Source organism: Juglans regia, chromosome 14, assembly GCF_001411555.2.
Source record: "Juglans regia cultivar Chandler chromosome 14, Walnut 2.0, whole genome shotgun sequence".
NCBI classification, from domain to species: domain Eukaryota; kingdom Viridiplantae; phylum Streptophyta; class Magnoliopsida; order Fagales; family Juglandaceae; genus Juglans; species Juglans regia.
The window spans coordinates 27,444,509-27,512,532 of record NC_049914.1 but is presented as its reverse complement, the minus strand read 5'-3'; the positions used below and the strand labels follow the sequence as shown (position 1 = coordinate 27,512,532).

Here is a 68,024-nt window from a genome sequence, read left to right as displayed (position 1 = left end):
CATGACAACTAGAGCCATGAATGACATTCATAAGCCCAAGTAGTTTTACATGGCAACCAAGCATCCACTTCCAGAATCTATAGAGCCCCAAAACGTCACTCAGGCTCTTAAGGATCCTCAATGGCGCTGAGCCATGAGTGAAGAATTCACAGCTTTGCTTCACCTCGGCACATGGGAATTAGTTCCATCCTCCACTCACATTAAACCCGTTGGATGCAAGTGGATCTTTCGAGTAAAACACAAGCCTGATGGTAGTATTGATCGCTACAAAGCTCGCCTGGTGGCTAAAGGTTTTCATCAACAATATGGGCTCGATTATAAAGAGATTCTCTCCCGTGGTCAAACCCGCCACAATACGGGTAATTCTTTCACATACTTTAACCAAGGGATGGTCCCTACGGCAGCTTGATGTTAATAATGCATTTCTTCACGGCACCTTCACTGAAGATGTTTACATGAAACAACTTGTTGGCTTTGTTGATTCTCAATTTTCATCACACATTTGCAAGCTTCGTCAATCCTTATATGGGTTAAAACAGGCTCCCCGTGCATGGTACACAGCACTCAGCACTTATCTCACTCAGATGTGCTTCTCTCAGTCCAAAGCCGACCCCTCTCTATTTATCTACAACAAAGACTCGGTCCATGCATACTTATTGGTCTATGTTGAAGATCTCATATTAACGAGCAACTCTTCTGTGTTTGATCAATAGGTTATTCAACAACTTGGTAAAAAATTTTCACTCAAGGATCTTGGTTCCCTCCATTATTTTCTTGGTGTTGAAGTCATCCCCAATGCAAATGGCTTATTTCTTACTCAACAAAAATACATTCGGGATCTCTTAACCAAGCATCATCTTGATGGAGCAAAAGCTGTCCAGATGCCACTCTTCACCTCAGAAAATCTCAAACTCAATGACGGCACTCCAGCAACGGACAACACCATCTATCGACAAATCATTGGTGCTCTCCAATGCCTCTCTCTCACCAGACCTGATGTGGCCTATCCGGTGAAAAAGTTAGCTCAGTTCATGCGCAGACCCACTCAAACACACTAGACTGCCCTCAAACGACTACTACGCTATTTGAAAGGGACCATCAACTTCGGGTTGCAGCTCCATCGCTCCCCCAACCTGCAAGTCTTTGCATACTCTGATCCCGATTGGGCGCGCAATGCCGATGATCAAACTTCAACTAGCGCCTATGTAATCTTCTTAGGCAGCAACTCGGTCTCTTGGTGCACCAAAAAGTAACGTGCAGTTGCTCAATCCTCAACTGAAGCGAAATATCGAGCTCTTGCCACTACCACTTCAGATATTGCATGGCTTATGGGGTGATTCAACGAATTGGGCCTTCAACAGACCACGTCTCCAAAGATTTTATGTGACAGCATTGGCGCTACACATCTAAGTGTAAATCTCGTGCAACACAGTCACATGAAACACATTGCTATTGATCTCCATTTTGTTCGAGATTATGTGAACAAAGGACTTCTTACAGTTAATCATGTGTCCACACATGATCAATTAGCAGACGCTCTCACCAAACCGCTTGCACGATCACAATTTCAAATTTTACGCTCCAAGATTGGTGTTACTGACGGCACCACCATCTTGCGGGGGCGTGTAATGGACAAAGCAAATCATCCAGAATAATCTCCATGATTCTAGCACTTGTATCTTGTATGGAATGTAATTATATTCTAGAGATCTGTCAGCTTATTGTATAATATAATTATCTCCTTCATTTCTGTCATTGTATAGCATATATATTGTACTGACATGTAATATAAGGCAAGTGAATATTTTATTTTCATTCTGAGTGTAAACCCTTATACACCCATGCAAGACAAAAATAAGATTTGTGTAAATATCCATAAAAGATGAGTTTTACATGTGCCAAAATCTTGAGCCTAATGACAACACGTGGTGTAGTGGCCGTCCTTAAAAGAAACCACTACTATCTATCATATTTCTACAACTAAACAAACCACTACTAAATTAAACTAAAAATTTTTCAAAAATTGAGTAATGCCAAAACAACTATTTTGACTGCTCTCGGGTTCGATTGGTTGAATGTTTTTTTTTTTAGGATTTGAATAATTAGATAAGCAAAGCTTCTAAATTGGATAGATATAGATTGCATGCCTAGTAATTTAAGAGGCATTCTTCACATGGATAAAATTAGTTTTCTTTATTTGCAGATCTCGTAATATTTTTCGTGGTAAGATGCATTTGGTTTATTTGTTTATTTATTTTACATGCATGTGGTTTCTTTGTTTTTGTCTTCTTGCAGGTTTTTAGTTTGGTTTTTTCTATTTGGTTAGTTCTTTTCCTTTTGGGTATATTGTATTGTGTTGAGAGTTTTAGGTTCATTTTTTTTTATGCCTCGATTTGGATTTCTTTAATTATTAGTACTTTAGGTATCTATGGTTGTAACAACAGTTTTCTTTTGTCATAAATGAAAGTTTTAATAAAATTAGGATATCGTCATCTTCTTAAAAAAAAAGAAGTGAAGCTTCTAAATTTGGTAGTATGATTAAGATTTGGAGGGACAGCTTCATATGCATAAAAAGGGGAAAATATTCAAGATACTCCTTAATCCAAATAAAGGAAAAAATGCTAAAAACAAAGATGTTTTGGTCTTATAGTTTTCATCTCCCTTGAACAAGATTACTATATTATAAAGGAAAATAAAAATACATAAAAAGTAATTGAGGTCCCATCAAATGCTCAAATTTAAATATACAATAAAAAAAATAAAAATAAGTCAAAAAATATAACCAAATAATTTGTTTGATCTTGTAATGCTTGGTACGTTAACTACTAAATTAAAAATCTAATATATAATAATTACTCTATTAATTTTAATTTTTGGAAATTAGTATCCTTGTTTTACATGTATAATAAGCCAAGTGAAAAGTCGGATCTCGGCCTTGGAACAAGCTCGGGAATTTCCGAGCATGATGACTCGATGTATTGTTCCGAAAGTTTCTTTAAGTTACGATTGAATAGTGAGGTAATTTTAAATATTCTGTGAATAATAATAAAAATAATGAAAAAATATTAAATAATAATAAAATATAGAAAAAAATAATAAAAATAAAAATAAATAATAAAGAAGTATTCTAAAAATATTCTATTATCCAAACGAAGGAAAATCTCTCTTGTACTCTTTGCTCGGGAAGGCTAAGCATAGTCCTTGGCACATGAGCATCGTAGCCATCTGAGCAACTTGCTTATAAAGATAAGGATATTGTTGCAGCTGACACTAGGGTTGTGCAGAAAAGGCCTTGGGCCTGATCCGTCCGTCAAAACCGACTTAAAGGATCTTCTGATTTATTTGTTTTTGTTCATCTGGTTTATGTCAATAACCGTAGACATATTTGGATTGTTTACTCATTTTGAATTATACTATCCACATGAACTTTCAGCTAAAAAAAAACCAACCTGACCAGTACTATTCGGGTCGGGTCAGACCAGTTTGGCACACAAACAATGTCGGGTCGGGTCGGGTCGGGTCGGGTCTCGATTGGATGGCATCGGGTTGCAACCCTAGCTGACACGTGATGTCTAAAAATCAACACCAAGATTGCCCTCTAGGCCCTAGGGTACCCTAATGGGCCTAGGTGGGATAACATGGATTTTACTTTTGAGTCGGACTACTCTGTCGTTTAGAATAGCTCATTCTACTTGACTGATAGTTACTTTTTATAATTTTTTTATTCATATTTTTTTAATATTTTTAAAAGATAAAAAATACATCAATATATTTAAAATTACTTCCTTAATAGAGCGGCTATATTTGGTAGACAAACTAGCTTTTTAGTTTTTCCTTTACTTTTATTCGACTTGGGTTTTACTTATGCCTTAAGGACCTTGTGGCTATAAATAGAGGGGAGTGGGGACCATAGCAGCAACTATAAAAGTAAAGTAAAAAGGAAAGAAAAAGCCAGCGTAAGAGTGAGTGTAAAGTGAAAGAGAAAGCAAGTGAAAAGTGAGAAGGCAAGAACGGTCCAACGGAGTATAAGCCGGACGAGCTTTGGACGAAATTCAAAAGGAACCGTGAAGGAAACTAGGCGGGCATTCGACGAGGTTGTAACAGGGCCCGCGAGGGAAAAGAGAAAAAGGCAGAAAAAATAAAAATCCACCCAAACAACTACTAAGATTTTAGCTGATCATTAACTATAAGGATAAAAACAATTTGTTAAGATATAAAATAAATAATAAAATTTATCTCTTCTCATTAACTTAATCTTTTGAGATAAATAATGATTTCATATAATTAACATCACAGAACAATTAATATTTATGCATTTAGTCATAAAATCAGAACAAAATCAGCAAACGAGTGGTTAGTCGGAACTATAGTAATATAATAGATAATAAATAAACAATCTACAAGCATGTTTATAGGACTGGCACAGTCCACACTCATGGATAATTATGTTTACTACCTCGATAAGTAAGCTTCGTTTGGTTATCAAATATCTATCAACTCATCTCAACTCATCGTTATAATTTTTTCAAATCTTAAAATAATAATAATATTAAAAAATAATATTTTATCATCTCAACTCAACTCAACTTACTTTAATATCTAAATACAACCTAACTTGAGGAATAGTGTGCTTGCCACATTGGTGAGTGACGTAGCAAGTACTAATGCTCGCCGCTTCTACGAGTAATATAATTGATAAGGATGCCCACCTCTTGGCGAGTAGAGGCAACAGTTATAACCTATACCCATACCATCAGGCGAGCACCAATGAGATTCAGTTGCACGCCCCTTGGCAAATATTCTATCTATAATGGAGAGTGAGAAGGCTCTAGTAGGCCGGTGATAATGCTCGCATCAATGAAATAAGAGCACTGGCAAATGCCAGTACCATCCAAATATTTGCTTCATTTATAACAAATTTACCTGTATTGGCCTAGCCAAAGTCATAAGTCTTTAACTTTGAGCTACAGTGACAAGCACCCGCTGGCCATATTTAGTGAGTTTCTGTACATAGACCAAACCAATAAATTATTCCACAAAATCCCATCCAACTTGAAAATCTGTCCTTATTTTCAAGTTATTATTCTATATTGAACTTTACAACTTCTATATTTTTTATAGATGAAAAATAATAGGTTGAGGAAAAAAATAATTTAAGTATCAAATTAAATTATTAATTAATATATAGTTAATGTAATTACAAAATATTAAAAAAATTAAAAAATAATATTATTAAAAAAATAATATTATATTATTATTTTAACTAATTTAATGGCTAGCCCAATGTGGATTTACTTAGCCAAATGTTAATGCTATAGCCAAAACTTGAAGTTTTATTCAAAATTTAGACTTGACAATAACTAGACCATTGCTAATGCTCTAAATAAAGTTTTCACCCCTTTGACTAGCAAAGACACAAACATGCATGCTTGAATATCGGGCGAACTCTTCGGGAATGGAATTTATCGGTCTAGCTTATTTATTTCTCTATCTCGGTTTATATATAAAAAAATATGGGCCATAATAGATATCATCCATGGTCACCGTGATGCCAGATTAGTTTAACACATATATTGGGAGTGGATTCATCGACAAGAAGATGAACATCAAGTCTAATTATGCTAGGTCGATGGTTTAAATCACATGGACAAAAAACGCTTATGAAATAGAACACCAACTTGCGTAACCTTTATATGTTTTTAATATTATTTTTATTTTAGAATTTGAAAAAGTTGAATTGTTAATTTTATTTTGTGTGAGAATTTAGACAAATAATAATAATTAGATGAAATAAAATGAGTTGAGAAAAATTGTGAAAACAAACGAGACCAAGTGTACATAGAGCTAAACATCTTGGAGACTATATTAGATTGAGCTTCAAAATAACTACACGAAAAAAGAAAAAATCCACAAAAGTTTCATTCATATGGAGGTTGGCGCATTCAGAAAATGGAAGGAGAACAAGATCTATTGGCGGAAGATGCGAAAGCTCCACCTAAGAAAATCAAGGAAAAAGCCACCAAGACACCACCATATTCCATTGCTCCACAAACCAGAAATACTAAAAAAATGTTGCAATTTTTATGTAATCAAACCTTTAAATTTTTAAAATTTAAGAGTTGGGAGATGATTGAGTGGCTTCACAAGAACAAAGCCTAGATAGATGATAGAATATGACACTTAATAGATGTCCAACATGTTTTTGAATGTAAACTAGTCACTAAAGGGTAAAATAAACATGGTTGTTTCTTTGTTTCCTCAATACTTTCTCTTTTCTTTTTTCCCATGAAAAAATCCTTAAATATTAATTATTTTATTTGCACTTTTATCCTTTGGGTAAGGATTTTGTGAGATTGGGCCACAATGTTGGTCCAAGAAACTTGGTGAAGAAGAATGAAATAGACTTCTAAATTGAGTCAATTGACCCACAAGAAGTTAGGAACATATAGAGATTGCTCTCCCATAGTATTTCCATCTCCAAACTCCCTCTCAACGTTTTCTGCCTAAACAGAAGTAAGGCATTAGTAGAGCAAGTATGATCTCCAAACTCACTCTGAACGTTTTCTGCCTAAACAGAACTTTCTTTTGCATATCCTACCCATTACAGCTCTTATTTTCCTGATTATTACAATACAAGCAAATCCAATTTAGAAGAGAATTTGGCTAGATGGAGATTATACAAATCTGGAGATAATATCAATCTAGGAGATGATGGTTTTATAGTTGTGTCATTCAAAACGGAAGAGATAATAACAAATCCTAAAAAAAATCTATTATTTTGTTAGAATCTTTGCGAGAAACTCCAAAATAGATGCTTCTTGCCAATAATATGTGCACAAAGGTTACACTTGAATTTATTATTATTATTTTTTTATGCAACTTGCATGATATTAATAGAAAACTGTATACAATGAGTTTTGGAAACTAGAAATTAATAAAATACATCATTGTTGGGAGGATCCTTCCCACTATGGAATTGCAGCAGTGATGGGGGGATTTGGATGAGAAGAATATTACCAAAGGCTTGCGTTGTTGCTGGCCCCTTTGCTAAGTTATGTGCCCATCGATTTTTTATAAACACTTGATTAATCTTAGTAGGATGCAGTCTTGTCATTAATTTTGTCAAAAATTATGTAAGACAGGTTCAGATTAGAATGCAAAAATCAAAATTATTGAAGATTCCATTTTATATGTGATTCCACTCATGAACTTGAATACTATTCATCATCATTTTAACTACCAACATTTTATCACTGAGCCTGAGGCATCAACTATTAATAAATAAGTGAAAAATAACAAACAATTTTCTAATAATTTGATTCTACATATCAAGAGATGATAGGATAATAGTTAAGATGATGAACACTTCTAATACATTTTACCACCAATGTATTACTAAGGTGACCAGGAGACATGTAATCAAAACCACAAAATTCGTTTTTCTCTATTCACATTAATGAATTGGGGAAAAGAATGTAAGGCTGGCACACAATTGGATAAGAAAAATAAGAATGTGGTATTTTTGTTTTTTTTTCATTTTTACTCAAGAAATCGTTCAAACAAGAATCCAAAGATCATATCAGCTGAATGCCTTTGGATGAGACTCAGGGAAGAGGTGCAGGGCTTTACTATAATGGAATAAAGAAAGTTCCAGTAATGCAGCCCAATTACTTCCATAATCAAAACAGCTAATGAAAAATATAAACATTTGCACGCCATATCAAGGGAGATCGAGGAAAAAGCATTAACAATGGTCTTGATGTCAGTAAGATTACTCCTTGTTCCGTGATGCACGATCCTTCCCGTGGCCGCCAAGAATACGAGAAATCTGTAGTCCTCTGCTAAATGCTTGGTTAAAGAGCATACGGGTTTGGAATTCAGAAACAAAGGGAAACCAGGCCAGGAATGCAACTGGAGAGAACAGAAGCAAACCCATAACAATCTCATAACCACGAGCAAGCGTCCTAACTGATCCCCAAAACCCAGCTCGCCGAACAAGAGGCTTGCAAGCTTGCGCAATCTGGTGCAATTAAGGAGAAAAAACAAAACATGTAAATTTGGTCTTTCAAAATTATCGGATCATCATGAGTTAGAGAAATTGCAGCACCCAATTAGCACAAATCTTTTGCTGGTGGAGGCTACAATGTATACTAGGTTTATTTTTTGGATATTGAAGAACCCAGATTTCAAGTTTGAGACATGCAATAACACTTGTTTTTCTTTTTTGAAAAATTTTATCTGCAGGCTGGTGTGGAGGACACTCTCCGCACTGACTTAAGCATTCCCAATGGGTTATGTAAAATCTATATTTTTGTAAAATTTGAAGGAAATGGCTCAATATAGTCCATCCAATGGATTATGTATTTTATAACTAATATCCAGTTTGCTACAGTACCATCTCTATATCTATGAAACATTATTCAGACTTGTATAAACATTTAATTCATTTCTCTCTCTACTTTTTTTATTCTTTATTCATTTCTTTATTTACCTTCTACTTTTTACTTTATTTGAAATGAATAAAATATATTAAAAAGTATAATATTTAAATGATATAAAGAAAAAATAGATAAGCTAATGTATGATATATTGTAAAAGTCAGTATGTAAAATAGAAAAGTGGGTTTTAGTGATGTATTTTAAAAGATAAGATGAATAATCCATTGTAAGGGACTTTTTTTTTTTAAATTTTTTTTGTCACAATAGTGGAGGGGGAACGAACCCCGGCTCTCAAAGTTGAGAACAGGGTTTGGTGCTCCGTGCTAGCATGATCAAAAGCCACCGGCATGCAATACACTTGCTTACTCAAACAAAATATAACTGCAAAATGAAGTACAGGTGAGAACAGAAACATTAGCATACCAGAAGCAGCCCCCAACCAGTTGGCATGAAGGCAAGAATGCAAACGATGATGTCTTGTAATGTCAGATGTGGGAGGGCAATCAAAGTGACTAGAATAGAGACAAAAGTCAGGAATATCATTCCTTTGATTAGCCGGAACACAAGTTGGAAACTTGCACTGAACTTTCGCCGCCCAACTGAGACAGTCTGCCGAAAGAAAAAAAATACGTCAAAACTTTTCAAGAAGCAGCAATTCACATAAAAACCTCTTCAAACATGCAACGGAACTTTAAAAAATAAAAAGCTTACAAAGAGTAATGCTGAAGTATATTATGTTGGACTGTGCAATTAAAAAACAACGAAAAGAATGTCCAATGGTCTGCATTGGGCAGCCAATCTTTACATATTTTTTTGTCCACAAAATCAATTACTTGCCAACACTTCATAAAAGATTGGATTTATGTATGTGTGTCTTCACTTGCTAAATTCTCTCACCAATAATCAGTTCAAATAAATTTAAGTTCTTACTTAACGCACTCCTGAAATGCAATAAAACAAAATCCCAGTGCTAGCCTTTGATCAGATTGCTAAAGCATAAATGAAAGAAAATGGATTGCTGCTCAGAGGAAGCAATCTTCATGCTGGGCACCATGGAACATGTGATAGGTAAATATATGAAAAACCTTACACTAACCTTCATTACAAACAATATAAGAATGATCACCAGCCAAGATAATCCATAGACCTGTGACCCAGCAAAAAGAATATATGATTTTGCTACTAATATTTATTCTTTTGATAAGAAATTTTGACATTAATATTTCACCAGAAACAAAATTAAAAACAAGGAACAAGATCCTTACCAGAAAACTTTGTGTTTTTTTTGCAATTGTCAAATGATACACAAGCCCATACTGATAGATAAAGAATCGCAGAGCTAACAATATCTCTGCTACGATACCACGCATTCCAGAATGATGAAGATGCTCTTGTTCTTCTTCCCACCATGATTCCCAACTTTTTTCTGGTGGCACACCTATGCCGCCTCGGTTGCTGATCCACTTATTCCAATCAGTCCAATCATCCACAATCTTTTGCCACTCAAAACCAGAAGGGTTGAACAGAAAGGGAGCAAAAAGCCAGGTGCCCACCATAAACCATAAAGATATAGTGATCAAGACATATGCAACAGCACTTCTATAAGTATGACCAAATATTTGGTACACAAGAAGCAAGATCAGGAGCTCCATACCCTTGACAAAATGACTACGGGAGTAGAGTCTATAGTTGTCAGCAAACTTGGCATGGAACACCACAAACCCTCGACCAGTAGGCCTATACTTTGAACCCCCATGAAGTAATGTCCTTCCATAGTAATGGGTTTTTGTTCCAAGAGAAAATGTGAAAAATACAGGGGCCAGTTGTAATTGCATCAATATGAACTCACTCAATGCAGTTCGAAAACCCCTTTCCAAACCAATTTCCATCAACATGGGCAAGGCCATCAAAAATCCAATTTGAACAAAAGATTGAGAAGCAAGAGCCACTTCAAGAGGTTTATTGACTCGAATTGCTGGTTGAGTAATCAGACCTTCTTCAAGCCCACTGAGGACAAGATAAAGGCGGCCATAAAGGAACACATATACTGTGAGCACAGTGATCTGCCAGAAGAAAATGAGAGAATGATCAGTCTATGGCTACATACATAATATTTCAAAATATGGAAATAGTAGCTAGTTAAATTATGTACATACAAGAGTACTGAAGTAGAAACCAACTGTGGTGAAATAAGCTGATAACATTCGGAAAAAGTCAAAACGGTGTCCAAGGCGGTACATATCCCTACTCAATGTCTGCTCTCCATTGCCATTAGCTATCTTTGCCTCAAACATAGAGATCTGGTAGAGGCCCACATCCCTCCCCTTCCCAACTTGTATGTACTCATGATGGGTAATATTGCCTTCACGAAGGGTAGAATTGAAACCTGTGCGTGGAGCCATAATAAAAATTACCGGATAAAGCCAGCATGATGCACAAAGGCAAACAAAAATAAGGGTGTGAAAACTTCTATATCAGCATACCAGCAAAAATGTCTTCACTCAAGTTAATAACCTTGGATGCTTTACTGACACCCCCTCTAGTAAGGTGAAAGATCCTATCAAACACATCGGGATGACCATAGTGGAATCGGACCCTAGATATACAAAACAATGAGAATTAGTTTATGATATCTCTAAGACATAAGATTATGTAAAGAAACAGCTGAAAGACATATCTAAGGTAGGCAGGTGGGCAGGCACCCCTGGCATGGTTTTCAATTTCGTACCGTACCGGCCGGTAGGCAGAAATTTTCCGTACCAGCCGCTGGGCCGGTATAGGTCCTCAATACGTTTCGTACCGGCCCAAATACCGGCTGTACCAAACATTGACCCCCGGTCCCCAAAAAATAAACAAATTAAAGCATCCGCCTTTACTATCCAAAAACCTAACATAATCATATTTTCTTGAAAGTTTAAAAATAGATGTTTGGGTTTCTATTAAAATTCAACCTAACCCTAAATATTATAAATATTTGATTATATTTTCTAAAATATTTGGAAGTTTGTCCCTAAAAAATTTTTAAGATAAAAAAAGCTATATATATATATATATATATAAACTCATAGCTATTCCTCAAGCCCCCTTCAACTTTTCCTTGTTCTCTTCTATCTTCTATTTTCTGCATATGACTTCTATCCATTTCCCCTCGAGTTCCCTTTAGCATTCTTCCTTTTTGATATAAGTAGCATTTTTCCTTGTTAATGCTAAACATATCAGGTTTTTTGGGGGGTTAAAGAGAAAAAACCCTTATCTATTAACTGTGGCCTTTTATTCTATACGTGTGCTTTATATATCCTAAATTGATGAGTATATGGATAACACTTTTTGTTCTCAAATTATGAAATAATATATGAAAAATATTTAATTATTATAATACTAGTTTGAGCCCCCAAAAATAAATTTCTGGATCTGCGACAGAAGCATGCAAAGTGCACTTGTAGACTAGATGGACGAAAAACAAAACTGACTGTATTTCTTTTCCGAGTTCCATGCATCAACATAACCAATCTCGTGATCATCTACTCGCAATATTTAGTCAGAAAAAAGCGCCCCAAGGATGCTTTATTCTGAGCAGTTGCAAAACTATGTATTCCAAACACTTGCTAAAAATCATATGCCGCAAGAACACAACTAACACTTAGTGATGATAAATGTCCAGTTTAACATCAGTGCCTGTTTGCAAGGGTCTATCCAGTTCCTAGAGCGGTAGGAACATTTTATGGCTGAGTAAACCATTTAAGTGGTAAGGTTGAATCTTTAGCAGCAATAAATCAACCAGAACCCCCTGGGCCTTCCATCCCAAAATGAATTATTTTCTTTCACAAAAAGGCATTTGATACAGCTCAATCAATAAGTTTAACATTATTTACTAATTTCCCTTGCATGCATTTTCATAAAATGTCAACTGCATTTCATAAGAGATATTAAAAATGAAAAAAAATTGACATTTGAGCATTATCCATGAACCCTCAATCTCAACTGAATTTCTACCGTGATGATTTGCTGGCTGTCATTAAAACTGCCTGCATGCCATACCCCCATATGTTCATAGAAATTTCTTTTTTTCCTTTTTCATCACTTAAAACTGGAGATAGAATATTAACCAAAGGTGCTCTACAGAATTTACATATAAAGCAATGCAACCCCAAAAAAAAAAGAAAAAAAGTAGCCCATTAGATTTACATTCCAAACTGTCATCAATCAGCTGGAATAGAGTTTTCACCCTGTTTTTTCACTTCTACTTTTTTATGGGACTAGGAACAAGACAATGATAACTTACTTCAGAGGGTTGGCCAACAGTCTTTGCCCAATTGTCACAAAACTGGTTTCCTGATTTGACATGAACCAAGCAAGAGAAGAAACACTACACGAAATTGAAATATAATGGTTAGCAAAACATTAATACTGTGTTTTTTTGATCGGTAACATTAATATCATTACATTGATTGCAATGAAAAACAGAATGTATCAAATAACAAAATTCAGGTGCCTACCTTCCAGTAAATATATGTTCCCTAAGCCCAAGGATTGTAGGGTACCTCACACCATCGTGCTTTTTAAGAAATTCTTGAAGCAAATTTCTCATTTTTAATGCTTCTTCCATGTAGTTATCCTAGAAATATAGACATTTTAACCAACAGAAATATGCCAATAAAGATAAATATGATGTCTACTTAGATTTGACAATCGTCAGTCATCACCTGGTTCATGTCTATTGTCTGCAAGCCTTCACCCCGTGTAAATATAATCGCATGATTCTGATTTTCGGGCTTTCCCTCACCTAAGAAAGGTGGTCCTGGAAGTTTTATTCTATAAATTTCCTGTTCGGACATTGAGACAATAAAATACAATATATTATGAGGTTGTGAACTGATCAGGAGCAATCTTCTTTTTTTTTTGGGGGGGGGGGGTTGTAGATATACACACACACAACTAGAAACTGCAAATTTAAACAAGCAAATAAAAACCCCAAATTAAATAGAGGAAAAGAAGATCATGAAATTCAAAAAAAAAAATTTTTTTCCGGAAAAAAGAAATTTGTTAAAATCACGTAATTAGGCATAGCTCAAGTACATAGGGAGTATACAAGAGAAAACACCTAATTACAAGCTAAGAACTAGAGAAAGCAACAAAGAAATCTTGAAAAAAAGGTCCCATCCAATATAGCCGATGCCCAAAGTAATAACATATGGAAGAAAAAATCTCTAACCCCTCCCAATGAGCGTTCTCTATCCTCAAAACAACGGCCGTTTCTCTCAAGCCAAATACACCACATAAGACATAGAAGAACCATCTTCCAAACGACAGCAATTTGGTGATTATCTTGAATTCCTCTCCAGCAAGCCAGAAGATCCACCACCCTCCTAGGCGTCTCCCAAGCAAGACCAATCCTACTAAAACTCTTGCTCCATAGAATCTTTGCCACTTCGCAATTAGAAGTCTGTGATCCACAGATTCTCCATTCCTTTTGCACATCCTCTATCTCCATAATGTTTACTGTTCATTGTGGTATCTCCATATACACTATCCCGGAAGCTAGCCAAACCAAAAAAAGCAACCTTGAGAGGCATTTTGCTCCTCCAAATGCACTTCCTTGGAAAATCATGAGGGGATTGATACGACATAGCCTTATATAGTAACTGACCAAAAATTGTTACTCCCGGGATAAATTTGTCACCGATAAATATATGGCAGTAAATATGTATATATGTATAGGAGACCATTTTGTTAGACACTAGGCTGCTGTAGATTGTTTCCTTACTTAGATTTTTTTTTTTAAAAGAAAAGAGACGAAGGTCACCTGTTCATGAGTGACACCTTTCCAAATTTTATTAATAAAAACCCTCACTTATGGTGGAGGAATACCATGGAAACAAGAGCAAACCACAAAAAAACTCATCCCTCATCCACGAATATATGGAATCCCCAACAAATCAAGACACACAATCCCCCTAAGTCTCCCTCGTACCAAGTCCTCACCTAAAAAATCACTCTCTCCATCGATCCTTCTTTAGCCAAAAAATCTGCAGCCATATTAGCCTCTTTAAAAATATGCCGAGACCGAACATTTAGCACATGAACAAGAGATTGGATTTCCTCCCAAAAATCCCAAAGAAACCAATATTTGCATATCCCGGAAGCTAGCCATCCCAACACCACATTTGAATCAGATTCCACCAATACGTTTCTCAAACCAATTGAATGACACAACCGAAGTCCATCAAGAAGGGCTTGACACTCCGCAATATTGTTTGTCGCTTGGCCATAAAAATGAGCAAACCCCGCTATTACCTTTCCCCTATCATCCCGAATAATACCCCCTCCAGATCTATCTGGATTACCACAAGAACCACCATCTACATTAAGTTTCATACATCCCACCTCCGACGGAACCCACATTATAAATTTTGGAACTCTATCATGTGTCGGAAGGATTGGGCAATTAAGCTCCTGCAGTATTAAAGACTCATTCACTGCCCCCTTTTTAAAACTTCGCAACCCCTTTGAAATATCCCTTAAGTTCAACTTTACCAATCTCACAACCACCTTGCAATCAAAATTTACACCCTCCATACGCGAAGCACATCTCGCCCTCCAAAGAGCCCAAGAAATAATAATAGGTAACACACCATGGACCTAACCAACCTGTGAGGATAATGCAGCTCGCCTCCACCAAATATTCATCATCCCCTCCCAAGTTATCTGTCGTGGCAACCGAATATCACAAATCAAAGCAAAATAATTCCATATTTTTTCCGACCCTCCCCCTTGCACAGGACGTGATCCAACGATTCCTCCTTCGGTTCTGTACAACACCCGCATTTTGACACCAGCGGGATACCCAGATTCCTGATAGCCTCATCCACAGGTAACGCCTTGAGTTTTGCCCTCCACCAGCAACAAACCATTCTCTTAGGAACTTCAACCTGCTATAGCCATCGATGCCAGGAGCACAAAGGGCCTCTTCTTCGCACCAACTGCCATGCAGACTTAGTAGAAAAATTACCATCAACCGATGGCTCCCACACACATAGATCCTTACCTTCTTTCAATCTGATTCCTGAGATGATGATTTGTTGTACCAGCTGTTCTGGAACCAGCTCCCTCAACTTCTCAATATCCCATCCAGTATCCGAACAAAGATGATGAAGTTGTAAACCTGGATCTCCAATCACCAATCCGTTATCTGCCAAACTCCCAGTCCCTCGCCAATTATCAAACCAGAAGTTAGCATGTCCTTCACAAATAATCCATATGGAATTCTTCAATACCAATGGCATTACTCACATAATCCCCTTCTAGAAACGAGATCCTTTCCCCAGATTCATAATCGAAAAAATATGTTTATCCCCCACATATTTGGCCGAGAAAAAATTCGCCCATAACGAACCCCCTTGGAGAATTTTCCAAGCAAACTTCATAAGCAAGGAAGTCTGCACTTCGGATAAGTCCTGAATCCCAAGCCCCCCTTCTTCTATTGGCAAACAAATCTCCCTCCACGAAATCCACTTTCTTTTTTTATTCTCAACCGCTGAACCCCATAAAAAATTAGAAAAAATCCCTTTCAAAGAAGACAAAACCCCTTTGGGCAAATTCAAAACTGAAAGCATATGAATCGGCAAGCTACCCAACACATGCTTAATTAAAACAATTTTCCCACTAAAGGAGAGCAGCTTCCCTTTCCAACCCGCTAATTTTTTCTGAACCTTAGCAAGCAAAGGATCAAACATCCTAATTCTTATTCTCCCCACATGTAAAGGAATCCCCAGATAAGTACACGACCAACCCCATTCCTCAAATCCCGAAAGCCTCTTAATATCCATTCTTCTACTTACCGGAATATTAGACGAGAAAAATACAGAAGATTTATGGGCACTAACCTTCTGACCCGACATAGTTTCATAAGAATGAATTACCTCCGAGGTCCTTCGGATCGGATTGAGGCTTTTCCTTCATTCGAAAAAATCAATAAATCATCCGTATAGAGTAAATGACTAATTATGGATCCCCCACAAGAATTAAAAGGCTTGATTTTTCCCAAGTTAACCTCTCTATTTAACATGCGCGAGAGAACTTCCTCTGACAAAATAAACAAATACGAAGATAGCATATCACCTTGACGAAGACCCCGTGAGTTCTTGAAAAAACCCCTAGAGCACCCATTCAACATAACTGAAAAATACGGTGAAGAAATACAATTGAAAATCATGCTCCTCCATTTATCCTAGAAACCCAACCTCTTCAGAACCTCCAATAAAAACCGCCAATTCACCCTATCATATGTTTTAGCCATATCAATTTTTAAAACAACACTTCCTCCTCTATTTTTCCGATTCATCCCTTGTACCAACTCCTGAGCAATCGAAATATTATCAAAAATACTTCTCCCCCTAATAAACGCCGATTGCTCCTGAGAAATAATTTTTTCCAGCAACGACGCCATACGTAAAACCATCACCTTTGACAATATTTTATAAATCACCGAACACAGACTAATCGGACGAAATTGCTCGAAACCCACGAGGTTATCTACCTTCGGAATGAGCACCAGATTTGTTACCCCAAAATACGTTGATAAAGGCTGACCCTCAAAGAAACCCATGGCCACCTCCAGAATATCCATATTCACTATATCCCAAGCAAGCACAAAAAAACTTGCCGGAAACCCATCTGGACCCTGGCTACCATGCGAAGGGATAGACCAAAGAGCTACTTTTACCTCTTCCATAGATGGCTTTGCAATTAAAGCTTCATTTTCCATTCCTGAAATCACCGGCTCCAGCAGGGAAAGGGCTTCTTCATTAAAACTCACCTCCTCAGTCGCAAGTAAATCCTGAAAAAAAGATACAGCACCGTTATGGACCTCTTCAGTAGACGCCAAAATCTGTCTACTCTCCAGCCACATTTTCTCCACCTTAATATTCTTCTTCTTCGTACGCATCATAGCATGAAAAAAAGCTGTATTAGAATCTCCCTCCATTAACCATTTAACTCAAGATTTTTGACAACCCAAGATCTCCTCTATGCAACCATTGTAAATGTTGTTGCTTACAATTTAATAGTTTGGCTTTAGTCTGGGAAGAAAAATCAGCCACTACCGCCTGCTCTAACTCCACTATACGAGTTTCCAACGCTTTTAATTCCACCTCAACTCTTCCGAACACTTCAATATTCCATTTCCTCAATGCACCTTTTACTGCCTTTAATTTTTTACTGAAACGCACAATCAGACAGCCAACAATTTCTCTATCCCACACCTCCTTGACCAAGGGAAGAAACCCCTCATGCGTACCCCACATACGCTAAAAATGAAACGGCCTTGCAACCGCTCTTTGTTCACAACTTAACGACACCAACATAAGCGCATGATCGGAAGATCTCGGAAGATATTCTACTCGAGTCGCCCCCCATAAATTTAGAAAGGCCATATTCACCAAGACTCTATCTAACCTCGCCCAAATCCGCCTTCTTCCTAGACGCCCTTTACACCACAACAAACTATTGCCAACATACGGTAACTCCAGCAGACCACAATGTTGAATACATTCATTAAATTCAGCTTTAGCACGCGGGGCCTGCATAATCCCACCAACTTTCTCATCATCCCTCCGAATAATATTAAAATCTCCCCCAATGAACCAAGGATAGCTCCCCGGGTCTTGAATCCCCAAAATCTCCCAAAGCTCTAATCGTTTATTACGGAAACAACTTCCATACACAAATGTTGCAAGCACTCTCAAATTACCATGGCAAAACCAACCACTAATAGCCTGATCCGACATTGAGACCACATCAAACTCGAGATCCTCCTCCCAAAAAAGCCAAAATTTTCCCCCAACCTCAGCATTATTCACATAGTTCATCAACTTCATCCATCTCGCCCAAGGACAACATTTATTGTCACTAAGAAAAGGTTCTAAAAGAGCCACCACAGACGGCTGATTTTTATTTAGTAAACGCCGAAGCCTACTCTTCGACGAAATAATCCCCCTAATGTTCCACGTTAATATGTTCAACATTAATGAATGAATTGTTTTGAGCGAGTACGTTGCTCCAACACCACGATAGATTTTTCCTTCCTCACCCCTCGAAGTTTCTTCAATGGAACGTGCATATCCGGATCAGAGTCAAAACACTTCACTGCTAACTCATTCAATTCCTCCTCTGGGTCTACATCTGACCTTGCTTCTCCATGTAAAAACAACTCCTCTTCTCTACTCCCTTCCTCCCTTATGAGACTCCTATTAGCCATCCCTCCCAACTCAAATTCTAAAGCCTCATCAATAAGTTTAAGAGAGCTTCTAGGAGACAACCCTAAAACCGCCCTAGGCCTATCTCCCCCCTCAACCTCCACTTCTGTTAACTCAAACCAGGACGCCCTCCTTGTTGGCTCATCATCAGACAAAACCGACCCCCCCTCCACATTCTGCAATGTAATCTCCTCCACATTTCCGTTAGCAATTAAATCCACTCCACTTGATTCCTTACAATCCCATTGACTTTTTGACCGAACCTGACCAGCCGCATAAATAAACAGCACCTCCTGCAACCCAGAATTCACCTCTTTCCGCTTCATAATAGCATCCATAATTTCTTTACACCGTGCTTCATTAAAACCAGACACTACTTTCACATCTTGTTTTACCTTTAATTTCTCCTGCTCCTTCGAGTGCCCCCCTTTCCACACCTTCTTTGTCTTCTCCAATTTCCCCACTCCAAGTTTTGCATTTCCCCCTCTGTTTTGATTGCCCTCTTTCCGTTTACATTGATGCACCAAATGCCCTTGCTTCCAGCAATGTAAACAGAAGGCAAGAATTGTTTCAAACACCACTTCTTGATAATGGCTACTTTCCACCCCTGGAGGCCCCAACCAAAACGAATGACGTAACGGTTTCGACACATCAACCTTAACACAAATGCGCGCTGCTTCTGGCCGTGTCACACACGCTGTTGCATTATCCCGTTTCAAGAATCGGCCAAACCCACCACCAATACTCCTCAAGATTGATTTGTGGAAAAAATTCAGGGGTAACCCTGGCAAAGCAATCCAAATCGGAACCCAAGGCAAGTCCTCCTCCTCCACAAACTCGGGCGTCCAGTGAGAAATTTTGTAAGGAACCCTTGCTAGTTCCGCATTCCCTCAAGCCATCACGATAATAAAATCTTCTTCATTAGAAATCCTAACCAGCACATTCTGCGGATTCCGTAACTGCCCCACCACAGGGATAGATTGCAACCCTTAGCGGCTCCAGATGAAGCCAAGCACATGGTCCAGCGATGGCCTTCTCTGCAAGAATTTAAGAACCATAGAGAACCTGAATCGCTCCTCCGTTTGATTAATTTCATTCTTAGAGAATAGAAAGAACATCTCCCCCTTAGAGAAACGAGGCTCCCGAAACGGTATCTCAACCTCAGGCAATACTTGAGGTCTCACGACGACCACATCTACAAAAGCAGGGGACGAAGTAGACGACCCAACAAACTTTGGAAAGACATTCTGCGTTACGGGGTGGCTAGAACCACCCAAGTTACCCAGCCCTGTCGTCCCAGACGACAGGCCCGGCGCCACGCCAATGGTTAAGACGATCAGCAAACCCTAATCGCCTAATCACCCCTCCATGTCTTATTTACATATTATTTGTAGGCTGTAATTAAGGGGATTCTGGGCTTATTAATAAGAAGGAAACTCTCGATTGAGAGGCATTCAAACCAATTTGACATGGTACCAGAGCCCTCACTCTAAAATTTAAGGGGTATTTTTTTTCTCGTTGTCGACAATTTCTGGTCCTGGGCCAATGTTTTTTGGTGTTGCCTACAGCTTCTGTTCTTGGTGGTTGGCACTTTCTGGTGATCTTGGGCTATCGACGACTCTTGGTTTTGAGCAGTTTCTGTTCTGTTGTAGTCATGTCAGGAGAAAACTCAATAATTTAATTTAATGGCAAGAAATATGCAAGTTGAGAATTTCAGTTCAGGATGTTTGTGAAAGGGAAGGAACTATGGGGTCATTTGGATGGGTCTTCTACGGCTCCTACTGATCTCAAAGAATTTAGTTCATGGTCCAGTAAGGATGCCAAGATTGTTTCCTGGCTATTAAGTTCTGTTGAACCACATATGGTCAACAATCTTCATTTGTTTACTAAAGCTAAGGAGATGCGAGATTATTTCGGGCGAGTCTATTATCAAGACAATACTGCCTAGAAGTTTCAAGTAGAGTTAGAAATTGCCAACTACAGACAATGTAATCTTTCTATTGAACAATTCTATGCTGGATTTCTTAATCTGTGGAGTGAATATTCTGGGATAGTTCATTCTAAAGTTCCCAAGGAAGCCTTAGAAGCACTGCAAGTTGTCCATGTTGAGAGTCAAAGAGACCAATTCTATGAAGCTAAGACCAGAATTTGAGACTGCGAGAGCTGGTTTGATAAACTGTAATCCTGTTCCTTCCTTCGATGTGTGCTTGGGGGAACTATTACTAGAAGAGCAGTGTCTTGCCACTCAACTTGGCCTAACTCAAGAAACTGTGACTACTAAAATGGTTAACGTGGCATATGCTACTCAAGGGAAAGGAAGATCCAAGACACAAATACAGTGCTACAGTTGCAAGGAATTTGGGCACATTACAAAGCATTGCACCAGAAAATTCTGCAATTATTGCAAGAAGGAAGGACATATCATTAAAGACTGTCGCGTGCGACCTCAGAATCGACAAGGTCAAGCATTTCACACTGCTGTCCAGTTGAATTTAGCTGCTGTCCCCTCTGTTCCTGCTCCAGGGCAGCAACCTACAGCTGGTTCTTCATCTACTCTTACACTCAAGATGGTCCAACAGATGATTGTCTATGCTTTCTTTGCTTTTGGCCTTCAAGGTAAAGGAAATCTACTCACCTCTCCTTGGTTGTTGACTCTGCGGCTTACAATCATATGACTGGAAATTACCGATGCTTTACATGATGTTTGTAAGTATAAAGGTGACCAGCACATTCAACTAGCCAATGGTAGTACCCTTCCTATAATTGCAATTGGAAATCTGGGGTCTTCTTTCAATAATATATTTGTGTCACAGAATTATCTACGAATTTAATTTATGTTGGACAACTGGTAGCTAATAATTGTGAAATTCACTTTGATTGTAATGGTTGTTGTGTGCAGGATCAAGCGTCGGGGAAAGTGATTGCGAAGGGGCCTAAAGTGGGACGTTTATTTCCTCTTCAGTTTTCTATTTCCAGTTTTGATTCCTTTGCTTGTATTGTTGTTGCTAATAATAGTAATGTTTGGCATAAGAAATTGGGATATCCCAATTCTACTATTTTGACTCATCTTATGAAACACGGTTATTTGGGGAATAAAGATTCAGTTTCTAATGTCTTCTGATTGTAGTTCTAGTAAACTTGGTAAAAGCAACTACAACACCATCTCAAGACTACCTTTCATATGAAAGATCTTGGCCCACTTCAATATTTTCTTGGTCTCGAGGTGCATTTTTGTCCCAATGGTATGTTTTTGCATCAGTACAAGTATACCCAAGAGATTCTCACCTTGGCTAATCTTTAGTCTGGAAACTTAGTACTTACACCTCTGGAGGTCAATTTGAAGCTTTGTCAGGAGGAGGGTGAACTATTATCTGATCCATCTCTGTATCAGCAGCTAGTAGGGAGTTTGAATTATTTGACAATTACTGACCAAATATTTCATTTGTTGTACAGCAGGTCAGTCAGTTTATGTAGGTTCCTCGTCACTCTCATTTAGTAGCAGTACGAAGGATTTTTCGATATCTCAAGGGTACATCTGGTAGAGGGTTATTATTTTCTACTGGGAACTCCGTATAGTTAATGGATTATAGTGATGCTGATTGGGCCGATTGTGTGGATACCCGCCGTTCAATTACTGGTTGGTGCATGTTCCTTGGTGATGCTCTTATTTCTTGGAAGAGTAAGAAGCAGGATCGAGTCTCGAAGTCCTCTACCGAATTTGAATAACGTGCTATGTCATCAGCATGTTTGGAGATTGTGTGGCTTCGGGGTTTGTTGGGTGAACTTGCTATCCCGCAACTTACTCCTCCTCTTCATGCTGATAACACAAGTGCTATTCAGATTGCTGCCAATCCGGTATTTCATGAGCGCACCAAACACATTGAAGTAGATTGTCATTCCATTCGTGAAGCACTTGATCAACATGTTATTACACTTCCTCACATTTCCACCGAACACCAAACTACTTATGTGTTTACCAAGGCTCTGTCTCGTCATCGCCATCTGTTCATGACTAACAAATTGATGCTTCTTGATCGACCAACATCAATTTGAGGGGGAATATCACCGATATATATATATATATATATGGCAGTAAATATGTATATATGTATAGGATACCATTTTGTTAGACACTAGGTTGCTGTACATTGTTTCCTTTCTTTGATTGTTACCTTATTTACATATTATTTGTAGGTTGTAATTAAGGGAATTCTGGGCTTATTAATAAGAAGGAAACTCTCGATTGAGAGGCATTCAAACCAATTTGACAGAATTCAAAGCAACCTATCCTCTCCCCACCACGCTCCATATTCAAGGCATACAACATGCTAAAACAATTCGAGATGTCACCCACCTCCCAATCATGAAGCTCTAATAAACCTCACATTCCACTGTAAAAAGCCATTGGATTTGTCTATATATTCTGCCAAAGAAGCTCCCTAATTGAATGCAATCCTAAAAAGAGAAGAAAAAAGCATTCTTTAGGGCAATGTCCCCACACCAAATATCATGCCAAAATCAAATCCGAGATCCCTCACCCACCACAAATCTGAAATTACTAATAAAATCCCCCCATCAACTCCAAATAGATTTCCACTCTCACACCATACACACCTCTTACTTCATTTGAACACCACCCTCCCCAACATGAAGTTCAAGATATATTTAACTGCATAGAAATCAAGCGACCGGTTGCTCAAGATTTCATCCCATTGCACTTCGGTATGTTACAAACACTAGCACAAGCATGTAAGAAAACCATTCATTCATCTATACTGCTATTACTACCCATTGCTAGTTTTCATAACTTTTGCTCCCACACATTGAACATGTGATGAGAGAGAGAGAGAGAGAGAGAGAGAGAGAGCAAATGGAATAAAGGTCTCCTGACATAGACCACACAAACTTTTGAGGAAACCCAAATGTGTACCGTTAATGAAACAGTGAATCACACAATAGAATTTCAAAATGCTAGCCACTCACACCACTTTGCCCCAAGACCACATCTCCTCAACAAGTACAACAAAAATCCCAATCGACATGCTCGTAAGTTTTCTCTAAATCCAACTTATGCAACAAACTTGATATCCTTGAATGATTTTGGTTGTCTTGACATTCATCGGCAATCAGGATCAGCTTTGAAATCTGTCTCCCCTTGACGAATGCATTTGGGCCCTAGATATCACCTTCTTTGACAAGAGTAATGTGTAAGAAGCGTGGGGAGTCCATCAACCATTTGTTGCTTCATTGTGAAGTAGCTAGGGTCTTAGGGATCATGATCTTCCACCTTGGAATTGAATGCGAGATGCCCCAAGGGTGGTGGGGTCAATGGCGGCTAGGGGAGTTTAACCGGGAGGTAACTTGAGTAGTTGTGTTGAAGATGGCTCATTTGTCCTTAAAGCAGAAGACTTTTCCATTCTTTTATAAGTAATAAATATTTATTGATAGGCGCAAAAGACGCAAATCAAGTGGAGTATTTTTCCTTATGATGGCTGATTGTCTTCCATAACTTTGAAGACTATGAGTGAACATAGCCAGAGTTAGAAACTTCTATGCTTAAATCTAAGTACGAGAGGACTACTGCCCACAACAATACACACTTTACTTCTTTTGTAGACCTTCTGAATTCTTATTCCTCTTTCCTTAAACTAGTTGTTATCATATCTATGCCCCCAGTGTACTTGGGTTATGCCCTACCACTCTTTCCTAAAATGTGGTACGATTGTTTAAAATGATAGCCTAGTTTTTTTTTTATAAGAAATTTTATTGAATCAATGAAACTAGGCCATGCCCATGTACACAAGAAGTATACAAAATGAGACACCTAATTACATTCTAGAAAACTGAAAAGTAGAAAAAAACTCATGAACACTCCTGCCCTTTAGTACAATAGCATCAACCCACTATAAAAGAGAGAATACATATAAATTCCAGATTTCCCCCACTGCACACTCCTTATTGTTGAAACACCTATCATTCCTTTCCGTCCATAAACACCACATTAAGCACAAAGGTATCATCCGCCACATTGCTGCCAATTGAGAGCCATTAAGATGCCTATTCCAGCATGCTAATAGATCCGCCACACACTTAGGCATAACCCAACACAACCCAGATCTACTAAAAATACCAGCCCATAACTCTCTAGCCACATCACAATGTAAGAATAAATGATCAATCGATTCCCCATTCCTCTTACACATGAAGCACCACTCCACATTCCACAACCACCATACCACACTTCCGTAGATTATCCACTGTCAAGATCTTCCCAAGCGCAGTTGTCCATGTAATAGACGGCATGGGAACCCTCCATATGCTCTTCCATGGAAAGGAGTTAGGCTGTTGTTCTGTCAAAACCCTGTAAAACGATTTAACAGTAAACTTTTTGCTCCCCCGTATGTTTCCACAGCATGCAATCACTCCCATTAGCTCCCAACTTCACTGAATACAAGTAGCTGAAAAATCCTTCAAGCTCATCAAGTTCCCAATCCTAGGCATTTCTAGTAAGAGTAACATTCCAAAGTACAGTCCCATTTACACGAGACAGCACCTCAGAAACTGCTGCCAGCTGGTTTCCAGCCAGGCTGTAAACGACTGAAAAATCCGTGTAAAGAGGCCTCTCGCCACACCATACATCGAACCAAAAAGGGGTTCTTGCTCCCTGACCCACCTTGAACTTGAGATGTTTTTAAAAAATGTGCCACCCCTTTCAATTAATTTCCATAAGCTAACACTATAAGATCCCCTACCCTCCTTAGAGCACCATCCCCCCCACACACATCCATTCTTCCAATCAATAACCTCTCTCCACAACGAGTTTCCTTCCATTTGATATCTCCACAACTACTTTCCTAATAGTGCCTTATTAAAGATACTCAAATTCGCACCCCCAAGCGACCATTCACAAGTGGACAGCTCACGCTTTGCCAACTCACAAGATGAAATTTGTTCTCCTCCCCCATGGCTTATGTCCTCACTTAATAATCAGCTAGGTTCAATATTCATTTTCCAATCAGTAAACATATCCTCAACAAGAGTTTAGCAAGTGTCGCTCAGAAATAAGGCATACTATTTATGGATAATGGCAATTCTAGATGGCATGATTATAAGATGACTCCTAAATATGAGTAATGAGCTTTTACCTGGTCCAAATTCTGTGCAGGATTTGAAGATTCAGACTTTGGCAAAGCAGCCTTCACTAGACAAGAATAATAAATCTTTTCATTTATTTTCTTGGATTTATCATTGCTGGGTTTCTCTACCTCATCAATGTATGCTACACGAAGTGATGGATATCTGCCAAATAGAAATATAATCATCAGTTGAAAGTAATGAAGATGAGACGTTCATATCATTGAGTTTGGACAAATACGTTGTCATGAGCCTCAAGATGTCCCGTGCACGAGGATCGCCAGATCGCTTGTGAATCCCATATTGCTGGCACGATATCACATAAGTGAACTTCATATCAGCCACAGCTTGGCATTGTGCCCATAACCTTTCCCCATTTGCTTGGTCCTCTAAATTTAATTCTATGGCTTTATAGCCTTTCATTGAATCTGAACAATCACAATAATCAAATACAAAAAGAACAATCCTTAAGACATAGATAATTTATTAGTAGAAAATTTATCTCTTCCTAGAATAAAACTATAATAAGGAATAGATACCTTCATCTTTGGCCATATCAAGCAAAGCCTGAAGCTCCAAAGCTTTCCGGTAGTACATCATACCTCTTGCTAGCATTAGTAAAAATATTTTTAGCCAAAAGATAAATGTGAGAGAGAGAGAGAGAGAGAGAGAGAGAGAGAGAGAGAGAGAGAGAGAGTACCAGTTCTAGTCAAAGTTTGGCCCCTATATGATGCCCAGAGGCGAAGTTCTTCCTCTAAATCATCAGATCCTTTAAGTTCTTCTTCACTAGAGCATTTCACTCGTTCAAGAAAGTTGGTCCATTCATCTACATATTCATACTTGCCTAGTTATTATGAACCCCCACTAAATGCTAGAGACAGAAATAGAATGAAAGTTTAACATCTCATATGTTTAATGCAAGTGATTTTTTTTTTTATAAGTAAAAATTTATTAATGCCAATAGGCTTAGCCAAGTAAACTGGTTGTATACAAGAGAAAACACCTAGTTGAGGTGCAAAGAAAAGATAAACCCATCTAGGAAAATGAACCTAACAAAGCCCTAGCCCAAGCCCAAGTACACTAGTTGTATACATGAAAAAGATAATGCAAGTAATTGGAGCATAATGAACCTGGAAAAATCTTTTGCAAGTAAAATAGGATTGAAACACCATCTTCATTTGGCACGTCCAGCTCACGCAAGGAGAAAAGAACATCTTCAGTGTAGTATGGAGTTAACACCCTAGAGGTAAAATTATTACATTAAAAACATACACAGAACAAAATTAACCACTACAATTGTATGAATGGTATTCAACTAATCTGTATATGATCTTAGATCACTATATCTTGATAATGTATATGTTCAGTTCCCAAAGCAACTTTTAGGAAAAGTTCAGGTCTAGAATAACTTGACATGTACATATGGTCCACCACTAAATTTTGTGCTTTTCAACTGCGTTCTTAAGTTGCATGAATGATTTCTCTTGGTACCCCGTCAACGCTGGTACAAGTCAACATGGAAACAGCAACAGAACATCAGATTCTCATCTTCTCCATGGATATCACCTCATTATGGTATATAGAGAACTAGACTTACTGAGTGTACCATTGTAGCCAACATGGCAAGGAAGAGCTACAATCCCACACAAACTACAGGGCAAAACATTCAACAATGGCAAAAAATTAAGGGAAAAACTGTATATCATAGGACACAACATTTAAATGAGAAAATAAATAATAAGCTAGTATACATTTTAGAACTTCCAAGTGTTAGGATTCTGAAATGTGGAGCCAATAACCCAACAAAAGAAAACTCTATCACAAGCTTTTTCTTGAGAGAATTTTTTTTGATAAGTAAACGGTTATATTATATTAATACAGATAGGCTTAAGTACACAGGGGGGCTTTTACTTGAGAGAATTGACATGAGACTTCTGTTATTGTGCTTCATCTAGTTATGCATTGAAAAATTAGCAAATGATACACTGATAATGGTAAAACTACAGTATGTTTTCTTAGTAACTTGTGAACTCATTGCATCACCATTATGCCAAGCACCACACTCCAATATGCTGGCCACCGTTTTCTTTTCTTTTTTGCCCCTGGGCAGAAATATGCGAGTCACAAAAAATGTACCTTTGGGTCAAGTAAATCCCTGCTGTTAGAAAACCCAATCTAGTTCCTACCATGGACACGGTACTGGTAAGAGATGAATTTAATTGACAGGAACGCGAGAAACTATGCTAACAAACTACTTTATAAACTGTAAAAAAATGTAATTAACAGTGGATAGAAAGGGACAAATAACTGGATCTGTGCCAACCAATCTGCTTAATAAAATATAAAGAAAAGGTGATTCAAAGAGGATTGGAAGAGCAAATTGCAAGCTGACAAGAATGCAAGAAAGGGTCAGTCCACCTTAGTTTGAAATATAAAGAATTGTCAGCAGGATCAATGCATCATGCAAAAGCCACTACTAAAATTACTAAGGAGCTTACGAGAAGGAGAGCATATTGCGAACTTTGGGTGCGGAAGGCATATCCATAAACAATGAATTTGAGAAGAAGGATATACGCCTTCTTGCTTCTAAGTTGGACGGTACATCCATGGCAGATTCCTTCGTAGTAAGCAGTAAATAGAGCCGTTTGATCTGAAAATAACATATAGTACAGAAGTTGTTTATTGAATATCCAAGTTCTCATTTACAACGTATTGGTAACAATGACAAACCTTCTCGGTCCAAGCCTCTGTTACTTCAACTGGAAAATTGATGGCACCAGAAGAAGCAAATAACTGATATGGATGATTAAGGGGGTCCTTCCCCTCATGCCCAGATGCACCATGGCTTGAATCTTCCAAACTATCCAAGAAACATTGAAAATACTAAGTTTATATAATGAGAATGTAGATGTATTTGAGGAGGAAATTATATCAAGATGCACCACCTGGATGTGCGATCCTCCGGCATTATGTCTCTGGTCACAACTTCCAGCATGTCCAGGAAAAGCAAAACAACTTTATTGCTGTCCTCCTTCTTATTATCCAACTGCAAAAAACAGACTGATTTGGTCAGAGCTCCTCATCAAACCCTAAAACTGTTGACTAAAGAAATCATTATTCAAAACTGTCTTGAATATTACCAAAAATTTCATAAGCTTAACGAAGTAGTCATAAAGGCTTGGAAGAGCACTCATCTTGAATTCGCGTACTAGTGTAGAACCACGAATATGTTCGTCAACTTCACCAAATAGAAATTCGATGACCCTGAAAACCCCCATCAAGAGAATAACAAGAGTGATTTTTTTTTTCTTTTTTGATAAGTAATATTATATATAAGTAAAATAAAATTTGTTAAAACAAGTAAATATACATAGCCCCAAGTACTCAGGAAGTATAACAAGAATGGTTTAGGATCAGAATTGTATCCAAGGTTAATTTCTTTTAACAGCAGTAATAGGATAGTAGAGGAAACTGAATTCCTCCTTGTTGATTACCATTTTCCTTACATTTTGGAGAAACTTACTTTTTTTCACTCTCCCCTTGAACCAAGAAGGTAATAATGCTCCTAAATGTCGCAAAGCATTCACGAACAGCGCAGGACATGTAATTGTCATTGTCAATTCTCTTCTGCAGCTCTCGATCCTTGCCTTTGCTATCCTTAGCCATATCCAGTGCAATGGGAATCTAGAGCAGATACATGATAACTATTTAAATATGAAAGATTTGGAAACTTTCAAAAGAAAGGTTTAAACAAACCTTGCTAGCAAGTAAAAATGGAGGCCATTGTATGAGGTCTAGTTTATGGTCAGCCCAATAAGGAACAAGCAAAAGATCCATTTCCCTGAAAATTATATAATTTCAGCTTACTACATAGTGAACTAGAGCAAAGAGCACACATGTCCAAGACAAAGAAAATGCTATCAAAGAAACAATATCTTTTTTATAAGTGAAGAAACGTATCTTTTGACAAGAACTAGATCAAGAACATATATTTTACAGCAAAGCACTCAGATTACCGGTAACTTATGAGATCTTCCTCCCTAAAACTAGTGATTATCTTGTTCCACAACTGTGCAAATCTTGCTGCCTCTTTCCCCTTGTTTGGTGGGATCTGAGTTAACAGCCAGATATGTAAAACTCAAGGCAAGGGCAATGTTTTTGAAGTTACATGAGGTCAGAGATTATAAGAAAACAGGAAGAGTTAACCTCATCAAAGTTACGAGACAATGTGGACTTTAATCCTTTCTTTTTTGGTTCAGTCTTCTCCTCTGGAATCAAACAGGCATTGAAAGCACCAGGCAATGATAGAAAACGAGATCGAAGCATTCCTAGTGTTCGAATCTGGAACCAATTAAAGCAGTCATTAAAACAGCAAGAGAACACTCAGATGCTGGGAAATTGATGTCTTTTAATGGTCTAGAAGGTTTTCATGTTAAAGGAAAGACATGATAATGATTAATTTAATTGGCTACAATAAAAAATGGAACAAGAAAATTTTATGTAAATATCTTTCCATGCATAGATATCAGAAACACATGGGGAAATTAAAAAAGAAAGAAAAGTTTCATCTTCAATAAGTAGCATGCAGCATCTAATGTGCAACAAACAAGAATCTAATGTCCCGGTGTAACTGGGCTAACCTAGTTCACATCAATAAAATTCTTATTTACTGATTAGAGAAAAAAAAGAAGAATCTAACACCAGCAAACACAGTCATGGTTATTTGCGCAATTGTAATGTACGTAGTGATAACATTTGAAAGGTCAACTCCACTGACAAAAGAATTGGTGTACATGATTAAAGAACATAGCAAGAGCTCAGATAATGGCAACTGATGCACTTTCAAACAAAAAAATCCCGCCTGCTAGCAGTGGGCATATCGTGACACATTTTGATGCAGCAAACAAATCACTTTACAAACACATTCAACTCACACATTCCAATTCAAGCAAAACTATGAGATTAAGCAACTCACACATTCCAGTTTTTTTGATGATGTGGAACCTTGGACCCACCTCTATGGAGTAAACCCACCAGAACCATGTATCAAAAATCCAAGGGAACTCCTAGAGTGGAATCAATCCTAGGATGCCTCAGTCTACCGCTCATCCCAAACCTACCCATTGAACACTAGGCTGCATCCTGATGGGTAACCGAGATGTAGCAGCTTCAACCTTATTTCATGATAGAGAAACAAATAATAGTATTTTTAAGGCTTTAAAATCTTCAGTTCCCGGTGAAACTAATTGGAGAAAGTTTTAAGAAACAGATCCTTCTTTCACAACTACCATCCACGTAGTCAAAGAAGGAAAGACTTGTATACTCTAGGTAGTTATCATAATACAACCTTGCTGACGATGCCCAACACATCGATTGAAAAAAATTATAAGAAATTGAAGATTTTATTAATAAACACGAAAGGATCATCCCAAGCACAGAGGCAGTATGCAATTGAAAAACAATTAATAATTTCAACTAGGAAAGGCAACCAAAAGAAAAAAGAAAATCGGAATAATTAAAATAGAAGCTATTTCAAGGACTTTAAGTTAAGAAAAGAAATGGTCCACTAACCTCACCAAGGCGACGAAATGCACCATAAACACCTCCAAATAATGTAGAGAAGATGGCATACCAAATTTGGGTATCCATAAAATAGACCTAAAGCATATAGGTGTACCAGATGTTATATCATGTTTGTTGAGAGAGAGAGGGAGGGAGGGAGGGAGGGAGGGAGCAGACAACAAATAAGGCGTAATCCTTACAAGAATAATTGGAGCCCAGAGTGCAATCACAACACCAATATTGTTCTTTGCTGCAAAGCAAATGCGCAGATCATAAACCTTTCTCTATAAAACAAATATTTCAAATATGAGGCAACTATTCATAAGATTTACCACGGGGAAAAAACTCATGCCACTGGTAATTACTTATTTTAACATCCATTATAGCTTTTGTTGGACCCACTAGTGGCTTTATCTGTAAGAAAACATGGAACATCAGAACAAGAATGATAATCAGCCTATTAATAAACAACTGGATGACTTCACAGCTTTGTTACTTCCTCAATCTATTGTCCTTTCGATCTTTGTGACGGTTGCTAGGGCATTCTTTATATGATATTTAGATTAAATTGATTACTAATGGTACATAAAGCAACTACAGTTACTATGATGTGTAAAAGAATTACCTCTATATAGTAGCTAAATGCCAACTTTGTCACTATAAGAAGAACCCAGAACATTGTGTACCTGCAAGTTTTGGATAAGAGATATCATTATTGTGAATCACGACATTATTTCTAGGATTTCAACCCTTGAGCACTAGAATTTTACTTGAAAAGAGAAAATGTGCTCTCATGCATTCCCCTCCCAACATAAAGCCGAGGCTGCAAATTTGTAAGGCATACATAAAAATGAATCATCATGTATAGAAGTAGATAAACACAAAGTTGAAGATATTTTTGTAACAGTGTAGGTACCTACAATATAAGGCGTGATCATACAAAAAAGTTAGATAAGTGAAAAAATAGAAGGAAATAAAATATAGGAAGATAATGCTGCACACCTGCGACCACCACATCATGAGCATCACAATCTTATAATTTGACCTCTCAAGACATCGACGAATGAAGGGGAAAAGAAACAATATCGCAGCCAGCATATTTGGAGACAAATAGATAACAACAGCCAATATAAACAAGGATGGTGAACTTGAACTATTTCCGAACCAACTTTTGATGGTCTGAGCAAATCCAGGAGGATTCTCCCAAGTATAAGCATAAGTAACTGGAAGAACTATCACCCAAGCAGCAGCTGAAACCACTTTCAAGATGTATCTTAGCTTAGCATGGAATGACATACTCTGGTGTGCTTTCCAACTAAGAATTACATCAAGGACAGCTTCACAAGTCAAAAGAGAATTCATCAAGTGACAATTTCAGAAGTATACAATGAACAGAGGCATTTAAGAAAATAATAATGTTCTAGTCACTGGCTGCGGAAAAAAAAAGGGATTTGTTTCGGGATATCTTTCGGCGCCTCAATATTTATTTGTCAACAGTTTAGCTACCAACTCAATATCCATGGGTAAAACGATAGGGTTGCATATACTGTGATAGCTTCAAAGACAACCTAATACGACAGTTGCTAGAACTTATGACAGCAGTTGAACTTTCCATCATCACTTGCAATCCATATGCTAGCTATTCCCCCAAGAAAAGTACTGAGAACCCAAGGAAATTTCTGTCTATTCCTGACTAACATCCAAACTAAACTACATATTCAAATTACACTTTGAGAACAAAGTGCTTGATTCCCCAAGGTTTGATGGCAAAAAGGTTTTTTTTGATAAGTAAGAAAGCATTTTATTCATCGAATGAAATAAGTGAACATGCATACATGAAGAATACAAAAGAAAACACCTAATTGCATTATATAAAGAAGAAAATGAAAACAGAAAATCATGAGCTGAAGGATATTAAGCACTATAGCTGAAAACCATTGAAATAAAGAAAACACAAAGAATTTCCAGATTTCCTCCATAGTGTCTCATTATTTTTTTTTTATAAGTAAAATTGAGATAAGGGATGTCTCCTTATTATTAAAACATCCCTAGTTCCTTTCCCACCAAATACACCACGTAAGACACAAGGAAACCATCTTCCACACAGCAGCCACTTAGGAGAACTTTGAAGTCCAATCCAACACGCAAGTAGATCCACTACTTTCATATGCATCACCCAAGCAATCCCAGCTCTACTGAAAACACCATCCCACAATGCCTTTGCCACCTCGCAGTGCAGAAGTAAATGATCCACAGGTTTCCCCATGTTTCTTATACATGAAACACCGCTCCATAACAATAAGACCGTGTTTTCTCAAGTTATCGATCTTCAGAATGTTCCCAAGTGATGCTGTTCATATGAAAGAAGCGACTTCAGCACACGTGACCTCCAAATACTCTTCCAAAAAAAGGAGAACATTGCTGAGCAGTCAACGCCTTATAGTAAGATTTTACCAAAAACTTTTTACTGCCCGTATGCTTCTATAACATTCTATCCCTCTCATTACCCCCAATCCCCAATGAGTGTAAGAAGCTGACAAAATAGAGACATCGTCAATTTCGAAGTCCCGTACAGCTCTAGTTAAACAAACATCCCACTGCAATGTACCATTGGAACGGTTTAACAAATCAGCAACAGTAGCATTCCGATTGGCTGCCAAACGAAAAATAACCTGGAAACGTACTAGAAAGTGCCCGGTCACCATGACAGCAAGACCTTCCTTATTTAGCTTTCCTAATTGACAGTAAGACCTTCCTTATCTAGCTTTCCTAATCTGTATATGTATACTTCCTTACTTAGACAAGTCATGTTCCTTATTTAGACAGATTATGTAAATAGTCCTAGTTTCCTTTCGTAGACAGGTTTGATTGCTGTAAATTTGGCTTGATTCTAGCCTTGGATCACGCACACTTGTGCCTATATAATGAAAGGAAATCCTCACAAAGGAGGCTTTCAATCCAATTTGACATGGTTTCAGAGCTGAACCTTAGAAATATTTCTAGTTCTTCCTCGTGGGAATTTTTTTTTCGTTGGTGAACACTAGTGCTACCATTGTCGGCACTGTCTGTGCGAATTGTGGCCTTCGATTTTGCTGGGCTGTGTTATTTCTTGGCTTTCGGCAGGTTCTGTGAAGGATTTGAGGTTTATGGAAATTTCTGTGGTTAATTTGTGGCTTTCGACTGTCTCTGTGAAGGATTTGGGCTTCTCGGCAGTTTGTGTGAGTTGTTTTGGTTCCCGATGCTTTTTGTTCTTTTGGTTCGCGGCGGTTCTCTACTTTGGTTCTCGGCATTTTCAATTTCTGGTGCTCCATAAACAAGTGAGGTATTCTTCTTGGCTGTTTTATTTACGAGGATCATGTCTTCGTACTCTTTTGTTGTGAAATTCACATGTCAGAATTATTGAAATTTCAATTTCGCTTATTCGTCTTGGGAAAAGAATTATGGGTCATATAGATGTTAGTGATCCCACTTCTACTGAGCTTTCTAAATTAGCTCTGTGAAAAATCAAAGATGCTACGATGATGACATAGATTTTAGGCTCTGTTGATCCTCATATCATTCTTAATATAAGGCCATATAAGGCTACTAAAACTATGTGGGAATATTTAAGGAAAGTGTATAATCAGAACAATTATGCCCAGCATTTTCAGTTGGAGTACGAGATTGCCAGTTACACACAGGGTGATCTCTCCATTCAAGATTATTTTCCTGGGTTTAATAATCTCTAGGGAGAATTTACTGACATGATTTATGCCAAGGTACTGGAAGAATCTCTCTTTGTTGTGCAGGAAGTTTATGAACAAAGCAAGCGATATCAGTTTTTAATGAAGTTACAACCTTAATTTGAGGCAACTCGCTCAAACTTGATGAACCGTGCTCCATTGCCTTCTTTGGACATTTGTTTTGGGGAGTTACTTTGTGAGGAACAACGTCTTGCCACACAGGCCACTTATCAACAAGACAAAATGTTATCAAATGCAGTGGCATATGCGACTCATGGGAAATGCAAGGGATGCGACATGAGGAAAGTTCAATGTTTCAGCTGCAAGGAATATGAACATATTGATGCTCATTGTGTGAGGAAATCTTGCAATTACTGTAATAAGCCAAGGCATATTATCAAAGAATGTCCTATACGTCCCCAAAATTGTCAAGCTAATGCTTATCAGGTCACTGTGAGTCCATCTACTTTCGCTAACTCTGCTATTGTTGGTGATTCGTCTGCTCTTACTCCTGAGATGGTGCAACAGATAATTATTTCAGCATTTTCAGCCTTAGGGCTACAAGGTAGAGGTTCACTTCCATCCTTATCGTGGCTTGTTGATTTGGGTGCGTCTAATCACATGACTAGTTCTTTTGATACACTCAGCAATGTTCGGACTTATAATGGCTTGTCGCACATTCAGATTGCTAACGGTAGTCAGTTACCTATTCATGCTATTGGGGATGTTAGTTCCACATTTAGAGATGTTTTTGTATCGCCTGAGCTTTCCACTAGTCTTATATCAGTAGGTCAGTTGATTGATAACAACTGTGATGTTTGTTTTTCTCGCGATGGTTGTCTTGTGTAGGATCAGGTGTCAGAGAAGATACTTTTGAAGGGGCCTAAAGTTGGACATTTATTTCCTCTGCATTTTTCCATTCCTACTGTTCTTTTATTTTCTTGTAATACTGTAAACAATAAGGGTTAAGTATGGCACAAACGGTTGGGTCATCCTAACTCTGTGTTTTATCTCATTTAATAAACTCTGGTTTGGTGGGCAATAAAAATCAATTTTCTTCTCATCTCTATTTTGATTGCTCCACATGCAAATTAGGTAAAAGTAATTCTCTTTCTTTCCCCTCTCATGGTAGTCATGCTGAAAGTTGGTTCAATTTGATTCATAGTGATGTAAGGGGAATTTCTCCTGTCATCTCACACGCGAATTATAGATATTTTGTTACTTTCATTGATGATTATACTAAGTATACTTGGATTTATTTTCTTTGTTCTAAATTTGAGATCTTTTCTGTTTTTCAAAAATTCATCGCCTATGTTGAGACTCAATTTTCTTCCTCTAAGGTTTGATTCCGATGGTGAATATATGTCTTGTGAGTTTTATGATTTTCTCCAACAAAAAGACATTATTTTTCAGCAGTCTTGTCCTTATACATCTCAACAAAATAATGTCGTTGAACGTAAAAATAGACATTTGTTGGATGTTGTTCATACTTTATTGCTCCACTCATCTGTTCCACCTAAATTTTGGGTCGAAGCATTATCCACAGCAGTTTGTTTAATTAATAGATTGCCGTCCAGTGTCTTGAATTTTGAAACTCCTTACTTTCATCTTTATCATCACCAACCTTGTTACCTTGATATGCATACTTTTGGTTGTGTTTGTTTTGTTCATTTGCCATCCATGAACGTCATAAGTTATCTGCTCAATCTGCTTAGTGCGCTTTTATGGATTATAGTGTTTCACACAAAGTCTATGTTTGCTATGATCCATGCACTTACAGATTTTGCATTTCTCGTCATGTTGTCTTCTTTGAAAATCAGTTGTTCTTTTCTTCTCATGTTGAGTCTTTGCCTAAGATGCATGTTTTGCCGCATTTTGATGACTTGACTCATTCTCTTGACCGATTCAAACCTGGACTTATATATGAACGACAACGGCCCACTTTGCCCCTTCTTGAGCCTAATCCGCCATCTGAGCCTACTCAGACTGTATCTTTTAAGGGTGATCCGGACAACCCCACAATTCCTCGACGTTCGACTAGAGTGTCTTGTCCATCGGATCGGTATGGTTTCTCACATACCTCTCTTCATGTTACTTTGTCTTGCATTCCCATTCTGTTAGGTTATTCCGAGGCGGCTAAACATGACTATTGGCGTGAGGTGATGGCCGAAGAGCTTCGGGCTCTTTAGGATAATCATACATGGGATGTTATCCCTTGTCCTGCTAAGGTTAAAGCCATTAGTTGCAAATGGGTTTATTCTATCAAGTTGTGTTTTAACGGAACTTTGGATCGGTATACAGTACGATTGGTTGCACTTGGCAATGGGCAAGCGTATGGGGTGGGACTATGAGGAGACTTTTGCTTTGGTTGCCAAGATGACTATGGTGTGGACTGTCCTTTTTTTTGCTGCATCCCAAGGTTGGCCTCTTCTTCAAATGGATTTCAAAAATGCATTTCTTCATGGTGATCTCAAAGAAGAGATATACATGACCATTCCACCTGGTTTGTCATCCTCTTCTTCCTTGGATGTCTGTAAGTTGAGGCACTTGTTATATGGGCTGAAACAAGCTCCCCGAGCATGGTTTGATAAATCTTGATCCACCTAACTTCAGTTTTCTTTTAAGCAGAGTCAATATGACTCTTCTCTATTTCTCTACGAGACATCTACTTGCATTGTTCTTCTTCTAGTTTATGTTGATGATATTGTTATTACTGGGACAGATTCCGCCTTGATCACTCGACTACAATAGCATCTTCAAGTGTCATTTCATATGAAGAATCTTGGCCCTCTTACGTAATTATTGGGATTGGAAGTTCATACTGATCCATCTGGAATTTTTTGAAATCAGCATAAATACACTTAGGATTTGATTACTTTGGATGGCCTTCAAGATACTTCTTCTGTGGATACTCCTCCAAAAGTAAACATGAAGTATCTTCGAGAGGAAGGTGATCTCCTTTCCGACCCTACTATGTATCAACAGTTAGAGGGTAGCCTGAACTATTTAACTATTACTCGACCTGATATTTCATTTGTTGTCTAGTAGGTTGGTCAGTTCATGCAAGCTTCACGTCATCTACATTTAGTTGTTGTTTGTCGTATTATTCGATATCTTCGAGGATCTCTTAGTTGGGGCATGTTCTTCCCTACTGAGACTTATCTTCACCTTGTGGCTTACAATGATGCTGGTTGGGCAGGATGTCCTGATACGCGACGATCTATTTCGGGTTGGTGCATGTTTCTTGGTGACTCTTTGATATCTTGGAAGAGTAAGAAACAAAATCGTGTTTCCAAATCTTCCATTGAATCCAAATACCGTTCGATGTCCGCTGCTTGTTTTGAGATTCTATGGCTTCGTGGTCTTCTTGCTGAGCTTGGTTGTGTTCAGTTCGATCTTACTCCTCTCCATGTTGACAACACTGGATTGTGGAAGAACTTTGCCTAAAATATTAAAATTTCATAAAGAGGGTAGACATGCTTATCTTACGGATGATCTCTAATCAAAGTTTCAAGTGAAGTTTTAGCTCACTCATATTAGTCTTACAAGTACTCAAGAGCCTTCTTTTCTTCCCACTACTAAAACCATCTCATCCTGGCTTAAAAAGCTAACAAGCTAAAAGATAGAATTGATTTGATCCAAATATGTGCAGTTGGTTTGCCCAACTTTCCAATCAAGGTTGGTAATCTTGACCACTACACTGGTAATCCTTGACTCAAGAATTGATTTTATTCAAATGTGTAGTTTAATATGTACTACGTTCCAATAGAGCTCAAAATATTAAGTTATAAAAATTAGATGTTGACTAATTAATTCATCCCTCTTGACCAACCCCTTCATGGCTGAAAGCCTAGGAGAAATTTTAAAATTACCTTTTTTGTTTTTGAAAAACATTCCTTATTCATTCATATATCTTTGTAAACTCAATACCATTTTTGTCTCTCTGTAAACTAGTAAATACAAAAGTTGGTGCCTCTTCAACCCACACCATCTCCTCCTTAGTTTTTAAAGCAAACTTTGCTAAATTGTGTGCTATGACATTTATGCTCCTATGAGAATATTGAACCTTCCAGCCAAGCCAGTCTTGAAGGATCATCTTCATTTCCTTAATGATATTATCAAAATAAGAAAACCTTGCATCTACTTCATTCACTGCATTAATAATAACCTAAGCATCACCTTCAAATATAACTTTGTCGAAATTGAGGTCCCTGCATACATCCATTGCTTTCCTCAAAGCATACCACTCTGCTATAGCTGGTAGATCAACATTTGGTCTCTAATCATTGCAAGCAACCATGACCTCTCCTTCTTCATTCGTGATAATCACACCTATTCCCATCTTCTTAGCTTTAACATCCAAGGCAACATCCCAATTAGCTTTTACATTGCTCTGCTTAGGTAGTTTCCATCATTTCTCACCACCTACAACTCTGATAGATCCCTCATGTCCCTCTGATAAAGGTTGAGCTAGTTGTAAGTCACTCAAACCTTCCTTAGTTGATTTGATAACACTGCTTGAACTGAGAAATTTTTGTTAAAAAATATACATGTTTCTTCTAATCCACAAGCTTCTCATAATAGCTACCATCTCTTCCATTTTAGACTTTGAAAGCTTATGTGACAACTTCTCCCACAAACTCAATAAGTCCTCTTCTGTTGTACTCCATTTTTGCAAAATTCTTAAATGCATAGTCCAGACATCATTTGCAGCTAGGCAATGCCATAAAACATGCAAAACATATTCATCCTCTTGAGGGCATATAGGACACTTTGGTTCTTTAATTACTTTCCTTACAAATAAGTTCCACCTTGTAGCTAGCAACTCATTACCTGTCTTCCACATAAATATTTTCAATTTTCCAGGTAAATTCAAACTCCATAAATGCTTCCATCTGCTATCTGAAACTACCCCTCCTGAGGCTTCCCCTTGTACAACCTTTGATATTTCTTATTCAAAAAAATAAGCACTCTTGACACTGAACATGCCCCTATTTGAAGGACCCCATATCAACTTGTCCTCGACATCCCTTCTGTTTAAAGGAATACAACATATTTGATCAGCTTCCTCTTTTAAGAAAATGGTTCTAATAAGGGCCTCATTCCACTCCTTTTTATTTTCCACCATGAGTTCACTGACCTTAGCATCATCATTTAGTATAGCCATTGGAGACTGAACACAGAAAGAAGATGGAGTGTATAACCATTTTTTACGCCAAATTTTGATCCTGCTTCCATTTTCCACTCTCCACCTTAGTCCCTCTCTAAGCAGCCCCAAAGAACTCCACACACTTCTTCATATCAATAAGGGTGTATGGTCCAATTTTGCCTCCAGCAATGAGGTATTTCTGAAATACTTTTCCTTATAGATCTGAGCAGTTAAAGAATATGGATTCAGCAAAATCCTCCAGCCTTGTTTTGCCAACAAAAGCTGAGTTGAACATCTCCAAATCTCTAAAACCCAATCCTCCCTTACCTTTTGAAAGCCCTAGTTTCTTCCAGCCCCTCCAATGGATGCAACTTTTTCTTTGTTGGTTACCCCACCAGAATTTAGCAAGCATACCATTAAGCTTTTTACAAAGCTTCTTTGGTAATTTGAAAACACTCATGATGTAAGATTAGTCTTTATCATAATTTCTTTCCCAGCATTAGAGAGAAAATAATTCTTTCAATTATTAATCTTTTGCCAAACTCTTTCTTTTAAACATCTAAAAGTGTTATACTTAGAATTACCCACCATAGGGGGAAGTCCCAAATATCTCTCATAATTCCCTTTCACTAGATCCCCTCATTCTCTCAGTATTCTACTTCTGGTTTCTGAGTTGGTATTTGAACTGAAAAACATAGTTGTCTTTTCCTTGTTTAAAAACTGACCAGAAGCTTCGTCATATTTACTAAGAATCCCTTTCAGTTTTCTCCATTCCTCCACACTAGCCCTTCCAAATAGAACACAATCATCTACAAATAACAGATGATTGATTCTCAGCCCCCTCCTCACAACTGAAATCCCTTTTGTTTCCCCTTGTTGATCAGCCTTGTTGAGCAATGCACTAAGATCCTCTGCACACATGATAAAGAGGTAAGGGGAGAAAAGATCTCTTTGCCTTAAACCCCTCGATGGATAGATTTTTGCCCCTGGTTCACGATTAACCAAAATTGAGTATGTAACAGAAGTAACACATTGCATAATCAACTTCATCCACTCATTGCAAAAGCCCAGCTTCTTCATGATACTTCCAAATAATCCCACTCAATTATGTCATATGCTTTTGACATATCAAGTTCGATGGTCATGCTTCCTTCCTTGCCTTTCTTTCTCACCTTCATTGTATGTAGGACCTTATAAGCCACCATAATGTTGTCAGTAATTATCCTCCTTGGGATGAAGGCACTTTGATTGGGTGATATAATGTCTGACAGTACACTTTTGAGCCTATTTACAAGTACTTTAGAGACAACTTTGTAAATGACATTACAAAGGCTAATGGGTCTAAACTCAGTAGCACTCAAAGGGTTATTGGTTTTGGGGACTAGGGCTATGTAAGTAAAGTTAACTAGAGAAAGCAGAGAGTTACCATTAAGGAAATCCAGAACTGCATTACACACTTTCTCACCTATTGTATCCCAATGGTTTTGATAGAAACAAGCACCAAAACCATCTGGACTAGGGGACTTTACAGGCCCCATATGTTTGATCGCTTCCTCGATTTCCAATCTACTGAAAGGCATGGCCAATCTCTCATTCATTTCACTTGTGACTCGAGTCTCCACCTATTGCACACAGCCTTCAATATCTTCTAAGCTTGGTTCTGTCGAGGAGAACAATTTCTCAAAGTAATTGTTAAAAGTCCCTTTGATTTCTCTTCTTGGTTAGTAAACATATTTTTTTGTTCATCCATAACCTGTTGAACCACATTTTTTCTTCTTCTTTGATATGCACAAGCATGAAATTTAGTGTTTTTGTCTCTCATTGGCATTGCATACCAATTCCTTTTTCCTCTTTGTTTCCATTTAAGGTCCTCATTCTCAAGCATTGCCCTCAGCTCCTTCTGTATTCTTTTGATTTCTTCAGAATTGTATCTGCTCTATTCATCTTGAAGCTTTTTTAACAACTCAGTTTTCTCTTTTATTCCTTGGAGTCTATTTGAATTGATCAGCTTACTCCACCTTAGAAGAGCACCTCTGCATCTGTCTAGTTTAACCTGAAATCTTTGAGCATGAATTTCCCTCTGCATATCTTTCCAAGCCACTTTATAATATCCTCACAACCCTCATCTTTAGCCCAGCTTGCTTCATATCCAAACATTTTCTTCCTTCTCCATGCCATTTCTCCTCTTTGCTTCATTGTAAACAGGATTGACCTGTGGTCTAAACTTCTCCCAGTCAGCACTTTCACCCAATAATCATTGAATTTTTGTGCCCAATTTGGATTGGCCACTGCCCTATCTAGCCTTTCTTTAGTAAAAGTTTCATCTTCATGCTTGTTGGTCCATGTAAATTTGTTCCCTCTCCACCCGAGATCAAACAAATTCTAAAGCTTCTCTAAATCTTTTCATTTGTCTCTCTGATCTTGGCTTACTAGCCATTTTTTCATCATTAGAAGTAATCTCATTAAAGTCTCCTATGACACACCACCCTTGATTAGCACTTGGCTTCAAAGATTTTAACAAATTCCAAGCTTGCTCCCTTCTACTAGTTTCAGGTTGGCCATAAAATCCTGTCATCAACCACTTCTCAACTCCATTCTCATTAGAAATCCAGCCACTAATGTGCCTCTGAGTATAATTTAGTAACTCAAACTTCGCTCTACTCTTCCACAAAAGTGCTAAACCACCCTTCTTTCCCTTAGGCTCCACCACAAAACATCCCTCACAGTTAAGCCTCTTCTTCAATCTCACACATTTCTTAGTATTCAACTTGGTTTCCATCAAAAAAATTAAATCTAGGTCCTTTTCCTTTACTATAAGGCAAAGGTCTTGAACTGTCCAAGGGTTCCCAAGCCCTCGGCAGTTCCAACTTAAAGTTTTCATTGAGAAATGTGAGGTTGATTAACAGCCTCCACCATGCTTCCTTTTTTATTGTATTCCTCACCATTAGTCTCCATACTAATCTTCTTTTCTTTTAGTCTCTTTTTTTCTTTTCCTTCCTTATTTTCATTCTTCCTTTTTTTAAAATAGCATTCACCTATGTTAACTGTCTTCTTTCCTTTTTCTCTAGCCCTTCTCTTCCACTCACCCTTCAATGGGCCCTTTTGGTAATGAACTCCTTAATGGTGTCATACAAATCCTCCATTTGCTCCTCCACCTCAATAATAACATCTTCTTCATTCCTTGATCCTTCCTTCTCTAAACCCTTTTCTACTACCTCCTCTACTTCCTTCTCCTCCACCTTAGTAGTGATTTCCCTAGCCCCTTCTATTTGTTTGTTAGTCACCATTTCCCCATCCTCCATCTCATGCAATTTCCCCTCCTTCTCATTTGTTCCTTCAGACTCATCCTCCTTGAAACACATTTCCTTCTCAGGAGATGTATTTTTGCTAAGTTCCTTTTTTCCCCTCCTACTATTAGAAACTTTTTCTCCCTCTTCTTGTATAAACCTTATCCTCCCTCCCTCATTACTCTTTTTTGAAAAAACTAATTCCCTATCTTTTTTTTATTGTTGTTCCTATTTTCGATTCTGCTCTTAACCAGATCCCATATCGATCAACCCATTCACTCTTCCTTTCACAACCTTTCTTACCACGAATTAAACAACCACAAAAAAAAGCAAATTTTGGGCAACTTTTCATACCTTATAGGGATCCAAAGCTTCTGCCTCTGGCTAGAGTTTTTGATAAATCTATAGAGATCAAAACCCTTAAGAATCTTCCCCAGCCACTTCCATCTTCTGTCACATCCACCTCCTCCACCCTGCCTATGGTGTTACCTATATGTTTTCCTCTATCTTCATTCATGCAAGACAATGGCATGTTATGCAGTTGTATCCAAAAGCACTCCTTTACAAATCTCAGCTTCTGTGATGGTATGTCTTCATCAAAAGGTTTTAGAACAAATAGATGCATGTCAAATAGCCATGGTCTTCCACTCCACACACGTTGTTTATCAGCTGGATTAGCAAAAGTTATTGTAAATACATTCGTATCTACTTCAATAAACTTTGCAGGTTTGCTTATTCTCCAAACTTTCTTCATCGTGCTCTCCATCACCTTCTTGCTTATACCTATATCCATACACAATTTCCCCACCAGACTACACCTTCCTTTGTAGGAAATCTCCTCTCCCACACCTTCATCAAAGTCTATTACAGCTTCTTTATCCTCCATTAAATGCAGCCTATCCCATTTCTCTTGTATATCCTCCATCTTTCTAACACTTTTTTATGGATTTTTTTCTTTTTCCTCACTTTTTCTAGCTACTGAAACCCCCTGAAGGACTTTCCCCACCGTACCCCACTCACTCTCTGTCAAAACCCCCCACGCACCACCCAAATTCTATTAGAATCTAGTGGACCCCATTTTGAAGGAGAGAGGAGAATTTTTATCCTTTCCTCAATTGATGTTGATAACAAATTTTAAAATGACCTATTTATACATTAAGCCACCCTAAATCATGTTCTTGGTCACTTTAATGGAGCACAATGTATGCACTTCTAGAAGTGGTTCTTTACACAAAATCCAGTAAAATATATATATATATATATTATATGTATGAGAAAGAGAGGGTGGGAGGGAGGAGGGAGAGGATATAAAGCGCATTTATTTTGGGGCTGAGGTGGGGTGGGGTGGGTTCAACAAGAGGTTGAAGTTTCATATGACATTATATTTTGATTGCATTCAGCCTGCAAATCTGGGGAACAAGATATGAAACTGGAGTTGCCTACCTTGCCCAAGCTTCAATATTGCCGCCGTTATAAAGATACTCAATACCTTCTTGAATACATCAGAACTAAAGATTGAACTTGGGTCCCCCGTGCCATTCCAAGCAACAATGATCATAGCCTAAGTTAAAAACCAATTTCAGCTCCATTTCATAAATAATCGGAGGCATAAATGAATAATTGTACCGATAAATTAGTGCATGTAAGTGGAACTTGGTACCTGTAAGCATAGAATGAAAAAGCTCCACAAACGGTCAAAGCTTCGGAAAATATGCCAAAATGATCGTATCTCAACAAAATTAACTTTTCCCACCCATCGATTTTTAGTAGTTGGCTTGTTATCCTGTGGAACAATATTTATATTGTCAAACATAATATTATGAAATAAAAAATAAATGAGTTTCACTTTTCACTTTTATGAACAGGAAAATAGAAATAACCATCATTGCTTACTTACTCCATTGTTCTCAAGAGTCTGTTCAATGCTCAAAGAAAAAAAATCAGTTTCAGCACGCATTGGCCAGCCCAACCGGAAACAATCAACTGACCTATAGATATAAGAGAAAATCAATCACTATAAAATATTGATAGCAACGAAATGACTTGTCATAACTAAATGGCTTACCAGAAGTATTCATTCAAATCATCATAGTTCCTCCATTGCGAATGCTTTGATCTCCCTTTCTTGCTTCTTTCAGCTTCCTGTAGAGCAAAGCAATTATAACATCTGAGAAGATATAACAAAAATGAAGAAGCAGCACTCCAATAAATGACTCCTTGAGAAGGGACTGGACACAACAGTACCTTAGCAATCACATTGTATATTGGAGTAATAACTTTCCTCAAAAATGCCTCATCTTCACCTCCATAGGCTGGCTTTGCATTCTCTCCCGTCATGGGACTTACATTCCCCGCTAGGATTCCATACAATTCAAACGCCATCTAGAAAAGCAAAACAAATAAGCACCAGATGTTATTCTATGCAGAGCACTTCTATAAAAGCACATGTGCGTCGTATAACCAATTCTAAGAGGCTAAGAGCATTGAAACTAAATACATCGGTATGAAAATGTTTCACATATTTTATTCGAACAAAATAATACTGCAGAGAACAGTGATAAATGGCTAAGACTGCGTTTGGATTTTGAGTTGAGCTCTTTATAAATAGTAATGAGTTGAGTAGATGGTGTGAGTTATGTGAGACCTATCTAAAATGAGTTTAAATGTGTTTAGATGTTAAGATTAGTTTAATACTATTCATGGGAAATTAAAAAAGAATGTAAATCCCACGTGTAAGGAAGTTTTGAATTGAGATGAGTTTAGTAATTTGAGAATTGAGTGTTTAAATATTAGATTCAGGTTAAAATTAAACTGAACTAAGTTGATCTCAACTGAATCTTGCAACCAAACGGGCCTTAAAACTTTTTTGATAGTTAATACTTAGAGCACTCAATATTTAGATTCTGCTGGGGGGAGGCAAGGAGGGAGATGGCCGAAGTACATACATTAATATATAAAAACAGCCACTAGAAGAAGAGACCATCTAGAAACATACATGATGATAAATATAGCAAAGGCATTCCGGCATGAATCTTAAATTGGCAGCTTCCCCCCATATTAGCAGATACAGACCCATGTATAGTAGTTTACGCTGTTGCATTTCTTGTTGTATGGTTGGTATCCTGCATTTTTAGAAACTTAAACCATTAAATAGATTATAGAAATTTAAGAAACTTAAACCATCAAACATTTTCTTAAAAAACAAACTTAAAAAGGATTAGGCCTGGTCTGCATTGGCCCATTTTCTTTATAATAAGCCACTACATTCGGCTTACGGATCGCCCTTTTTTGACCCGTAAAGCCTCTAATAAAGCCCTTTCACCCCCTCCAAATCCTTCATACTTTCTAAGCCCACTTCCCCTCATTTTAGAATATTGTAGACTTCCTCTTCAGTCGCAGTACTCTGAAGTTCTGAACTTCACTGAAAACAATGTTTTTAGAGCCTCTGGAATCTCCGATTACAAAGTGTGAGACTCAAATTTTGCTACCTCGGATTAGCCAACTCTTCTTTTGAGGACCTTAGAGCTTGTCTCTGTTCATTGGCAGCTTCGTGCAAGTTTGGGTTGCTGTATGTGCCCTAACAGAGCATCAGCATAGGCCGTTTCCCAGTCAATATTGGCTGAACTGTTGTCGCAACCTCTGCTGAAATCCTTCTTTTCAATGTCTTCAACCTATCATGCAACTTCCATGATCTCACTGTTCTGTAAGCAGAACCAGTAGAGGATTTGAAGGAATCTGCGACCTTGCTCAACTCTCCAACCAGTTCCATCCATCTTATCCGTATTCTTTTAGCGCCAAGTACCTCCCCTGTCCGTTTGAGAAGCGTCAAGCATATCGCCTCTATTTCTTACCTTAAATCCTTCATGAGATATGTTCTTCCTTCTATGAAGGAAAGCAGCCAGAGCACACTGACATTCCCAGAGACACCAAGTGGAGACAGACTTTGCATCTATCATTTATGCACACTACTGAAGTTCCTTCTCCCCCTATCAGAAGCTCAAGCACCCTCGACTCGATGATAATCCACTTCAAATCATCCATTTGTACTTACAAACGTCTAGCCAATGGTATCAGTACAAAAAAATTGTAAAGGAGTATAGGTTACTGCAGAAATTACTGAGAGAACAAAAAAAGTTTTATTAAAATTAATTTTTTTTTATACGAATCTCGTATTTATTTATTTTTTTAAAAATAATTGTCCGGTATTTATACACTCACATCTACAACTATTATTTTTCTATATTCTAATAATATAATCTTCGTAACACGCATACTAACACCAATTAGCATATAAGATACAGACGGGTCATTGAAGCCAAGGCATTGCCACAAGTGGGCAGCTCCTATATCAATCAATCCTATCAATACGAGAAGGCTTACCAAAGGCTACTTTTCCGACCCAAGAATTTGCACCATTTTTTGTAGCTCTTAAATAGTTTCTTCATCACTTCTGTCAACGCACGTTCATCCAACTAACAAGAAATACGCAGAAGCATGTTACAAATAGATAACAGATGATTTGTAGGGGATTTAAAATAAAGAAACAAAAGCAAGGGGCAGCAAGGATAGAAACAGAAGTGGACTAGACTAAACATTTATGATGCAAGGACCAACCTTGGGTTGTTGATCAGGCTTCGGAAATTGTCGTATGTGTACATTTGCAAGCAATAAGATCAGGTGCTCCCTTTGATTTGCCACATTATGTTTCTGCATATTTATAAATATAATCCAAGAACATGGCGTGATTATCCATGAATACGAGAACTAATATAAATGCAATTGGCTTTAATCATTTCAAGTTGACTATTCCTAAATACACGGTCTACCAAATGGAGGTTTACTCCATAAGAATGAGTCCAAAGGCTCTCTGCCTTGGTGGGGTAATAAATAAAAGTAGATTATTCCTGAAACAATCATGTATGATCCAATAGCATTGGCAAAAAGATGATATATAGAGTTGTCGATTTCACCTGAAACCCAAACATTTGCTGAAGCCAATCCAGAATGTCGTCATCTGTCTTCTTCTGGTAGTTCATTGGCCAAGGAAGTCCCCTAACATTACGAAGAGCGTAAACGGCAGCTTGAATCTGCAAATCAAGATGATAGAGAACAAAATATTTCAATGGTACAACAAAAAATGGCCATGCTGAAGGATAGCAAAAAGTGTGAAAATTGAAAAATACCTCAGGAAATATCATAATTGCCTGATCTTTACTGTCAGGGTCAAGAGGAAGGATATTGTAAGGAACATAGTTCTCTGTCTTTTCAGCAACTTTAGCTTGAACGTCCAAAATCTTACCAATTGTCAATCATAAAGATATCAATCAAACATCCAACGTTATGCAGGAACATGAAGTTTCTAAGATGATAGTTCAATCAATGTAATTCCAAAATGAAGGAAACCTAGACAAACAAAGCATCCTTTGACAAAAATAATAACAATATTAATATCTGCAATTTAGGCATCAAAGTTCAATAAATGGCACATAGCCTCAGTACCTCACGATCAAGTTCCATGGATTGATTATTATTCACAGCCTTCAAAACTTCAAATAGAACATTAGCGGTTTGATATGCCTTTGTAAGCTGTGCACTGGATAAAGACAGAAAATTCAAAGTCAAGTAGTAGAGCAGCCAAAAAGCAATTTCCAAGCATATAAATTGAAGACCTGATATCTTATAGAGGACGGACCCACCGATCAGCTTTATCAGAAGCATTTTGCAAAGCCTGGATGTACTTCTTGTAGTAATTTTGATAAAAACTCCGCATTTCTCGTGCATCACTTTTTTTTACCCTTCCCATTAATGTTGGATCATTCTCCTGATAGAGTAACAAAAAGATCAGGAAACTGACGAAGCACAGACAGAGTAAAAAAACAAAAAAAATAGAGTGTAAGCATTGGTAAATCATCCTGAAGGCAATTGAAAACACTAAAGAGCAAGAGCTGCACCAATTTTATGTCAGAGTGAGTCAACCAACCTTCACAAAATTTCGTTTCAGGTTCCTTCAACAAAGCAGGAAAAAGGCCAAAACAAAGAATTACCAATCAAAGTAATTTGAATTGCACCAGATACAGTTTTGGTGCTTAGTTTGTAATGCATGACTTACTGTTCACAGTGCTGTTCATTGTGTTGTTTGTTTATGTGCAAGTTAACGTATTAATTTTGTGTTACTTCTTTTGGAACATAAATTCGCAATTGCATCTTCTGTTTATTTTAATAACTTTTCAAAGAAGAAACAAAATTTTGAATATTGTGAACATGATGCACCCAACATGAGAACCAATAAAAGAGAGACAGTGTTATCATTAAAGCTTAATCTTCTGGGTAATGAAGATAATCTGTCACAACTGGTGACTTGATCAAGCAATTTGCAGATTTCACTGGTTCAAACACCTGCTTCAAAGACAAGACTGTTAACAGTACACTACTTATTAAAAACTGTTAATATTGCATATATTAACGCCTAAAAATGAAGAGGTAGTATTGCATTTGGAAAGGGAAAAGGCGGGAATTGTATACATCTCAAAACTGTAATCAGCTTCCGGGTTACATGGCCCAAGGAAAAAAAAAATTCTTTACATATTAGTGCCTTACAAAATCTTTGGGTCAACACTTTAAGATGAATGTCTACTCATCTCAGCCGACTCCGGCTCATTTCTTACAGTTGGTTCTTCACAAAAGTAGTCGCTAGGAGTAGGCTGATTAATTTATATGAAAGGATTCTGAAAAAAAAGGATTACATGCTGGATAAATGAATGCATACCAAAACTTCTGTTTCCTCTATCTTTAATCAGGTTAAAGGCAAGTACTTATCCGGTAATTCTAGGTAAATAACTGTACTTGATTGAGAACTGTACTATAAATGAGGCGATAATTCTCCTCATATGCCAAAAATAAAAATAAAAACAAACAAGCAAACTTGGCATCGACTTGAAATGAAGGGCATAATAATGTTTACTCTTTCGAGACGTTGAAGGAGTGCAGTTTTAAATTGACGAACACCACGACCACTAGAGGTGGGATCCGACCTATGAGCTTTCTCAAAGGCATAAAATCGGCCTGCATCAAAGCCAAAGTATGAGCTAAATGCCAGGCTATTCAATCAATTAACAACTGATTCTTCAAAAAAAAATCTTTGTTTTTCTTTTCCTTTTTGCAAAACTAAGCATGGACTTACAGAGATAAGCCACTCTGGCGTTGCTCTTTTCGACTTCATTGGCAACACGAAGAATCGGAGCGATCTCGGCGAGCGAAGAAGGCACAACCTCGCTATCAAACATCGTCTCTCCAAGGTTCCCGGCAGTCTGAGTCCTCATGATCCGCCTCTGCGGGTACAGTGGCTGATCAGAGCCCCCACCTCTCCTCGAGGTCGACGCGGACGACATGTTTCCCGGACTGCGATCAGAATCTTAGAACCCAAACACCCTTACTGTCCCAAGAAAGAAGAAGCAAATAAAAACACAAATTCAAGACATTGAAACTCAAATCAAAGCAAAATAAAAGGGAAAAAAAGCAAAAGTTCTGAGAGAGGGAACGAGTTTAATAAAAGAAAAGATGATCTTTTTACCAGCTGGTTTAGAAGGCTAAGCTTCTGAATCTGACATCTGCAGTATTACAGAGAAAACCAGTGAGACACTGAAAAGCTAAGAAGCCACACGTAATGTGGACAAGATATAAGAAAAGAACCCGAAAGCTTTGGAAAAAAGAAAAAAGGAAGAGCACACACGAATGGAATACGAGCTGCAGATGGGTGTCTTTAAGCACATGAATACCCACAGAGAGGGAGAGAGAGAGAGAGAGAGAGAGAGATGGTATGTCAAGTTACTTGGGAAGGAAGGAAAAGAGAGCGAAAAAGCAGGGTGACGAGAAAAGCAGAGTGACGAGAAGAGAGTTGGCAGTGGCAAGTGCGTGCTGGTGTTAGTTTTTTTGTAGGGTGGCGTCAGAGAGCGTCGGAGTCGCATGTACTACAAAAAGGGGCCGCATGCTCATTTAAAATACGGGAGTGCCACGGCATCCCACGGGCACGTAAAAAACTTGTTTAGTCGAGTTGAATTTACTAAAAAACCTTGGGTTATATTAATCGAGTCCATTTCGGCCTCTTGTTTTTAAATATCAGTATTTTATTTTATTTATTTTTACTACAAAGGGAAGAAAATGTCTCCAAAAACATTACAGAGTTTTCTTTTAAGTAATTTGTGATCATAGACCATTTGTTATTTTTATCTATTGTGATGAGGGAAAAATCATTAACTTGGGTCTAGGAGGGTAGGGAGTGTTCATTGCGGGAGTTAGGCCAACGATGGGGCCCAACCCGGTCGCATAAGCTCGGGCTAGGAAAGTGAAAGTCCAGATTGTAACTTGGACAAATAGATTGGATCGGAGTAGGAGATCTGGAGGAAGACTAGGAAAAAATGAAAGAAAATTGTGACATGCATTACTAAACGGAGGGGACGCAGAGGCTACATCGCAGTTAATGCGGCCCAGAGCAGAGGCCGCGTTGCATTTAATGTGACCCAAAACATAGGCCACGTCGCATTTAATGCGGCCCAGAACAGAGGTCACGTCGTATTAAATGCATCCCAAGATGTAGGGTTGCGGCATTGAATGCAGCCCAAGACCAGAGCGATGAACAGAGAAGGCCCGGAGCCATCGATGCTCAGTGAAAGAACAACGTGAAAGCTGCTTGGTAATGAAATATAAAGGGCGAATCGCCCCACACTACCCAGAGCACTACCTTGGGAAAATCCAACACGGTAACTATAAATAAGGGTTAATCCAACGAGAAGTAAATAGATAGAAAAAATACTATCATCCTGGTTCTGGCTTCCCTCCTTAATTTTTCCCTCTAGATACTGACTTAAGCATTAGAGGATTAACGAACCTCAAGGTCCCCTCTCTCCATTTTGACTGTGCAAGATCGCGCTTGGATACCGGGGATGTAGAGTTGCCCAAACCAGCGAAACACCACATCAACATCTATTAAACATTTTTTTAATGTTATTTGGTAAGTAGGAAGACATTAGTTTTGATGTTGAGGAATTTTTACAATAATATTTAAAATAAAATAGTTACAAAGTATTTATATATTCACCTTGACATTTACCCATTAACATTGTGCATAACTTCTAATTAGCATCATAGATATTTTAGTGAGCATTTAAACGGGAGATTCCTCTCGAGTCTCGACCATGATACGACTGTTTCGTATTTTTATAACTAGATAATATATATAAATAAATTATAACAAAAATGTGTAGTCTATTTCGAGTTTAGTGGCGACCTTTTAATTTTTATGAATAAAAAATGTAGTATAAAGTTTAAACCCAATTTGCTAATCAAGTATTTGAAAGAAAATTTAATAAAATATTGAATTGAATCGTGTCTTGAGAGGGGTTTTTAATTTTTTTTTATTGGTGAGTAGAAACTTTTGAAATATAAATATAATGGAATTATGATAGTCTCACGCTTCACCTATTACTTATATATGAAAACAATTTAAAATTTTTTATGTCGATATTATTGAGAGTATCGTTCATATACATTGACTCATGACATAGTTTAATTATATTAAAAAATATTTTTCTTCACGAGTAAGGGGGTAATTCTGCCAAATCGACCGATAAACAAACTTGTAAAAAAACTAAAAGTACAAGGGCATCTTTGGGCAGGCAGTTCTAAATTCAAAAGATCCGTTGCTGGCAAATAAAAAGTAGCCGTTCAGAGTCACCAAATCAAAAGGGACTTTTGATTTTAATAAAACCACTAGACGATCGCGAAACGATCGACGGCGGGAAAGAGGATATATATGCGCAAAAAAAAAAAAAAAAAAAAAGAAGAAGAAGGAGAAGAAGTAATGTTATAAGAAGTCGTAGATGTATAAATATTGACATATTGTTATTTTAAAAAAGAATGAAGACTATTATTAAAATTTAATTTTGTTTACATTGATTTCGTATTTATTTTGTATTCACGATTATAACTGCCATTTTTTATATGTAAGACATATCGTTAACTTTTTGATTGCCCTTACTTTCCGGTTAGTTTATTTTTTTAACGCTAGGAAGTTAGGGAATTTTTTGAAAAATAGTAGGGGTAGTTAAGACTTTCAATAATGCTTTAGGCCTCATTTAGTTATACAGTCTAAATAAGATGAGATAAGATATTTTATTAAAAATTAAATAAAATATTATTATAATATAATTTTTTTAAAAATTAAAAAAAAATAAATTATTTATTATTTTTATATAAAAATTTAAAATAATTATAATAATTATATAGAATGAGACAGTATGATTTAGTACTACCCATCCAACAGTTAGATTATCTAATAATCTCGCATGACGATAATTGGTCGGTTTCTTTTGTCGTTAAAGACGGAACTTTAAGGTTTAAGTGTGGGAAAGGTAGGGTTACTACTCTCTTACTACTAATTTATTATTTTTTTATATTTGATTTTTTAAAAATTTTTTTATTTTACTTAATGGTTAAGAAAGTGATTATTAATAAAATTATATATTTTTTTAATTTTTCGATTAAGGATTTTAAAAAAATACTTCAAAGAAAATGATAAAAAAATAAAAAACTTGAAATTAACTATAAGTAGTAATTGGGTAGTAATAGGGTAGCAACCCTATCATTACATTTTTTAAAATGTAAAGGATGAGACTTTATAAAATATATGATTAAATTATTTAATACTTATCACTGTAGTTTTGAATTTTAAAACTAACACATTATATATTTATTTTAAAAATAACAAATATACAACATGCGCATCCAACTATAATTATTAAGAGTAATAATAGTAGGTTTGTTAGTATAATTACAAATTTTCATAAGGAAATAAATTATAACTTCTTAATAATTTAAAAATATAATATGTCATTATTATTATTTTATTTAGCCAAATGTGAAAATGTTAAATAAATTAATGTTTTTCATTGTTATTATTTCTTATAGTGTTTCTGTTTTAATAATATTAAAAAGAGTTATGAAAAATTTTGAAGTAAATTAAGATGATGCGATTTGCATTCTTAAATTAAGAGCTAAACTGCCTTTAAACTAAAGCAATAATTTAACATTATTTGTAGTGTTAAGTAATATGGTCTAGAATATGTTAATATATATTAGAACATTTTTAATTTTTTCCTTTTTTGAAAATTTATATAATGTTGGAGAGAGTTAGATGAGATGAAATTTTATAAAAAATAATTGAAAGAGAGAAAGAGTTAAATAAAAAATATTATAAAATTAAAATATTAGAAGACATTTAGAATATAATTTTAGAATATTATTTTTGTTTTGAAATTTAAAAAAATAAATTATATTTTATTTGAAATTTGAAATTTTGAGAAAGCTGTAATGATTATTTTAAAAGTTTTGTATTTCAGTTATGTTTAAAAATGAGATGAGATATGATATGAAAATTTTGGAATAAAATCTATTTTCAAATTGACTTTTATTTGAAAATAAGTAAAGGATGAACAGTGTTCTTATCAATTTCTCTCTTTTTTTTTTTTTTTTTTTCTCATCAAATCCGGTTCTCTTATGTTTTTACTCTTTTGCCGATTATGTGAGTTTGGATACTGAGGTTTTTTTTTTTTTTTTATAGGTTAGATCCTAATTGAGATGAGATTAGTTGAAATGAAAATTAAAAATTAAAAAACATATTATTAGAATATTATTTTTTAATATTATAGAAACATTAGCCTTTTAAACAAGACATTTTTGTAAGCTTAACCAAACAATATTTTATTTTTATAAAAGAAATAATCTTAATTTGCTTATGGATGTTACATTTCATTTAAGTGCATTCAATTCTTGAGTTTGCTGCCTAACAAGATCCAAGTTTCTCATTATATGTTATTTTATCTAGAACTCATAAAAAAACTATTGGATATAATCATTGATATTAGGGTTTATAATATAAGATAAAAAGGAAAATGATTTAATCAAAAATCCTTACGCATATACTGCTTGTGATAATATGATGATTTGCTTTACACGATGATTCTATATGAAGTTGGTCATATTTTACTGTCTATTATACATCTCGTAGCATTTAATAGTAGACGACTGGGTATACGTGTAGCGCATGTTGCCCTAACTAGTATATATATATATATATATATTAAAGCAAATAACAACAATAATTATCATACAAAATGACTTAAAAGATTCTGAAGTTATATTATTTCCGTATCAGCACTAATTTGGCTGACTGGGCTAGCATTCCAACAACTCTTTGACCAATTCAAACTTTTAGTGCACAAGCTAAGAAAGCCGGCCATGGTTTCCAAGAAATCCACAACAGCAAGGGCGGCAGTTGGAATCGGTCCATGACTTCTGGAACCACCAAAAGAGCGTTTTGTTTTGGCTTGGCATGCATGCAAAGGAACAGACACAAAAATAAACTATTGGAGACACCTCCGGCCCAATGAAACGGTCATAAAACCGACAGGAAACTTCCATTTTGCAAACCCAGGGTGCATTTGTTGTCAACTTTCATTTGTCTCCACCAATCTAGCATTACTTGCATTGCCATTTGCCACTTCACAAACTTCCCAATCTCTATCACTCGTTTTCTGCTCCATTTGAGCTTTTTCCCTTCATTTCTTTCAAGTACTTTCATTATATTGTTCTCCTCCTGTCGTTTCCTCACTCCGCGTCTCCAACATTCCCTTCTCTTTGTATCCCGCGATTCCTTCACATTCCTAGTATCTATCTTCTCTAAGAAACCTCGTCGATCGAAGACCGATGCATTTTCTTTCACGCAAATTTAAAGCTGTGAAAATCCGGTTTGAGCTGATGATATTAAGAAGAGCAAACGTCATTGAATAGGCGAAATATATCCGGAATAATGTATGGGGCTTCTGAAGAATTGGTTTTTGCTTGAAGTTTCGTCTTCTCTGGTGCTTTGCATAAAAGAGCTGCAAGGTACACCGACCGATACTGTTTTAGCATAATGGTGTTTGTATGCTGTATATTTGGATAAGAAAAAGAGAAATGTTTTGAATCTGTAAAACTTAAAAATTGACATGAACTGACGTGGTACGATAGATTATAAAATTATTTTTATTATAATGTAGTTTGTGATATGGAAATATACGTATGATATGTTTGTGATACGGAAATATATGGAAACTTATATACGTATGATACGGAAATATATCAGTTTATGAGTCTATTTTTATTGGATTTCTTTGTGAACGTAACAATTCTCTAGAAAAAAATATGTTTAAGAGACATACTTTCAGTGTTCAAAAGCTGAGATTTCTAAATTATAAGCTTCTCACGAGTCATGAGGATATTCTGCTTTCATTTCTGATATGGAACTCATAAAGGTGGATAATTCCCAATATTCTCCTTCCTTACAGTCAGAGAACAAGAAGAAACTCACGGAAAGAAAATTTCCTCCATAATAATCTTCAGAAGGCAATGTCGTAATCACTTGTACAAACGGTCTTCCTGACTTACTAATGATTGTATATTTCAATTCATGTGTGTCTAAACCATTTTTCACTGTGATAACCTTTATTCTAGTGTGGTGGCGTTTCTAATATCAGCAGACAGCAGAAATGGCGTTATCTTTGGAGGAGCTTCTTGTGGAGGAAGGGTTTAAAGTAAGATCATCGGCTAGATCATACTTTAAAGCAGATGCCGCAAGAATGTCTTCTTACACTTTCCGAGATCAACACAAGAATGATTCTGTACTGGGACATAGATATAAGACGGAGAGGGCAAGGTCCGATGTAGCTCGACACAGTTTGAGAAGTGAATTACCGCCAAATGACAATAGGGGTAGGAGATCAAGGGATAATGTTTTTGGAACAGAGAAAAAATACGAAGGCTTGAAGAAAGAAAGTAGAGAGAGGCATTTTAGCTATCTGAAGGAAGGTAGAAGTTTTCGTCCCAACTTATCCAAAAACATACAAAATGAAATAGAGGAGGATCAAAGGCAAGATGATGAGAGATTTAGGAATAGATATTCAAATAAATTTTATAGCTCAGAGAGAGAGAATGGTAAGTATTCAAATCGAGCTGGGGAAAAGGAAGCATACAAAGAGAGGTCAAGGAGGGATACAAGTTTAGATAAGTTGAATGGGAAAAACTTGGCAGAACAGATGCTTGGACGTTTGAGTTTGAATGCCACAAATAGGAAGAGCATGAAAAAGCCCATAAACTCGAATGAAACGTCTAAGAGACATTCATGGAATAGCGAACGCAGCTTCGAAGATAACCAGATTAAAAAACGTGACAAAGTTGAACAAGTAATTTCAGAGCCTGCTCTTGACAAAGTTGCTATCCAAGCTATAGTCTCCATCCTAAATGGATATATTAAACGCTTTCTAAAAGATGAGGAATTTCGTACTACACTGCATCACAACTGCTTTTCTTCCCTTACTGGACTTGAAGAAGGGCATAGTACTGAGAGCAAGGTCATGGCCAGCCTTGAACAAGCCATTGAAGCAGTAGAAATAGCTGCTGAGAACTCCTCAAAGGCTAACGAATTGAAAAAGGCTTCATTGATGCTAAGTGTAATTACAGGATTATATTCGAATGGTTTGAAGGATGGGTTCACATCTGGAATTCCTAATTTAAAGTTGTCAGCTTGTGCTCATCTCTACCTCAGCGTGGTATATAAACTACAGGAAAAACAGAGGACTTCAGCAAAGCATCTTTTGCAAGTATTTTGCATTGTACCTTTTCAGGCACGAACAACTTTGTTACCTGAACTATGGGACTATCTATTTTCTCCGCATCTCTCACATTTGAAGGCATGGTACAACCAGCAAGCTGCTTCTCTAGCAGATACACCAAGCAGGCCAAGGAAACTGAAGTTTCTTGAAGAAGTGTATAATGAGATTCTTGATTCTGGTACTAAACAGTTTGCGCTTTACTACAGTGATTGGCTCACGGAAGGGGTTCAAGCTCCTCCCATTCCAATCATCCACCTCCCAGAGCTATCTAGTTCAATGGGTCCTTCCTCACCTCAACCTGCGATCAGTAAAAAACTATATAATGCTGTGATTGGCCGCTCAAATGAACCAGGAATCGACAAAGCTGAAGAATGGGGGGAGGCAGACGGCTTCAATGATTGTATGAGAAGCTCCGGCGGTTCTGCTGTTGTTAAAGGAACATTAGCATACTCTTCGGAGACGGTCAAATATATGAATTTTGGCGTTGAAGAAGATTTGACCAAGAGTGTGATGGATGATGCATTATTTCCTGTAAGTTTTTTTTTGGCTTCTGATATTACTTGTTTCTTCATGTTATTTCTGGAGGATTTATTTCGTACAAGAAATATCCTTACTAGATCTGGTGCAACCTGAAATTAATTTCCAAATGAGATGATTGTGAGGCCCATTATTTGCAGTATTATCATCTTTTTTCTGGAACAGAGCGATGGCCATTAGCCATATGTCACATACATACATACATATATATATACATACATATATATATATATATATATATATACTGTTAAGAGTATCCTACATAAAAGCTTAAGTACAATGGAGCGGCTAAACAAATATATAATACCCAGAACCAAGCACTTACCCAACCAATGCCAGACTCCTTAACATTGACACACGTGAAGGATTGAATCTTTTTCTCTCTATTACAGTAGATACAATGCTCTGATAGCAGTTTGTTGTTATAGCGATGAAACCCCCTCTACAGCCAAAGCTCCTATTTGAACCAAAGCCACCAACCCTTAACATTAGTGCTTAAATACATATATAAGGCTTCAACTGTGATTCATTACTCTCTTTCTAATTTTGTAACTCGGGATTTCAAAAATCTTTGCATATGGATGGAACAAAACGATGATCAGCGAATTATATGTCACTTCTTTCCTTAACCATACAACTTCCTCCTTAATGATGATAATGATGATCGGTAACGTTAAGTTTTCTGGAAAGAGTCGATCTTTAATACTCTCTTATATGCTAGGTAAGAGTCCATCTCTAATACTCTCTTTTATGCTTGTTAACGCTGACAATAATCTTGAAATGTAGGGAGATGAGCTCTCATCTATAGATGACAAAGAGTGGAGGTTGTATGGCGTGAGTACTTGGCCGGAAAGTAATCTTAATTGTGGCATTGGTGACTCTACTATATGGCATGATGAAGCCACAGGGAATAGCAACATGCCTGATGCAGCAGCACACGCAAAAGAGCTCTCATCTAAAATCATCTCATCTCATTTTATCTTATCTCATTATCCAAATTAGAGCTCAAGTTTAACTATGTTTTCAATATTGCTTGCTTGCTGGGGAAACATGCCACAATGCATGCAAATTTAATTTGTGTTTTTAATCATCATTTCTGATGTGGTATTAAATAATTGATAAATAAATAATTTTTTAATAATTTTTATGAGAAATAAGAAAACAACTATAATTAAAAGAACTTTTAAAATTCATTCCGACATGTAGCTATACTCCAAAGAAATATAAGTAGTAGAAGCAAATATCCATATTACCCCTCATGCAGTAAACCTCCCCATCTCTCTTAAAATCTTCTTGTCAAGGCTACAACAAATGTGAATTTAAGCTACGAATTTATTTACCAAGAGTGGAAGTTTTTAATGAATAATCATTTTGTCGTTGAAATTCCTTCATATTTTCAGTTTGATTCTCAAGTTTCGAGCTATATTCGTTTGATTTTTGCTATTCAAAGGATTCAATGGCTCCCTGTTGCTATTCAAAGCTCGAGTTCATTAACAAAAAAAAAAAAGCTCGAGTTGTGTTTACAGTCTCTACTTAGAAAGTGATGAGTTTATTTCTTTACAGTTTCCCTATTACTTTATTAATTTTAATCATCTTTTTTTACCCTGTTTTTCTTCCTAAGATTTATTTTCTTAGATAAGTATATTATAGATATATTTAATAGTTAAGGATACAAGAGTCAATATGGTGGGAGATCTCAATATTCATTCAAAATTAACAAATACAACACAATAAAGAGAAAAATAAAATAAAGATATAGGACCAATGATTTGATCCTATCTATTTTCTATAAAGGAAAGTCGTATGAAATAATTTTGATACAGTTCGATAAACGGAATCTAATACTACGACTGAAAGTCACAATAAAATATTTTGTGCTGCATTTCATTGATTTGAAATGGATGAGGGAGACTTACTCCTAAGATTTTATTATTTATTTTCCTCATATTTTTAATGCTAATTATGTTAGGTTCTTCGAGGGCATATGGCAATTATATATATATATGTATGTGTATATATATATATATTAAAGCAAATAACAACAACAATTATCATACAAAAATGACTTAAAAGATTATGAAGTTATAATCTTTCCGTATCAGCACTAATTTGGCTGACTCGGTTGGCAGCGTTTCAACAACACTTGACTAATTCAAACTTTTAGAGCACAAGTTAAGAAATCCGGCCATGGCTTCCAAGAAATCCACTTATTCTTCTATTGAGACGTTACAATATGTATGCAGTAGGAAGAAAACCATCCAATAAGCATAGGATGTATTATTTTAGATAAGATGACTTATACTTTAAAAAGATTAGTCAATGATATAATTGGAGTCCCATTGAAACCATATAAAGAATAAAAACTTTTCTTTCTTAAATAATGTGGGATCTCATACATCACCTACCCTTATCCATATCATATGGGATATCACAATCTACCTCCTTTAAATTCCTGACGTCCTCGTCGGGCTTGTCCGTAGTAGGTGGCATGGCTCAAGTCCATCATTTCTAGTTGAGATAGGCTCTGATACTATTTGTAACGTCCTAATAAAAGGCTCAAATCACATGGCATATACTCTAAAAGGACTAGTCAATGATACAATTAGATGCCTATTGAAACCTTATAAAGAGTAAGAATTTTACATTTTCAAATAATGTAAAATCATATACATCACCTACTCTTATTTATATCATATGGGATATCACACGTATTATAATCGATATTCAATCATTCTACTCCATCTGTCGCTATTAATTAAGGAGTTAGCTTTCTTCCCACGGCATTGACGTGCGTTAATTCGGCAATTTCAGAGTTTGTTCTAATCCAAGACAGCAACTTTATGCTCATGCTGAATCGGAAAGCTTTCGCAAGATGACTACAAAAAGGATAAAATTCCCACAACAGCAAGGGCGGCAGTTGGAAACGGTCCATGACTTCTGGAACAGACACAAAAATAAACTATTGGAGACCCCTCCGGCCCAATGAAACGGTCATAAAACTGACAGGTAACTTCCATTTTGCAAACCCAGGGTGCATTGTTGTCAACTTTCATTTGTCTCCTCCAATCTAGCATTACTTGCATTGCCATTTGCCACTTCACAAACTTCCCAATCTCTATCACTCGTTTTCTGCTCCATTTGAGTTTTTTCCCTTCATTTCTTTCAAGTGCTTTCATTATATTCTTCTCCTCCTGTCGTTTCCTCACTCCGCATCTCCAACATTCCCTTCTTTTTGTATCCAGCGATTCCTTCACATTCCTAGTATCTATCTGCTCTAAGAAATTACCTCGTCGATCGAAGACCGATGCATTTTCTTTCACGCAAATTTAAAGCTGTGAAAATCCGGTTTGAGCTGATGATATTAAGAAGAGCAAACGTCATTGAATAGGCGAAATATATCCGGAATGATGTATGGGGCTTCTGAAGAATTGGTTTTTGCTTGAAGTTTCGTGGTCTCTGGTGCTTTGCATAAAGCAGCTGCAAGGTACATCAACTGATACTTTTTTAGCATGGTGTTTGTATGCTGTATATTTGGATAAGAAAAAGAGAATGTTTTGAATCTGTAAAACTTAAAAATTGACGTGAGTTGTTACGTTAGATTATAAAGTTTGTTTTATTATAGAGTAAATTTAACGTATGATACGAAATTACATCAATTTATGAGTTTATTTTTATAAAATCTCTTTACGAAAGTAATAATTCTTTGGGAAAAAATACGTTTAAGAGACATACTTTTAGTGTTCAAAAGCTGAGATTTCTAAATTATAAGCTTCTCATGAGTCATGAGGATATTCTGCTTTCATTTCTGATATGGAACTCATAAAGGTGGATAATTCCCAATGTTCTCTCCTTCCTTACAGTCAGAGAACAAGAAGAAACTCACAGAAAGAAAATTTCCTCTATAATAATCTTCAGGAGGCAATGTCATAATCACTTGTACAAACGGTCTTCCTGACTTACTAATGATTGTTTATTTCAATCCATGTGTGTCTAAACCTTTTTTCAGCAGACAGCAGAAATGGCGTTATCTTTGGAGGAGCTTCTTGCGGAGGAAGGGTTTAAAGTAAGATCATCGGCTAGATCATCCTTTAAGGCAGATGCAGCAAGAATGTCTTCTTACACTTCCCGAGATCAACGCAAGAATGATTCTGTACTGGGACATAGATATAAGATGGAGAGGGCATGGTCCGATGTAGCTCGACACAGTTTGAGAAGTGAATTACCACCAAATGACAATAGGGGTAGGAGATCAAGGGATAATGTTTTGGGAACAGAGAAAAAATACGAAGGCTTGAAGAAAGAAAGTAGAGAGAGACGTTTTAGCGATCTTGAGGAAGGTAAAAGTTTTCGTCCCAACTTATCCAAAAACCTACAAAATGAAATAGAGGAGGATCAAAGGCAAGATGATGAGAGATTTAGGAATAGATATTCAAATAAATTTTATAGCTCAGAGAGAGAAAATGGTAAGTATTCAAATCGAGCTGGGGAAAAGGAAGCATACAAAGAGAGGTCAGGGAGGGATACAAGTTTGGATAAGTTGAATGGGAAAAACTTGGCAGAACAGATGCTTGGACGTTTGAGTTTGAATGCCACAAATAGGAAGAGCATGAAAAAGCCCATAAACTCGAATGAAACGTCTAAGAGACATTCATGGAATAGCGAAAGCAGCTTCGAAGATAACCAGAGTAAAAAACGTGACAAAGTTGAACAAGTAATTTCAGAGCCTGCTCTTGACAAAGTTGCCATCCAAGCCATAGTCTCCATCCTAAATGGATATATTAAACGCTTTCTAAAAGATGAGGAATTTCGTACTACACTGCATCACAACTGCTTTTCTTCCCTTACTGGACTTGAAGAAGGGCATGGTACTGAGAGCAAGGTCATGGCCAGCCTTGAACAAGCCATTGAAGCAGTAGAAATAGCTGCTGAGAACCCCTCAAAGGATAACGAATTGAAAAAGGCTTCTTTGATGCTAAGTGTAATTACAGGATTATATTCGAATGGTTTGAAGGATGGGTTCACATCTGGAATTCCTAATTTAAAGTTGTCAGCTTGTGCTCATCTCTACCTCAGCGTGGTATATAAACTACAGGAAAAACAGAGGACTTCAGCAAAGCATCTTTTGCAAGTATTTTGCATTGTACCTTTTCAGGCACGAACAACTTTGTTACCTGAACTATGGGACTATCTATTTTCTCCGCATCTCTCACATTTGAAGGCATGGTACAACCAGCAAGCTGCTTCTCTAGCAGATACACCAAGCAGGCCAAGGAAACTGAAGTTTCTTGAAGAAGTGTATAATGAGATTCTTGATTCTGGTACTAACCAGTTTGCGCTTTACTACAGTGATTGGCTCACGGAAGGGGTTCAAGCTCCTCCCATTCCAATCATCCACCTCGAGCTATCTAGTTCAATGGGTCCTTCCTCACCTCAACCTGCGATCAGTAAAAAACTATATAATGCTGTGATTGGCCGCTCAAATGAACCAGGAATCGACAAAGCTGAAGAATGGGGGGAGGCAGACGGCTTCAATGATTGTATGAGAAGCTCCGGCGGTTCTGCTGTTGTTAAAGGAACATTAGCATACTCTTCGGAGACGGTCAAATATATGAATTTTGGCGTTGAAGAAGATTTGACCAAGAGTGTGATGGATGATGCATTATTTCCTGTAAGTTTTTTTTTGGCTTCTGATATTACTTGTTTCTTCATGTTATTTCTGGAGGATTTATTTCGTACAAGAAATATCCTTACTAGATCTGGTGCAACCTGAAATTAATTTCCAAATGAGATGATTGTGAGGGCCATTATTTGCAGTATTATCATCTTTTTTCTGGAACAGAGCGATGGCCATTAGCCATATGTCACATACATACATACATATATATATACATACATACATATATATATATATATATATATATATATATATATATATATATATATATATATATACTGTTAAGAGTATCCTACATAAAAGCTTAAGTACAATGGAGCGGCTAAACAAATATATAATACCCAGAACCAAGCATTTACCCAACCAATGCCAGACTCCTTAACATTGACACACGTGAAGGATTGAATCTTTTTCTCTCTATTACAGTAGATACTATGCTCTGATAGCAGTTTGTTGTGATAGCGAAACTTCTGATAGCAATCCTTATCTAAAATCTTAAGCAGATAATTTTCAGCCTTGAAAGAACTACAATCTTACGCTCCATATGGGAGGATCACCTAGCGATGAAACCACCTCTACAGCCAAAGCTCCGATTTGAACCAAAGCCACCAACCCTTAACATTAGTGCTTAAATACATATATAAGGCTTCAACTGTGATTCATTACTCTCTTTCTAATTTTGTAACTCGGGATTTCAAAAATCTTTGCATATGGATGGAACAAAACGATGATCAGCTAATTATATGTCACTTCTTTCCTTAACCATACAACTTCCTCCTTAATGATGATCGGTAACGTTAAGTTTTCTGGAAAGAGTCGATCTTTAATACTCTCTTATATGCTAGGTAAGAGTCCATCTCTAATACTCTCTTTTATGCTAGTTAACGCTGACAGTAATCTTGAAATGTAGGGAAATGAGCTCTCATCTATAGATGACAAAGGGTGGAGGTTGTATGGCGTGAGTACTTGGCCTGAAAGTAATCTTAATTGTAGCATTGGTGACTCTACTATATGGCATGATGAAGCCACAGGGAATAGCAACATGCCTGATGCAGCAGCACACGCAAAAGAAAATGACGAGCTTACGTTCAGAAGCCTAGAAAAATCTATTTTAGATCAGCCACACAATGTACTCAATTCCTGACTATTTACTCACTCTAAGCTAGTGTGTTCTGTCCATAGTTTCTGATAGCTACTTATTTAACTTTCATGTCTTTTAGGCGCATCCGACCAAAATAGGGTCCTCTGTTGAAAGTGAGTAGCAATGAACTCTTTATATGCAGAACATTTTGATCCACTGCTAATTTTACATTTTCTTTGCGTAGAGTTACATGGAAGAGATGAATACTCTGGTGAACATTCTTTTTTCTCGAGCATTCCTCAAGGCTTTATTTGCCCACTAACTGGAAAGTTGTTTGAAGACCCAGTGACCATAGAGACTGGTCAAACCTTTGAATGGGTGGCCATCAAGGTATGGTTTGATCAGGGAAACAAAACATGTCCAGTAACAGGAAAACCTTTGGAATCTCTTGCGATGCCCCTTACCAATTTTGTTTTGAAGCGTGTAATTGACAATTGGAGATCAGAACATTGTAGGAACGTCTTGGCTTTTGCCTTTCATGTAATGGAAAACTCGGGCAGACATGGTCTCAAACACTTGGATGAATCTGTTGTTTTCATATTAAAGCAGCTTCTCACTGCTTTCAGTGAACAGGAAAAAAGAGAAAATGCCAAACTTCTTATATCTCATGGTGGCTTGCATTTTCTTCTTCAAAGGCTTAAATTGGGAAAGTTAGAAGAGAAGTCACAAGTGGTGGTACTCTTGTCCTGTTGCATTGAAGCAGATGCAACATGCAGAAATCAGATTGCAAGAAATATCAACAAACGGTGTCTTCTTCAGCTACTCCAGAGCAAGCAGATTAAGTCGAGGAGAAATGCAATGTTGTTGTTGAGTGAACTGATTTTCCTGGAAAGGTAAATTACTAAATTCTAATTTTTGCTGTCAATGCTGCCTCTGGTTCTAATTTTGCCTCTGTTTCTAAGTCACCCTGCACTTACAAAGCCATTTACTTAGAAATATCGACATCGACTACCAATGGAAAGAGCTATCAGAAAAAATTCCATTACAACAGTGTCTTGCACCCATAAATGTTGTCTTTGTCATCGCAGGTGGAAAGATGTCACTTTATTTGTAAGAGGCTTGCTGAATGAAGGGATAGTGAATATGATGCCTGTTCTGCTTGAGGATCTCCAGAGTTCCCCAAAGGATCACAGACCCCTAGTTGCTGTCCTTCTGTTACACTTAGACCTTCTGGTATGCTCCTATAGTTCACACAGGTGTTTTAAATTTTGATCTTTGGTTCTCACCAATTTTTTTTTTAATTTCCATTTCAGTTCTTTGGATTCCGACCTAAAAACTTTGTCCAAGCTATTATGAAACTTGACAACAATACATTTCTAAAACTAACTTATTTATTGTTGGACTCTAATGATGTCCATGTTACAGACAAGATCCCTACTATAATAACTCTGTATTCATGAACCTATACATAATTGGAACAAACTTATGGCCAGTTTCTATCGGGAGCAACTAATGAATATTTTCATTCAGAAAGTGGCTCCGATTGTTGCCTATTCGAAATAACATATTTGAAGAACATGGTCTTTCTTCGTATGTTTTGTATTTTCAATACACATTTGAAGGCTGCTTTTGACAATTGAAGATTAGAAACTAGCTCCTGGAAATAATGCCTCTGCTAATTAGTGGATCTTGTCTGTGTCTGAGAGCTTCCAAGATATGTGGGCTGAGACACTCATCTGGTTGCAGGTAGAACCTAAAAAATACAGCATATACAGAGAGGAGGCAATTGATGCCATTACAGTGGCTCTTGAGGACAGCTTGGTGGATGAGAAGGTCCAAGAAAAGTGTTGCCAAGCACTTCTTATCTTGGGAGGGCGTTTCTCTTTCTCTGGGAAGTTATTGACAGGGAGTTGGACCCTAAAGCAAGCAGGATTTAAAGATATATGTGGTGGGAATTCTCTTGAAAATGAAGATGAAAATTTATTAGTTGATGACAATATCTCATTGGTACGGTTGTTTCCATTTTCTTTTGACCTCTGTCTCTCACATTTTAGCTTTCATTGCACAAGATACTTGTCCAGGTTTTCTTATAAGATCTCTAGTATTCTTTGCTGTTGAAGGCAATTTGACCCAAAAAATAGATATGTCTTCCCTCAAGATTCCTCTTTTTGTATGGTTAAGCATTATCTAAGTTGTTTACCAATTCTCGCATTTCAAACTAGTCATTCTTAATAGTTGTTCAACTTGATTGAACGGAGGAATGAAATCATGTAATTTTAGCATGGTAGCTCATTTTCACATGTTCCCACCGGTACGGTCTATAATTAAATTGAACCTGAAGTCGAAATTGAAAGAAACTTTGCTCTTAAAATGGGAGTGAAAATCAAATTTCACACTAAACTTAAGACTTGGTGCATAATTAAATCGCAATAAACATGCAAGTTTGAATTTGGTCACTTTTAGTGGAGTCACTGAAAGTACTTCT

At 37.0% G+C, this 68,024-nt stretch overlaps 1 protein-coding gene across 3 annotated transcripts; it reads right to left on the bottom strand.

Annotated features, from left to right (window-relative positions):
• Nucleotides 1-7,487: 7,487 nt before the first annotated feature.
• LOC109001692 (callose synthase 3-like) lies at nt 7,488-51,328 on the bottom strand. 3 transcript variants are annotated; one of them, XM_035685069.1, is made up of 44 exons: nt 51,275-51,328; nt 51,116-51,152; nt 50,726-50,977; nt 50,507-50,607; nt 49,242-49,366; nt 49,045-49,138; nt 48,729-48,839; nt 48,516-48,632; nt 48,160-48,252; nt 47,926-48,017; nt 46,541-46,667; nt 45,790-45,927; nt 45,611-45,687; nt 45,443-45,533; nt 45,206-45,328; nt 44,989-45,106; nt 32,390-32,724; nt 32,158-32,210; nt 32,013-32,073; nt 31,720-31,801; nt 31,588-31,637; nt 31,397-31,483; nt 30,032-30,166; nt 29,842-29,936; nt 29,582-29,666; nt 29,349-29,509; nt 28,966-29,089; nt 28,771-28,871; nt 28,556-28,685; nt 28,324-28,475; nt 26,956-27,065; nt 26,526-26,651; nt 26,365-26,433; nt 26,067-26,253; nt 25,837-25,990; nt 13,142-13,261; nt 12,935-13,053; nt 12,721-12,804; nt 10,922-11,034; nt 10,595-10,824; nt 9,704-10,501; nt 9,535-9,585; nt 8,862-9,047; nt 7,488-8,020 (listed from the first exon to the last, which is right to left on the bottom strand). In XM_035685069.1, exons 3-44 carry the CDS (start codon nt 50,931-50,933, stop codon nt 7,772-7,774), a joined length of 5,862 nt encoding a protein of 1,953 aa, XP_035540962.1. In that variant the 5' UTR covers nt 50,934-50,977; nt 51,116-51,152; nt 51,275-51,328; the 3' UTR covers nt 7,488-7,771. The 3 variants fall into 3 exon arrangements, with proteins under 3 accessions (XP_035540962.1, XP_018834621.1, XP_035540963.1); XM_018979076.2 differs by lacking the exon at nt 51,275-51,328 and having other exon boundaries at nt 51,116-51,231; XM_035685070.1 differs by lacking the exons at nt 50,507-50,607; nt 50,726-50,977; nt 51,116-51,152; nt 51,275-51,328 and having other exon boundaries at nt 49,215-49,250.
• Nucleotides 51,329-68,024: the final 16,696 nt, after the last annotated feature.

Bases quoted from the DNA above. Each gene is read 5' to 3' on its own strand.
- LOC109001692 (XM_035685069.1), bottom strand. From the start codon at position 50,933: ATGTCGTCCGCGTCGACCTCGAGGAGAGGTGGGGGCTCTGATCAGCCA. The intron at 32,211-32,389 runs GTGTGCAGCATT...ACAAATTTGCAG, and splicing joins TCATGATGTGGTGGTCGCAG to CCTCGGCTTTATGTTGGGAG. The intron at 11,035-12,720 runs GTAAGTTATCAT...TTGTATATCTAG, and splicing joins CTGTTGGCCAACCCTCTGAA to GGTCCGATTCCACTATGGTC.